General features: G+C 49.9%; 1 long non-coding RNA gene across 1 annotated transcript; it reads right to left on the reverse strand.

The window, feature by feature from the left end:
• Positions 1 to 31,106: 31,106 nt before the first annotated feature.
• On the reverse strand, positions 31,107 to 40,131 carry LOC103887967. The gene is made up of 4 exons (XR_002515096.2): positions 39,996 to 40,131; positions 35,666 to 35,789; positions 34,198 to 34,276; positions 31,107 to 31,165 (listed from the first exon to the last, which is right to left on the reverse strand). It is a non-coding gene; the product is annotated as an uncharacterized LOC103887967 (long non-coding RNA).
• Positions 40,132 to 72,089: the final 31,958 nt, after the last annotated feature.

The following is a 72,089-nucleotide window of genomic DNA, read 5'->3' on the forward strand; positions in this document are numbered from 1 at the left end:
GCCACCTGGAATGTGGATGTTACAGTGGTGGTCGGCAGCCATCCTGGATTATGAAGTGGCCGTGAGGACTAGGAAGTGAACCCACATGGATACCAAAATCCATGAACACTCAAGTTCCTTATACAAAATGGAGTAGTATTTGCATATAAGCTATGCATATCCATGGAGTATCAGAAACAGGAAAGCTCTTTGGACCCTATTGACTTCATGGAACTCCCACATCAGCCACGGACTGTTTATCTCCCAAACTTCCTTTAAGTAAGAGAAGAGGTGCGCATCCCTGTGTTGAAGGCTCTCTTGTGTTGAACTTTGTGTTCTATGCGATTGTATCTACCCTTACTGATATAGGGGACTCATGAGGCTCCTCAGGGAGTGGCAGAGCTCTGAGGATCAAGCCAAAACTCCACAGCTTGCACTTCAGGTCTCTTGTGGTTAGGAACCAACACTTCTACTGAACGCCATGTCCTCCTGCCCCAGGACCTACCAGGCTCTCCACCCAGCCCCTACCTTCGCACCCTTCCTGTGCTTGCCATGCTCTCCCCACTTTTTGACCTTTGCCTTTGCAGAAAGTCTTGCCGGGGCCAACCTCACTCCCTGCTCTCCACAAATCTCACCATACTTAATGGTTCAACTTTTGACTTTTACCTCTGTCATCTTTCCCAAATATTCTGGGAGACGCCTCGCTGGCGTCAATGAGCATTGAATCCTGTCATTCTTTCCTTGTTCCACACGGGCAAGAGTTCCTCACCTCAGGACTGTGGGATCTTTCAGGGAAGTGTTGGCCCACGTTACTTCCCTCTTTGCAGCACAGGCCTTGGTTGGGGAAGTTTCCTACACATATTTGCAGAACTGAACTGCTCAGGAGGGCTCTGTCTTAGGTGGTCCTGGCTGGGTCTGTCCACCAGATTGAGTCAAGAGAATATCTTTTCCAGTCACGTGCAGAAGAGAACTCAAGTTCACCTTGATGAATGCAGATTTGGGACTCTCTGGGAAAGTTGAATGTGATACAAAACACACATTTTGCACACTCTGATTGGCAGCCCGGCATGCTTGTCCACTTCACCAGCCAGACCCTTATTCTCATCACTTCCGACAAAGTTCTGTGAGACCAACCCTGCTGGCCTCTCTTCTCACCGAATCTAGGCCCCCAGTTTACTCTACCCCAGCCAAACTGGCCTCCTCACTGCCCTCTGAACAGCTACCACACGCGTGCCTCTGCACTGGCTGTTCCCTCTGCCTGGAATATTCTCCCCAAATCTCAGGCATACGTCACCTCTTCAGTGAGGCTTTCATTAACCCGCCCAGCTAAAACAGCTGCACCTCCTCCACCTCCACACATCCCCCACTCCCACCACTCACTCGCTCTGTATCATACTTTTCTTTCTCAGCACATACCAAACTCTGTAGTCATTACCTTTTTCTCTACAATGTCAGTTCCATGGAATCAGGCCCACTTTTGTCTTTTCTCCACTGTATCCCCAGGACCCAGGACACCTTTTACATGGAAAATAAATATTGACTTACTGAGTGAACAAGTGAATGAATGAATGGGTGAGTTAATAAACAAGGGGAACGTTTCCACCTCTTTCAAACTGTGACTCCAAGCAAGTCAGTGCACCTTGCCAGCCTCACTTTCATCTGCAAAGTGGTGCTAATTAAGGAGAGATTAGATTCTTTTTCTCCAAAGCTTGTACAAAGAGAAGCTGTTGCTAAACCACGCATTGTCATGCAGAGGTTATTTAAGCCAATTAAATGAAGCTGTCACACCAGCCCTGCCAGCACTCTCCAGCTCATTCACACATGAGTGGGTGGTGTCTTGCTCAACGTCCCGGAGCAGGTCTCTGCAGAGCTGGCTTCTGGGCTCCTTCCTGGGCTGCACTGCAGCCCGGGACATCATCTACTCAGAGGTGTTGACTGAGCCCCTATCGTGTGCCAGACATTGACATATGCACTGAGGCTGCAGCCGTGGAGAAGCCAGACTCTCCTCTGCAAGAGCTTGATCTAGTGAAAAAACAGATGCTGGACCAGCGGGAGAGACAACAGTGCACAGGAAACATTCGTGAGCTGGGGAGAGTTGGCTGGGGCAGCAACCCAGGCAGAGGGCTTCTGGAAGGCCTCCCGGAGCAGGGGGCTGCATCCTGAAGGGTGGACAGGAATTAGCCGGGGAGACAGGAAGGGAAGGCTCATCCCGTGAGGGAACATCACAGGCCAAAGCCTGAATCATGAGAGAAGGATGAACACAAGGAAATGAAGGATGGCGGACCATAGACAGGGGAGAAATGCCATCATGCTTCTGACTTCAACAAATCAGAAGGGTCCAGGGATTCAAAGGGGCAGAGTAGACCGAGAGACCCATGAGGCGGCCCCAGAATGGTCCAAGCATGAGATGGTAGTGCTTTGGACTGGGTGTTTGAATCTTTTTTTAATAACAGCTTTATTGAGAGATAATTTGCATATCATAATGTTCACTCTTTAAATGTATACAATTCTGTGCTTTTGATTAAACTCAGGAAGTTGTGTGGTCATCATCCCTATCTATTTCGGAGCATTGCATTATCCCCAAAGAAACCCTGTACCCATGAGCTGTCACTCCCCATCCACTACCCTCCCACTGTAGGCAGCCACTGCTACTGTCTGCCTCTGTGGATTTGTCTGTTTTGGTCATTTCATGGAAGTGGAATCAGACAATATGTGATCTTTTGTGACTGGCTTCCTCTGCTTAGCATAATGTTTTCAGGATTCATTCACATTGTAGCATGTGTCAGCATTTCATTCTTTTTTGTGGTAGAATAATATAAATAGAATAATACTCCGAATATATATACAGTAGTCCCTTGGTATTCATGGAGGACTGGTTCCACAAATCCTGCCGGCCTCCCTTCTCACTGAATCTGCCCCCTGGCTTACTCCACCCCAACCAAGCTGGCCTCCTTGCTGCCCTCTGAACAGTTATCACATGTGTGCCTCTGCACTGGCTGTCCCATTTTGGTATCCTCATGGATATCCTCATGGATACCAAAATCCTTGGATGTTCATGTACCTGATATAAAATGGAGTAGTATTCACATTTAACCTACACAATACTCCTGTATACTTTAAATCATCTCTAGATTATTTATGATTCTTAATACAAGGTAAATGCTACGTAAGTAGTTGTTATACTACATTATTTAGAAAATAATGACAAGGAAAATAGTCTATACATGTTCACTACAGACATGATCATCATAGGACTGACTACATTTTTGATCTACAATTGGTTGAGTCCTAGGATGTGGAACCACGGATATGGAAGGCCGACTGCACAACTTTTCATTCTTTTTTGTTTGTTTTGTTTTGTGATGGAGTCTTGCTCTGTTGCCCAGGGTGGAGTGCAGTGGTGCGATCTTGGCTCACTGCAGCCTCCACCTCCCATGTTCAAGCAATTCTCCTGCTTCGGCCTCCCAAGTAGCTGGGATTACAGGTGTGTGCCACCATGCCCACTAATTTTTTTCTTTTTTCTTTTTTTTTGTATTTTTAGTAGAGACAGGGTTTCACCATGTTGGCCAGGCTGGTCTTGAACTCCTGACCTCAAGTGATCCACCTGCCTCAGCCTCCCAAAGGGAGCTTTTCATTACTGATCCATTCATCAGTTGATAGACATTTGGGTTGCTTCCACTCTGGGCTATTACATATAATGCTGCCATGAACATTTGCATGCAAATGTTTGTGAGTACATGTGTTTTTGTTTCTGTTGGGTATATACCTAGGCATGGAATTGCTGCATGGTGTGCGAACTCTGTTTAACTTTTTGAAGAAGCGTCAGACTCTTTGCCTGAGTGGCTGTACACTTTGCATTCCCACTGGCAATGAATAAGGCTTCTGGTTTCTTGCAACCTCACCAACACTTGTTATTGTCTGTCTTTTTGATTCAAGCCGCCCTAGTGGGTGTGAAGCAGCATCTCATTGTGGTCATGATTTGCAGTTCCCTAAAGATTCCTGATGCGGTGCAACTGCATGTGTTTTCTGGGCATCCTCATATCTTCTTTGGGGAAATTCCTGTCCCTCTGCTCCCCCCAGTGGCTACTAGGTGGTTGCTTTCTATAGCCGCTTAGTTGAGGTAGTTGGTTTTCAAGGCTACCATGGAGCTGGGGAAATGGGGATGGGTTAGGGCAAGTTGAAACAAAGCTTGTTCTTTCTGAGATTCAGCATTTTCCTGAGTAAACATCCTTGTACAGTTTAAGCCTTGGGTTAATATCCAGAGTTCTGAAAAGTTGATTTTGACAGTTGCTTTTTGGCCAGTGCTCTCATGGTTTTATGGAAGAGTAGATTTGGGAAGGTCTTTACTCTGCTATTCTGAAAGTGCCTTTAATTGAAGTATCCATAGGAGTTAATATCTATTGAGGGCCTACTCTGTGTCAGACACTTATTTAAGCATTTTGCCTATTTAATGCCCCCACAGCCCAAGGAGAAATGTATTATTATGTCCATTTTAGAGATGGGGAAACTAAGACATTCAGTAACTAAAGGTTAAGTGACTTGCTAAATATTTCCTGGCTGGTAAGCAGGTGGGGCGGGAAGTGGGTGAGAAGAGGAGGAGACACCAGGCCTCTCTTTGGCTCCAGAGCCTCTGCTTTGACCACCTCCTGTCCTGTCCTCTGGCTGCTCAAAGGATCAGGAGGGGCCCAGGAACCCAGGCCGGCTTTTCCCCAAGGTGGAGAAGGAAGGATTTTGCAGCTGGGGAGGAACAAGAGGCTTTCCTTGGTGCATGCCTCACTCTGCCCAGCTCAGCCATACATGCTGTAAAGCCAGCCATGACCTTTCCGGGCCAGGGGTTGGAGTGGGAAAGGAAGTATGCACTGGGTCAAATGGGCAGCGAGGAAGGCAGGTGCCCTGCAGCTAGCAGATGGGCCTGTGAGTTGGCAGTCAAGGGAGACTTCATGCAGAGGCTCCATTCTCACCCCACCCCTGCCCTCAGTCAGCTGCCACAAGTCAGCCCACTTCTGTGCCTGCTGCAGCCCAGCCCAAGAGCTCTAAAGGCTGGGGTTGTGGAGAGGGTCTGGGAGTGTCTTGGTCCAAGCTGGACAGGGTTGGTATAGGAGTCTAATCAAGCTTTGTTTTAGTTTTTAAGAGATAGGTTCTTGCTATGCTTCCTGGACTGGAGTTCAGTGGTACAATCATAGCTCACTGCAACCTCCAACTCCTGGGATCAAACAATCCTCCTGCTTCAGCCCCCTGAGTAGCTGGGACTACATGTGCACACCACTGCACCTGGCTAAATCTTATTTTTTAAAGAGATTTTTACTGGGCCCACCAATCTACCTAGGGCCTCCATCTCCCTCTCCAGCCGTCTCTCACCACTATTTCACTGGCTCATGCTGGCTGCCTTGCTGTTGCAAGAGCACTCCAAGCACCTGATGAATGAATGGATAGATGGAAGAGTGGATGAATGGAGAGGCAGATGGATGGGCGATGGCTGGCTGGCTGGATGGATAGATGGATGAACAGATGGATGGATAGATGCATGGGTGGATGATGACTGGATGACTAGATGGGTAGATGGGTGAATGGATGGATGGATGAATGGATGGGTGATGACTGGCTGGCTGGATGGATAGATGGATAATCAGATGAATGGATAGATGCATGGATGGATGATGGCTGGATATTCGTCGTTACATAAGGTGAATGGATGGATGGAATAAGATGGATGGATGCATAGGTGGATGATGACTGAATATTCGTCGTGAATGGGTGAATGGATGGATGGATGAATGGATGGGCGATGGCTGGCTGGCTGGATGGATAGATGGATGAACAGATGAATGGATAGATGCATGGATGGATGATGGCTGGATGACTAGATGGGTAGATGGGTGAATGGATGGATGGATGAATGGATGGATGATGGCTGAATGGCTGGATGGGTAGATAGATGAATGGGTGGATGGATGAAGGCATGGATGACGGCTGGATAGATGGATAAATGGATAGTCGTCGATAAATCGTCGATCGTCGTCGACAAATAAATAAATCGTCGATAATTCGATAATCGATCATCGTCGTCGTCGATAGATAAATCGATCGACCGTCGATCGTCTTCGTCGTCGATATCGATAGATGCGTCGATCGTCGATCGATAATAAATTGATCATCGATCCATCGTCGTCGATCGTCGTCGATCGATATCGTCGATCATCGATCGATCGTCGATCGTCGTCGATCGTCGATAAATCGGTCGATCACCTTCGATCGGCGATCTATCGATCGATCGATCGATAAATCGATCGATCGATCGTCGTCGATCGGCTCGAAAAGATCTTCGATCGATCGATCATCGATCGTCGATGGATGATGACTGGATAGATGGATAAATGGATGGAAGGATGGATGGATGATGGGTGGGCAGATGGACTGTGGTACCATAGTATGCAGTTATTAGTCATGTGAATGAGTGTATCCGACTCTTTCCTGAGGGTAGCTTTTGTAAGCAGAGTTGGAAGACATTTTGCAGACATTTAGCACCAGAGCCAAAAAGGAGGATCAGGTGACCACCGCACTGTCACCAGCTGGGATTCCCTCAGGAGCAGTGGCAGGTGAGCCCACAGAAAATCCTGCCCCAGTAATATGTCCCTTGGGGTGGCTTCAGATACCTCAAGGTTCCCATGGAGTGAAAAAGCCAAGGGATCATTCACTGTGCAGCATTGGGCAAGCTACTGACTTTCTGGGCCTCAGTTTCCCTGTCCATGAAATTGGGCAAATAATAGCTGCTCACCTTGCATCTGGCTGAGACTCAAAGGAGCAGCCAAGTGTGAGGATGGGTGGTGTGGACTTTGGGGCCAGGCTGCCAGGGTTCGAATCCCAGCTCTGCCCCTAATTAGCTACATGGCCTTGGACAGGTGACTTTACCACTCTGAGCCTCAGAAAGCACAGCACCCAGTTCCTGGGCTGTGGGGAGAGTCTCAGACCGAGTGACGAAAGTGCTAAGAAAGCTCTAATTTCAGGGTGTGGCAGGAGGTCAGCTGTCAGTGAATATTAGCTGTCATGATCAGTGCTCAGAAAAGGGATTATCATGCAGTAGGCACTCAATAAATGTTTCTGGAATGAACAAATTGAAAGAATAGTCACAGGCCTATGAGTGAAGTACTATCATTATTATTCTCATTTTCCAGATGGGAAACTGAGGCCCAAGACACCAAGGAGTCTTTCCAGTGGGACACAGAGACTCAGCATCCCACAAACTGCCCACTCAGGGAGACAGTCTCATGTTCCACATCTAATTCAGACTGGGTCAGAGACCAGGATTTCCAAATTCAGGGCCTGGGGGCATTGTACACCAGCATCCCTCAAAACCTCCTAAAAAATATCCTTTATTTTAAAACCCCAAGGCCTCTCTGGAGGTGGAGAACTGCTTTCTTGCAGATGGCCCCAGGCTGGAAGGGTTCTCAGAATAGCTGCCCGCCTGCCCTGCAGTTTCTCACTATCTGGTCCCAACCAGGCCGTCCCCAGCAGTGCCTCTTCCCTCTGGCCTGGGAGGGATTTATGGCTCCCAAGCCTCCACCACAGGGCCTCCTGGACATGGTTTTACTGCTGCCCCAGCCCCATCCTTCCCTTCTGCCTTGAGGCTCCCAGAAGGCATTTAGCCTGTATTAATAGCTTCGCAGCTTCAGTGGCCAGTGCTTTGATTTACCATAAAATGGTCTTGAATTTAGCTCCAAGGGCAGTGTTGGGGAAGGGGTTGTGATGGGAAAGTATGTGAGGACCGGCGCCCACATTTGCTTCTCCATTTTCCCAAGACCAGAGTCCTCTAGCCCTCTTCATCCCTCCCCAATCCCAATCTGCTACAGGGCCACCGCACGCTGGTGTCATGACTAAGCTCGTTCCCACCTTGGGGCCTTGGACCAGTCGTCCCATGCCTGGTTCCTCCTGCTTGTTCAGGGCTCAGCTGCAATGCCACCTCCCCTGGGAGGCCTCCTGAGCACCCAATTGAGCGCAGCCCCTGTGGTCACCCTCTTTCCGTCGTCTTCAGAGCACTCGCACTGCTTGGCATTTTCTGATTGGTTTGATTCGTTGTTGGGGTCTGAGTGTCAGATCAGGGAGGGCAGGTCTTGTATGTTTTGCTTAGTTTTTTTTCCATTGCACCTTGAACCATGCCTGGTGCATAGCATGAGCTTGGTGACCATTTAGGGGTAAGTGGATTGATTCATTCACTAAGAATTAATTTGCTAAGAATGGGCTGTCAACCTGATATATAATCAACAGGGTCAGAATCTAGTTTAAAGAGAATTTATTTAAGTGCAAAGTGTGAGGACAGGCTGCCTAGGAAGCAGAGATTCCAAACAATAGAAGTCAATGTTCCAAACTGTACAAGTTTGGGATTTTTATATAGACAAAGCTTGGAGAGGCTTAGCAGACTTCCAACCTCTTTCCATGTAAGGCTTACTGCATAGTTATAATGATCTGATTAGTTGAGGTGGCTTTTGTTTTCCAGAAAGGTAAATTTAACATTCTCCATGGAAGATGTAACTGTCATGGGGTCTTGGGCGCCATCTGGTCTGAGTTAGGTACAGGACAATAAAGGAGACAGCCTATAACACAGATCTGTGATTGGAAAGGGGAGAAGGTCTGTTCTTTGGTCTCCCCTGGTCATTTATAGCAACGAGAACAATTAGGAAGACAGTTAAGCTCTGATCTAAGAAGCAGAACTGCAAATATGCGGCCGCAGCTCAGCCACCAGGGCTTAACTTCTCGCATGGCATAATACATTTAGAGGATTCTAAAATTTTATTTTCTTTTACAGGGCTCACCTGAAACAATTATATTTTAACAAGGCAATAGTAATAACAACAACACCAATTCCCACTGAGGGCTAGCTCTGCCAGGCACTGTTCCAAGTGCATTTTGCATATTATCTCATTTAATCCTCTGCTGATGTGATCGTATTATGCGTTACTATGTCTATTTCACACCTAAGCTCTGTGTTTGTGCTCCGAATTTCCACGGAAGGAGCCACTCAGTGCTTTAATACTTGGTGCGTGAGTCACCCCAGAAGTCCCCTCCCATGTCCCTGGTGGAGTAAGAGGTGTCATGAGGCAGTCTCTCCTGCAGGGTCTTAGGCCCAGCAAAATCCACTAGGACATCGTTTCCCAGGCTGTCTTGTCCCTGCATAAAGACTGAAGCCTCTTTGGGGAACTTTCTGCTGCTAAAAGTTAATAATTGTTTAAAAACACATATCACATACTGTGGACCTGGCGTCGTGCTAAGTGCTTTAGATATGTTAATACTCCATCCCCAAAACCCTGCAGTGAAGTAGGTGCTATAATTATCCCTGTTTTTTTAAATGTAGAAACAGAGGTACAGAGCAGCTAAATATCTTGTCCAAGGTCACACAGCAAAGTGGCAGAGCCAGCCTGGCCTCTAGGTCTGTCCTCTTTACCACTGCTCCAGACTGTCTCTTGATGAAACTGCCCCTCACTGGATATGAAGGGAGACAGAGATGGTGACATGGCTGGAGAGGGTGACGGTTTCCCCATAACAGCATCAATGTGTCAGTTAGGACTTGTTTGGTTGCAAGCGGCAGGAAGCCATCCCCAACAGGCTCAGCTGAAAGCTCTTTTACTTCAGGCATGGCTGGATGCAGAACCCCAGATAATGGAATTAGGACCGAGTCTCTTTCAGGGTGCAGCTCGGATTACCTCTGTGGGGGCTGCTTTCTCAGCCTCCATGGGTTGGCAAGGTGAGTGTCAGCAATTCCGCACCCACGATTAATCTCACCTATAAACCCCGTGGGAAGACAGTCTTTCTCTAATCCCAGTGAAAAGCTCGGAATTACCTCTCTTCGAATCTGATTGGATAGCCTTGAGTCAGGAGCCCCCCTGTTAACCTATCATCATGGCTAAGGGAATGAGGCAATTCTCTGATTGGCCAGTCCTAGGCATTATGTCAAGGCCCAGAGCCAGGTGTGGGGCCAGCTCCACCTGGGGCAACTTGTGGATGGTGGTTCCCGGGACAACGCCCATGCAGTGATCAGGAGTAGGGGCAGCAGGAGTCAGGTGGGGAAGTGCCAGGTGTCCACTGTCACGACCAATATGTTAACACTCATGGCACAAGAATGGCCTTTGTACCCTGTGTGTAGGTAGGTCAGAAGTTTTTTTGTTCGTATTTTGTGACTTTCATAGAGTTATGACGACATATATTTTTTTCAAATTTTCATAGCTGTCTCTCTAATGAACTACAATAGGGCGCTCATGATCCTTCTGGGAGGTGGGTGACTAACGGGGGAATTTCAGGCACCGTGACAGGGCGAAGGCAGCAGAAATTCTGCAGGAATACGGGTTGTGGGAGGACAGTGATGTGACATCATTAGGCTGAGAAAGAGGGAGATTTGGGTCCTCGTAGCAAACAGGAATGACACTGGTTAATATTGATGGTACTCTCAACTGCACCAGGCTCTGTCCTAAGCTTGACCTGCATCCTTCCATTGGAACTTTCAGACAACTCTCCGAGGTGGTGTCCCATTTCTCTGTACAGGCAGATCCAGGCACAGTCACTTGTATGCCCGGGACCTCAAGCTGGAGAGTGCTGATGGCCAACATGCTGGTCACCTCTCCACAGCCCTTCCTCCTCCTGGACAACACCCCTGCTCTCTCTGGATGGTCCTGAGCTAAGCCCAGAAGGTGAATCACAAGGGTCTAAGTCAATCGCTGTGTCCCACCTCTCTGCCTGTGACTGGTGGACATTGACCCACTTCTGACCAATGAGATGCAAGGGATGTGCTTGGGGGACTCTGGGAAAATCTTTTCTCTGTAAAGAGAGGGGGCTCATGAGAAGCATGTTTTCTCCCCGAGCCTCATCCCCTCCTGCCCTGGGCATTGTCACCTGACCCTCCTCCCCACCTCCACTGCCAGCACCCCAATCCAAACACAGCATCCTGTGCTCCTTTGCTTGGAATATTCTGGTCTCCTCCCTAGTCTCATGCAGCCCCAGGGTCCTGCTCTAATCCAAGTCAGGCCATGTCCCTCCTCTGCTCGGAGCCCTCCAGGGACTTCCCATCTCACACTGAGTCAAAGCCCAAGACCCCATCATGCCCCACAGGATCCCACTGACCCTTGCCCCTCCCCACCCCCTCCCCTGCGTCTCTCCCCTCTACTCACTGTCCCAGCCACTCTGGCCTCCTCGAGGGCCCTCAACCTCCCTGGCAGCTCTGTCTCAGGCCTCTGCATGAACTCCTTCCTGTGCAGGGAATGCTCTTCCCCAGAAACCCCCACGAATCCCTCCATCCCCCGGGTCTCTGTTCATAAGTCTCCATCTCCACAAGGCCTTCCTGACACCCGTGTCTAAAATGCAACCCTCCTCATGCCCTGGGCCCCCACGTCTTCCTGGTTTAGTTTCTCTGATACACTGCCTGGTGCACCGAGCTATCTGGTTTGCTGTTCCTCTTGCCCAACCAGAAAAGCAGCTCTACGGCAGCTTTGTCTCCCTCATGGGCCTCCCCCTCGGAGCCTGGGGCAGTGCTGGGCACATGGCTGTCCCCAAATAATAAATAATGACTGAATAAGTGAATGAATGGACATGGGGGCCGTGACAATGTGCGACCACGAGGGATGCCTTGGGGGTCACATGAGAGGAGCCTGGGCAGTGACTTGGTGACTGTGTGGAGCCCCTGCCTGGCCATGGCCCTCCCGCCTCCAGAGTTCTCCTAAGGGGTAAGGAACTGCCTCCATTGCCAGCACCTTCGCCCACTGCATCTCCCGTTGTTGCAGCCACAATTTTCTCACAAGGACAGTGGCTGGATTTGAGCCCAGGCTGTGTGGCTCCAGACTCTGAGCCCAGGGCTCTGTCTGGGGTGTGGCCCAGGGGCAGGTTCTTGGGTGTGTGCGGGTGGCTTGACTCAGCTCCTCTCCCTGGGTCACTGCAGCGGCCCTGTGCTGTTCTGTTTTCCCATCTAGAAGTCCTGAGGGTCTCAGCAGAGGGGCCCAGGATCCAAGTCCATCCACTCCCAGGGTGGGTCCCTAGCCAGCCTCTGCCCAGAATGTGGGGTGGGCGGTGCCCTGTCCTCCTGCTTCCTGCAATGTTTCCCTTCTAGCACTTTCCAGGCCCAGGTTCCCCATGCAGGGCTGCCTGTGCACCCCCAACCTATGGCCGGCCCTGCTGCCCTGGCTTCCACCTCTAGATCCTTCCTGCCACGTCCCCTCCAATCAGAGCCGACCCATCCTGTGTCTCTCCCAGTGGCTCTGCTGCCTGCTGGACACGTGCATTATCACTGCCGAGGGGCCCACAGGTAACGGGAGACACCCCCAGGTCCTGATTTGTGCTTCTCCAGAGCCCTCCTAGAGCTGCAGGTGATGGTAGGCGCTTTTCAAACACCAACAGGGCCTAGATGAGCTGCTCCAGGGACAGGAGTGTTGCGGGCGAATGAGCTGGAGGAGGGCCAGTCTTGCAGGGCGCAGAGATTTGTGGCTCTCTTCGCTGGCTTTTGGCCCAAACGGTTCTTTGGAAAAGAGCATAGGAATAGCCCCGGTGGGTGGGACCTGTTTCCATGGTGTGTGGCCGACATTGGAGGACAATGGAACTGGGGCTGCTGGGGAGTAGTGTGAGTCAGGGGAGGGGAGGGGTCCTGGGTGTGAGACGCAGGGCTGCCCTCCGTCCCTCACACCCACTGCTGTCAGGAAGCTGTCAGGGGGCCTGTGGCGCTGAGGTTGGGGATGGGGGCGTGAGGGGCTGCCACATCTGTGTCCTCGCAGCACTGAGCCAGCCCCCTGTCCTGTTTGCAGAGTCGAGGCTATAAAGAAGGACTGAGAACACTGTGCTGCCCTGGCCCACGCACCTCCTCTGTTCCATCTGGGTCTGTCCGGGTGGCGAGGCTCAGAGGCTCTGACCCTACCAGATGGTGGAGGCTCAGAATGTCTGAGCCAGAAAAAGCATGAAAGAAAGCCTAGCCTTCCTCCTCCCAGTTAACAGGTGGGTCAGATCCCAGGGCCCTGTAGGGACTGCAGAGACAGCTTCCTTCTTCTCTGGGCCCTTCCTGCCTAGCTGCACACATGGCACCATGCAGTTCCCCTCCTCCTCCTCCTCACTTCTGCTCACATGGGGAAGCCTGTGCTTTGTGCATCCTGCACCCCAGGGCTCTTGGACCCTGGACCCCAGCCCGTGGACTGCAGGCCCTCCAAGCTCCACCCACTGCTCAGCACCATGTCCATTACTCCCTGTCCAAGCCACCGTCCTCTCTCGATCTGGTGATTAAGACAGGCTCCTGTGGAGTTTCACTGCTCTGCGCCTGCCCCCATGATCCATTCTCCTCTCCGTCACCAGAGCGAGCATGATAAAGTTCAATTAAGATGATGCCACTCTCTCATCTACAATCTTCAATGACTTCTCATTGCTCTTGGAATCAAATCCAAACCCCACTGCGGCTTGCATGATGCCCTGTGATCTGGTCCCTGCCCTCACTACACACCTCTCCCTGTTCACTTTGCACTAAGCACATTCCCACCTCAGGGCCTTTGCACTTGCTGGGTGTGCAGCCTGAATTGCTTTCTTCCCAGACCTTCTTATCTCTGACCCCTTTTCATCCTTCTGGTATTAGCTCACCTGTCACCTCCACGTGAAGGCCGTGTCAGCATTTTCCAGAGAAACAGAATCCATATGGAGAGAGAGAGAGACTTCAGGAATTCGCTCATAGGATTGTGGGAGCTGGGAAGTCTGACATCTGCAAGCAGACAGGCAGGCTGGGAATTCCAGCAAGAGTTCATGTTGCAGCCTGGAGTCGGAAGGGTGGAAACTCAGGCAGAATCTCTACGTTACAGTCTGGAGTCAGAATTCTGTCCTCTTTGAGGGACCTCACTCTCTCTTAAGGCAGCGGTCCCCAGAACTTTTGGCACCAGGGACCAGTTTCGTGGATGACAATTTTTCCACAGACTGTGGGGCGGTCGGGTGGATGGTTTCAGGGTGAAACTGTTCCATCTCAGATCATCAGGCGTTAGCGTCTCATAAGGAGCGTGCAACCTAGATCCCTCGCATGCGCAGTTCATGGTAGGGTTCGTGCTCCTGTGAGACTCCATCGCTGCCGCTGATCTGACAGCAGGTGGAGATCACGTGGTAATGTTTGCTCACCCACCACTCACCTCCTGCTGCGCGGCCTGGTTCTTATCAGGCCACAGACTAGTACCCTGGTCCACAGGCCTGGGGGTTGGGGACCTGTGTCTTAAGGCTTCAAATGATTGCATGACACCCACCTCCGCTGTGGAGGGCACTCTGCGTGACTCAAAGGTTACTGATTTAAATGTCAATCACATCTACAAATTAACTTCACGGCAACATCTAGTTGGAGTGTGACCAAACAACTGGGCAGCTTCACCCGGCTGATGGGACACCTACAGTGAAGCATCACGGACACCCCCACCCACCCACGTGATCTAACGGGGGTCCCTGTGGCAGTTGCTGTTAGTTCCTTCCCATAACGCCGGGAACTTGCAGCGTGCTCTGCAGATTTCCACCTTCCTCTCTGCGCCTGAGGCTGTTTCTCCAGAGTGCCGGAAGGCTGTTCTGCCTTTTGGGTGGGCTAGAAATGCCAAAGACGCATCACCCTGCGGGAGTGGCCCTCAGTCAGTGACTCTCGGTAGCTGGTGGGAAAATATCCCAGGTCCCTCGCTCCTCAGCGGGATGACTCTGAGCTGTGTGCTTTACACTGAAGCGCCCCAGGAGGATTCAGCCCGCTGCACCCTATGCTGCTTGCTCTTGCTTGCTCGGTAACACCCTGTGCTGACTGCTTTCCCTCTCCTGTCTCATTTCCCCACCCCTTACCAGTAGTGCCTGGATCCCCTTCCAGACAAATGACTTGCCCCTTGGCTCCATGCTCGAAGTCATCGTCTGGGGGAACTCAAGCTTGGATGCTGCCTCGTTTTTGCTAATCACTCTCTGTGTGTCCCCTGGTCTTCTCACCATGGTAGCCTTTGTCAAAACTCGAATCATCTTGTTTTTGTGTCTGCTGTTTTCTTTCTGCTCGCTGGAAGGCTGGGTCCTGAGGGCACAGTGTCCAGCATGGAGGACACACAGTAAATGTTCCTGGAAGGAGTGATGGGTGAACGAATAAATAGAATCTCACCCTGCCACCATGATTAAATTCAATCCCAAACTTGCCGGTCCCATTTTTTCCATATCCTGCCACCTCTGAGGCCTAATCTGAAGAACTGATTTGTGCCAGTGGACGAGCACTTTTCTCTAGGCGAGACATGCATGTGTCAACAGGAACTGTCCTTAGATGTAATTCTTCAACCCAGGAAGCCACTCCAATCAAGAGAACATGAAGCAATGGTGATAGGATGAGGGGGTTCCATGGGGCTTGGATGCCCTGAGAAGAGCCTCAAATCACAGAATGATGAAGGTCTCCTGGATGCAGTGGCAGGGTGTGAGAGGTATTGCCCTGGGACTCAACACAAGACCACAGCCAATTGCTCACTCAGCCACGGCCTGTGGGTCTGACACTGGGACTTCACTAACCCTCTTTTAACATTCCTATCTGTAAAAGGGGATCATAACCCACATATTGCAGGGGTTCAGATGCTACAAAATTCTGGTGCTTTCTACATGATAAGGTCTTCACTCACCAAATGGAAGAGACTGCCCCCAGGTAACATGGGCCTGCCTACTGCAGGTGGGGTGCTTTGGGCTGCAAGTAACAGAAAATCCAACTCAAAGTGGATTGTATGATAAAGACAATGCACCACCTCACTTATCATGATCTGAGCTCCTCCATGAGGGTTGCCACCTGGTCCGTCCTCTGTAAGCTCCCTGAAGCAGGGGCCTGGGCTGACCTTTTTTTTCCACTGCCCCCCAGTGCATAGGCCAGGGCCTGGAACAGAGAAGGGGTCCAATGAGGATTCCATCCAGGACCCCATCAAACCCTCATCACTATATGGTCTATTAAGTTGTGTTCCCCCAACAGCAGTTAAAGAAACTAAAGCTTGGCCGGGTGCAGTGTTGTAATCCCAGCACTTTGGGAGGCCAAGGTGGGTGAATCACTTGAGGTCAGGAGTTCGAGACCAGCCTGACCAATATGGTGAAACCCCGTCTCTACTAAAAATAAGAATACAAAAATTAGCTGAGCGTGGTGGCATGTACCTGTAGTCCCAGCTACTCAGGAGGCTGACAGGAGAATCACTTGAACCTGGGAGGCGGAGGTTGCAGTGAGCCAAGATTGCACCATTGCACTCCAGCCTGGGCGATGAGAGTGAAACTCCATCTTAAAAAGAAAAAAAAAAAAGAGGAAGAAGAAACAAAGAAACTAAAGCTCAGAGAAGATAAATTACCTGCATGACGTCTTGAAGCACACAGAGAACAGTCCTGGCATTCCTTACGCTGGGCTCTGGCCACAACCCTCACAACCCTGCTACTCTGCTCTCCTCCCTGGCCTCTTTCAAGCCAGTTTGTCCCCAGATTGGGCAGTGTGGGAGTTGACCCACCCAGTCAACCCAGACTCAGATGACGCAGTACTCTGCCCAACACAGAACTCCACCAACCTCCACATTGTGATCATTGCACCAAGGACATAAATTCAGCAACATGTGCTGGGTCAGCTGCCTCGTTTTTCTCCAAAGTAGCAAATTTATGGGGCACACGTGCACATGGGTGATTATTTCCCAATAGTTTATAGTATCAAGCCTCCTTTCTTTCCTCCCAATAAATCTAATTTATACGGATTGGCAGATCAAACAGTGCATTTCCTGGCATCGAGAGGCTGTGAATCACTCACGGTGTTTTAGGAAACTTGGGGAGATTAAGGTTTTGCATAATGCAAATGCGGCTGAAAACATATTTGGACGGCCTCGCTGTGGATGCAATTAGAGCAATGAACACCAGGAGAAATACTTTTTCCCAGGACACAGAAAGGTCTGCTTGGTATGCAAAGAGCACTGTTATTTGCGACACCAGAGCCTGGAACGTGGTGAGCAAAGCACCCAGCGACGGTTTGATTTGCAGCTTTAAGGAATTCAAAGATGAATAAAACATTGAATTAATTGCCGAAGAACTGTTGCCAAGCCTGCATGAGATCTAATCACCTTGGAAAGCACACAAGCAAAAAACCAACACACACAGAACAACAGGCCAAAACTGGGCCTGCGGGACGCTACCTGCCCCAGGCCCCAGAAACCACATTTGGTTTTGAGTATTTTGTCCTACTTGGAATTTTCTCTCATCAATACTCATCTCAAGTCCTCTCAGCCACGAAAGCCTTCTGTGCTTCCCCCAGCCCACAGGATGCTCCTTCAACTGGTTCCTTGTTCACTGGGGAAGTGTTTACTAAGCACCTGCTATGTGTCAGGCACTGCTTTCCCAGGCGCTGGGGAAATAGCACAGAACGAACCAGGCCACCTTCCCTGCCCTGGTGGCTGCCTTCCTAAGGGAAGTACAATAACAAGCAAAATAGTGAAATTAATATATTAGAAGGTGCTCAGTGCTGTGGAGAAAACAAAGATGAAGTGGGGATAGGAAATGCCGGGAGGTAGGGTCAATCACAGATTGAGGCAAAGGGGTCAGGGAGGTCCCGAGATGGGGACATTTGCACAGATCCCTGAAGGAGGTGAGGGTGGTGACTATGAGGGATGTCAGGCAGAGGGAACAGCAAGGGGAGAGGCCCGGAGTAGAGGTTCCCGAGCATTTGAGAAACTGGAGGCTGGTGTGGCCAAGTAAGTTAGGGGGAGAGTGACAGTGATACATCCAGACAAGGAGCAGGGCCAAGGTCACATAAAGTCAATGCATGAATTCACCTTTCAGTTCATTCGTTCACTCACTCAACAAATCTTTTGAGGCTCTATGTGAGCCAGGACATGCTATTTTAGACCCTGAAAATCCAACATTAGACATGACAGGCAAGGTCCCAGTTCTCTCCGCTGTATCACCAGGTGAGGTAACAGTGGCTGATGTGGGAGCAGGAGGGAAATTAATTCGCTGAAGTGAGTGGGGAAGTCCAATCACCACTTGCCTCTAGGCCCACAATCCCAGCAGAATTCCCTCTTTTGTTTGCTCTTAAGTGATTGTTGTCTTCCCCATAAGCCCATTTAGCAGATGAGAAAACTAAGGCTCCTTTGGAATGGAAGTCCTGGCTTCTCCCCGTAAAGTCTGGAAATTAGAGGGAGTAGAATTAACTCCCTTCTCCTTTGCACAGGGCCAGCATGAGGCTTTGGGGAGGTTCTGAGACAGGAAACATCCTACGTCATCTCCCACCGGTCATGAACCCTACAGCATCTCCCACTGGGAGGGTCACCAACCCCATGGCATCTCCCACCAGGAGGACCATGACCAGTCCCTGGGGCTGTGCTGCTGCACACCAAGAGTAGCTGGATCCTAGGAGTGAAGAATCCCCAGCCTGGAAGGGGACCCCCGCCCCACCGACTGGCCATCACTCTGAGGTCCTCTGGCTTGAGGGCTCTCTGGGGCCACGAGGCCAGGCCTCCTCTCCACATCCAAACAGGCTGACTAGGTGCAAAAGGTCACGGTGCTTGCTCTGGGTGGGCTGGAGTTTTCCCGATTCAGGGGCCAGGGCAGTGGGCGGAGGGCCTGGGCAGAGAGGCAGAGCAGGGTCGTGTCCAGGCTTTGACACCCTGGCCCTGAACTCAAGCCCACAGGAGGCACCAGGCAGCAGCTGCTCTCTCCTCTGCTGGGGCCTCCTGCCTGGAAGGCCTGCTCCCACCCATAATGCCTAGATTCCTCCCTCCAGGCAGCCTCAGGGACCCCTTTGGGATCCAGATCTGCTCTGCTCCTCACCACAGCGGTCTAGGTGTCACTTTAAAATCAAGGGACTGCTCATGCTCACCAGGCCACAGGACATTCAGAGGCTGGGTTGGCTGTTCCCATCCTGTGGTCGCAGAGCGCTGGGGGAGGGGAGATAACAGGTGTGATTTCTGTGCAGAGGATGGTCAGGGCTCCAGGGACAGAGGCTGCAGGAGTGACAGGCATCATCAGAGACCATTTGTCCAGCAGCTGCTCCAGCCACCTGGTGTGGACATGGCCTCGTGTCCATACTGTCCAGCGCACCCAGCTTGATGGACATCTGCCTGGCTGTCTCTCCCATTTTCATGTGAAAGGCAGGCCGGACCGGACACGGGGCCTGGGGGCTGCCATCTGCTCCTGGGGGCTGCACTGTGCTCACAGCCGTGTGTCCCCCTGACAGGGGCTGCAGGGACAGGCCAGGCAGAGGTCAAGGAGAAGGAGGAAGCAACAGAAGGCGGCTCTCAGGGCTGGTCACGCAGAGGGTGGATTCTGATGGACAGGGCTGCTGTGGGTGGCTGGCACCATCTATGTTCATCCCGGCCCAGGAAGCTCTGGGCTCCCCCAGCTCAGGCAGGCCCCCTTGTCACCCAGGACCCAGCTGTGGCTGGCAGCAGGCACTCACCCCTTCTCAGCTGCTCAGCCGTGGAGCCAAGAGCTAACTAGAGATCCTCTGCACCGGAAGTCTGTGCCCACCAGGCCACCCCGCCTCAGACACTTGGTGGCCAAGGCCTGGGGATAGTCCCCAGGCTGCACCTGGTCAGTGGCCAAGAGGCTGCACCTCTAGGAGCCTCCTCTGTCACTCACCCGCCCCGGCCTGGACAGCCTGGATGCTCCAGCCAGAGGCAGCCCAGAGGATGCGGGAGGGGAGAGCAGGGAGAGAGCAGGAGGGGACACTGCTGTGACCCTGTAGCTGCAGACATGTGTCTCCACAAAGGGAAGAGGCTGCTGTCCACTGTTGCTTTCTGCAGTGACACTGCCCTGGCCTGGGCTCTCTGCTGGATTCCAGAAGTACCTGGGTCGGGACAGCTCGCTTCCGCCTTTACCGCAGACCCCTCTCTGCAGCCCATCTGGGGCGATGTGGCCTCTGCTGTCCAAGACACACTTTGAGGGGATCCTTTTCCTTGTTTTAGTGGAAACTTGGGGTCCTCCCTTTGAGCGCTTTTAGGGGCTGGGAAGGAGGTGGCTATCGGGGGGCAGTGCGGGGGCTTTATGCGCTGCTTGCGTGCAACAGAGACCACGGCTTCATTGGTGGGATTTGTCTGGTGACTGGGCAGGGGGGTCGCCTGGACACGTGCTCCCGGCCTTCAGATGTGACAAGGGGGGGACCATTTGCGGGGGTCCTGTGTGCTGGGGACGGAGCAGGAAATGCCAGGCGACACCATTTTTCTCCCTCCCCACCCACCCGTGCTCACTCAGAGGGAGTGTACAGATACTCTGTTTGTAATTAAAAAGTAATTTAATTATCTGCTTAAATGAGGTTTCAGAATTAATATTGAAATGAATTCTAGCTGTGCTGTACAATGTCTTTTCTCCCTGCTCATTAGAACATCGGGAGGGGTGAGGAGAGAAGGCCCTGGGAGGAGGGACCGTTCTTCCTAGGCGGCTGTCAGAGGCCCCCCGGTGAGCTCTCACGGCAGACATAGCCCAGGACACCCAGACCCAGAGTGACCAAGAGCCCCGGCAAGATGCGGAGGAGCAGAGTTATAACCCGGCAAGAGCCTGATTTCAGGTTGAAACCAAGCTCTGCCATACAGCAGCTGTGTGGCCTCGGGGAAGTTACTGAACCCCTCTGAGCCTCCCGTGGAAAATAAGGATGATGGTGCCCCTCACAGGGTTGTCGGGAGGATTCAGTGTCCTCCTTCAGGTCTTGACTCGGATGCTGCCTGTGAGTGAGGGCGTCCTTGGCCACCCCATTTAAAGTCCCAACTCGGCCCCTGCCACTTCCTCCCTCCTTTCCCCTCTGTCGTCTTCCTGGCTCTTATCACCATCAGACAAACCAAGGTTTCACTTCTTGATTGTTGTCCAGCCTCGTTGTGAAATGTGAAGTCCTAGGACGCACGTTTTCTTGTCTGTTACGTTCATTGCTTTAGAAGGAATTAAGGACAAGCTACCCCAAATGACGTCACTTTGGTATATAGACTATTTTGAACCGCAGGCACTGGAGAAACAGCAGGTGCAGGCAGGGCCCTCTGACCTCCCCTTTTCTAACCAAGAACAGGCCATGACATTTGCCACGAGATACACGCTCCCTTTGTACCAGGAAGAGAGCATCCTTATCACCAAACACTGGAAGTGGATGCCGAGGTGCATCTGCACAAACACACTTACTAAAATAACCCTTTGCTTCCACCAGTTCTACTCATTTCTCCCCTACATATCTTCCAGTTCCTTCCCCATGGTTTACTGCCCCCAGTCCAAACCTTTTTGTCTCGTCATTTCTTCACAAATACATCATTTCTTCGAGAGAGATAAATGCTTTCTGCACTGGGCACCTCTTCAGGGCTTCCTTCTCTTGTGAAGGCCCCGTGTACACGTCAAAATGTAGTCAAGCTTGTCTACTTTCTCCTATTTATCTGCCCTATGTCAGCTGAATTCAGAACTCAGCCAGACTCTAAGACGTGAAGGAGATTTTTTTTTCCTTCCCAACGCTTTATTCCTAGAACCCATAGTAGCTGCTGCCACGTAGTAGGTGTTCAGTGAAGGCCTGTTTGGGTGAAATAATAAATCAATGAACGGGTGGTGAATGAATGAAGGCACAAGACACAGAGCCCTGGGAGCAGTGACTTTGCCATCGGTTCCCTGAGTGTCCCAAGGCTAGCACTACCCGTCAGCCCGTGCCTCCCTCTCCCGGCTGTTTCCTTCCATTCGTTTCCCCAGCACTCATCCATGAGCGCCTGTAAGTACCCGGTGCCATGTCCAGGCACCCTGAGAACCTAGCAGTGCAAAAGTGGCACATATTCCTGTCCTCCTGGAGCTGATATTTCGAGACAGGAGACAGAATTGAAGAAGTGAATGATTAAGTATAAACTATAATGTCAGATTGGGATAAGTCTTAGGAAGAAAAAACGTGCTGGAGGAAGGAACCAGAGAGTCACGGGCGCTGGGTGAGCAAAGGAGGTCTGAGGGACTGCTGCGGAAGGAGGCCTGAGATCTGGAGGGGGTGGGGGAGCCTGGCAGAATTGGGAGTGGGATGGCGGGGGGAACAGGGGGCTTCAGCACAGGGAAGAGCAAGGCCAAGCCTGGGTGGGTGCAGCCTGGAGAGTTTGCGGGCTGCGAGGGACTCCTGTGGGGTGGGAGGTGGACTGAGGAAGAGACGGTGCCCCAAGCCCAGGCGAGGGTTTGGCTTTTGTGCTGAGCAGGCTGGGGGCTGGGATGTCCCAGCACAGGAGGGACAGGACCTGAGCAAGGTTTTAAGTCCCCCAGGGCCACGCATGGCGACCCACTGTGGGGGTGAAGGGGAAGGAAGTGAACCCCGGGAGAAGGCCACTCAGTGGGCTAGGTATGGTGGGGCTGGGCCAGGGTGGAGGCCAGGGAGATGGGACACGGGGCCAGAGCAGGAAGAAAGGGTGGCAGCAGGAAAAAAGCGTGAGCACACAGGGTCTGTGCTTTGGTTGATTTTTTTTTCCTTAGAAGACTCAACCGCAACATACCACTTATTTGTCAGATGTGGGTCACCGCCTGCCAATCACAGTCTAGGGACAGGTCCCATGAGCCCCCTGGAGCTGCTGCCCTGGGCTGGGCACGTGGCCTCAGACCTGAGGTCTGGCAGCAGGAGGGGGCACAGGCAGTGGAGACTCACCCCGCCCCATGTGGCCACAGCCTCAGCAGGTTACTGCATCTGGGTCTGTGGTCCTTAAAGTGGGGACGGTGCCCTGGGGAATCATTGGGAAGATGAAGTGGGTGCCATGAGCAGACAACTGGGTGCAGGGTGGGCACAGAGTCACCATCAGCAGGAGGCTGCTGGGGAACCAAGGTAGTGTTCTGCCCCACCCTGGGAGGATGGGCTCCTGGAGCCGAGGATCACTGAGTCTTACAGGAAGCCCCGACAGCTCAAGGCCCCTATCGACCAATGGGCTGATCAATACTTTGTCAGCTGAAGCTTCCTGGCAAGGGAGTGGTTCCCAGCACTGGGCTTTTAGGACTAGGACTGTGATTGGCAGGGACGCTGGGGACCTGGCTTCCTGGATGTCCTGGCTGGTGGGTGGACACAGGCCTCCTCAAGTGGCTCTGACAAGAGCCTCATCAATTCAGTCACAGCAGGTGGGTGCCGAAATCTGCAGGCAAATGAGGGCAGGACCACAGGGCACAGCCACAGAGCACATGCCCAGGGCAGGTATTTACACAGCGAGCACCCATGGGGCGTTGCTGGTATCTGTCCTGAGTTACTGAGTGTTGGGTGTGTTGAACATGCCCGGCCCTTGCACACGCCCGTGGGCTGCATTTGAGTCTGGGATGTCCAGTTGTGACTCCTGCGGTGGGCCCTCCATAAATAGCTGTGGATTTGGTGGTGGAAGCCGAGCCTAGGGAGGCCAGTCTGGGTGCACCAAGGGCCCTCATAGCTGCTACAGGGGCGGATCTCCCAGGGACACCAAGTATTTCCCTTCCCTTGTCTCCTCCTCTGTCTCACTCCACCCCTCCTCCTCCCTCCTCCTCTGATCCAGCACAACTGACACTCGAGCCCCTGGAGGCCTGGGGATTATGGATTCTGGGCAGACACATGCTGGGGGCTGAGGAATTACCAGCAGCTACTGATCCCCAGGCTGCGGGGCGGGGGCGGTTTACTCCAGCTCCCAGCCCCAGGGAAGGATAAAGCCTCCTGACCCCCAACCTGGCAGAGGCTATGCAGAGACACTACGTCCACCCCTGGGTGCAGGGGACGCAGGGAGGAAACGGACCCTGTCCCCACCCTCAGGGACATCCCAGGCCCACAACTATGAGCATTAGTCATACTGTGCACTGAATCTGGTCCTCATACTCAGGTAAGCAGGAAACTCATCATCCCCGTCCTCGTCTCCCAATTTAATGTCTCATTCCCAGTCCCCATTAGGGGGAGTGAGGAGGCGGCAACTTCAACACACACCAGGCCGATACCAGGGACACACACTCATTCCAGGGGAGTGAAGAGGCGGCAACTTCAACCCACAACAGGGTACCTCCTCGAGGCCATGTGATAGTTCTGGGATTTGGCAGGCGACTAAGTGTGAAGCGAGCCAGGACCTCCGTGACCTCTCTCAGCAGGCCCTGTGCCTCACAGCACACCAGCGACTCCCCTCTTCCTCACACATGCCCGTTCCCTCTAGCAGTAAACCATGCCAGCCTGCTGCCATGGTCTGTTTAGGCTGCTATCACAAAATACCATAAATGGGTGCCTTTTAAACAACAGGACTGTCTTTCTCATGGTTCTGGAGAACATGGAGTCCGTAATCAAAGTGCCTGCAGATTCAGTGCTGGAGAGGGCTTACTCTCTGGTTCATAAAATGCTGCTTGCTAGCCATGTCCTTGGATGGTGGAAGCGCTGAGCCAGCTCTCTGGGGGCTATTTGATATGGGCACTCATTCCATTCATGAATCCTAATCACCTCCAAAGCTCCCACTTCCTAATACCTTTGGGGTTAGGATTTCAACATTTGAATTTGGAAGAGACACAAAAGTTCAGACCATAGCATCTGTATTCTAGTAGAACCAGAATTCACATACTTCTCGCCTCCTTCATTGCTACCACACATCCAAGCCTCCTTACCTCCCTCCTGGATACTGCATTGGACCCATCTCTGGTCTTCTGCAGTTCCTCCTCCATATTCAGCCAGAAGGGCCCTGTGAAAACCTGAGACAGCTCCTGTTCCTCCTCCGCACAGCACTCCTTCCCTCCAAAGCCAGTCCTTGCAGTTGTCTACAAGGCCCTGCCTGATGTGACCCCGGTTATGTTTTGCCCTCATCTCCCCTGCTTCCCTCTTTCTCGCCTTCTTCCAGCCACAGCAGCCTCATTGCTATTCCTCAAACACACCTGGCACCATCTAACCTCAGGGCCTTTGCACGTGCTACTTTCTCTACCTGGAATGCCCTTTCTCCAGATGTCTAGCCCACGTGGCTTTCTCCCTCAACAAATCCAGGTCTTTTCTCAAATGTCACCTTATCAGTGAGTCCTTCCCGATTATGCAATATATAATTTAGACCCACACGATCACACACATGCATGCGCAGTCACAGACACACACACACACGCACACGCACACACACACACACATATCTCATCCCTCTAGCCTACATTCTTTTTCTCCTTTGTAGTTACCACCACTCAACATGTTATTTATTTACTTATTTACTCTGTTTACTGCTGGCTCCACTGATAGAATATCAGCTGCATAAGGACAACAGTTGTTTGTTCACAGCTGTGTCTCTTGCACCTGGCATTCAATACTTTTGTGTTGACTGGATGGTGAGTGGATGGATGGATGGGTGGATGGATGGATGGATGGATGGATGGATGGATGGGAAGATGGATGGATGGAGGATAGATGGATGGATGGATGAGTGCATGGATGGATGGGTGGATGGATGGATGGATGAGTGGGATAGATAAATTAAGTAGATAGATAGATAGATAAATAGATAGATAAGATAGATAATAAGTAAGATAGACAGATAGAACCGAATGAATAAATAAATAGATATAGATAAATTACATACATAGAATAGACAAGTAGATAGATAGATAAAATTAATGAAGATATAAGATAAGATAGAGTAGATAAGATAGATAAATTAGATAAGATAGATAAGTAGATAAGATAAGGTAGATAGATAGATAAGTAGATAGATGAATAAGTAGAATGAATGAATAGATAGATGAATAGATAAGATAGATAGATAGATAAAAATTAATGGAATAGAATAAGAAATGAAATAGATAGGATAGATAAGACCGTGAATAGAATAGATAAGATAGATGATAAGATAGAATAGATAGAAATGAATAGATAGAATAGAAGTAGATAGATAGATAGATAAGATAGATAAGATAAGATAGAGGCCAATAGATAGATAAATGAAATAAGATAAATTAGATAGATAAATGGAAATGAATAAGTAGATAGATAGATAGATAGATAGATAGATAGATAGATAAAATTGATAGATAGATAAGTAATGGATAGAGTAGATAAGATAAGTAGATAAGATAAATTAAGATAAGATAGATATAAGATAAGATAGATGAATAGATAAGAATGAAATGAATAAGATAGAATGTGAAATAAGATAGATAAGAATACGTTCTAGATAGATAGATAGATAGATAAGATAGGGTAATGGAATAGATAAAATGAAACAGATAGAGTAAGATAGGCAGAGCTAGATAGAGCCAGATAGATAAGATAGATAGATAGATAGATAAGATAAATGGAGAATAGATAGAATAGAAGTAGATATAGATAGAATGATAAGATAAATAAGATAGATAAGATAGAATTAATGAATGAATAGAAATGGAAATAGATAAGAAGTAAGAATAGATAAAAGTAGATAGAATAGAAGTAGATAGATAAGATAAGATAAGATAGATAGAATAGATAGATAAGATAGAATTGATAGATAGATAAATGGAAAATGGATGGGTGGATGGATGAGTGGATGGATGAGTGGATGGATGGATGGATGGATGGATGGATGATGGTGGATGGATGGGTGAATGGGTGGGAAGGTGGATGGATGAATGGATGGATGGATGGAGTGAATGGGTGGGAAGGTGGGTGGATGGGTGGGTGTTGGATGGATAGATCAATGGTTGTGCATGGCTCCTGTCAAGCTGATCTGGAGGCCCCTGCTCCTTCTGGGGCCAGTATCAGACACAGACACCTTAGGGAGACTGACCTGGGTCCCCTGTGTCCAATGCCCCAGCAAGGTGGCCAGAGTCCCTGATGGGTGCGATGTGTGGGCTCTGAGTACAGCAAGGGCCGGGGTAGAGTTCAAGGAGGCAGCAAGGCCCAGGCAGGGAATAACTGCACCTCGAGTCTAGGTCAAGCTCAGTCCTGCAGGCATTTTATGTCTGGCCCACATGGTGCTTTTAAAATGGACTTTTAGTAATACTTAAAAATCAGGAGACTTCATAGAATAACCCCTGGTTTCTTGCGAAAGCAAAGAATTAAGTTTCAAAGGGCCTTGCTTCCTTCACATAACAATTAGCCAGACCTGGGGAGTGGCCAGCCCTTTACATGGCACCTGCCTCCAGTTCACTGCCACCCCCAACAGGCCCGTTCACCCACTATGTCCTTCCCTGGCCTCTTCAGGCATGTGTGTTCACAGCCCCTGCCTGGTTGGCTGTTGGATCCAAGAGGATGGCAGAGAGTGCCCACCCCACACGGTACAGTAGCTGTGGGGTATTTTCATGTGCCCCCAAGTAGCCTAGAAGTAGCAGAGAGACCAGCTGGGCTAGCAGGGCTGTGGGACCAGCACAAGGAGCGTGTCCAGGATGCCCACGATCCAGGCTGCAGGACGAGTGTCTCAGCACATGCTGACTCAGAGGGATGTTACCCAATGACCATGTTAGTTCTCACTGTCACCTGGTACCAGGTAAACCTTCCAAAAAGGTAAAGGGACACCCTAAGTTGTCTGAGGTCAAACTTCCACTACACATGCAACGTGGGGACTCAAATAGAAATAATAGTTAACATGGCAGGCATTGCGATATCTAAGTACTTTTAGGAGAAAATGTTTTTAAATGTCCCAGCCACACGAAGAAAACATTCTATTACTGTCCCATTTCATAGATGAGGAAACACATGTTCAAGCCCAGCATGTTCAAGTATACTTGGCTAAGGTCACAGGGCTGGGAGGAAGCGAGTACAAACCAGGCATTCCGGTTCCAGAATCTGTGCTTCAACCAGTTTGCACTAAATGCCACCAAGATACTGTGAAGTTTTGCAACAAAAGGTGCATTTCTGCCACTTGAGTGGTGGATTGAGGTGTGGCTTCACCTCCTCTCTAAACAGGACCCGTACAACACCAACTGCTTTCTGGACCTCTTCAGGCCGGGGCTGCCCTGTTGTACACGACAGTGAACTGGAGGGCACGTACCCATGTAAACAGCAGGGCTGTTCGGTGTGGGGGTGGGCAGGGGCACTGCAGCCTGACCTCTGCTTCAGCCTCTTCCTTCCTTGGGGAAGTGGTTAATTGGTTGGCCAGGCCAGAGGGTCACTCCTAGAAGCCCCTGGGACACGATCGATTTCTACTCAGAAAGCCTCAGTTTGGGCCAGCTGTCACTCGTCACTTGTCAGCATCACTGGGGAGTCACTTGGGCTGGAGAAGAAAGTGCCCTGACTCAATCCTCAGCCACATGGGCTCAAACTCCCAGTACAGAGACTCCCAGCCCAGCCTGCCTTCAAATAGAAATGCTTGTTAACAGGTCCTGCACTGTTCAGAAAAGAAAGTCATAAAATACCGTAACCTAGCTAGACACGTTATTTTATAAAGGTCAGTAAATGCCCAAACATGCTAAACAGTGAAATAACAGCGATTCTAATAAGCCGTTATTTAGTATATGATAAATGTTTTCTATATGTACATCTGTGAGCATGACCACACTGAAATGAAGCCGTGAGGTGTTCACACCTAAGCACAAGAGGACAGTGAACATGGGAGTGCAAAGGCAGACTGTGGTGCAGTGACCTCACTCCACAAGAACACGACGGCGGGTGTGCCACAAGGTGGACAATCTTTCCTCAGTGTCAAAGGTTGATGCCGTCGTTAAAAATTCAGCACATCTTGGCCGGGTGTGGTGGCTCACACCTGTAATCCCAGCACTTTGGGAGGCTGAGACAGTTGGATCACCTGAGGTCAGGAGTTCGAGACCAGCTTGACCAACATGGCGAAACCCTGTCTCTACTAAAAGTACGAAAATTAGCCAGGCGTGGTGGCCCATGCTTGTAATCCCAGTACTTGGGAGGCAGAGGTAGGAGAATCGACCCCGGGAGGTGGAGGTTGCAGTGAGCAGAGATCGCGCCACTGCACTCCAGCCTGGGTGACAAGAGCAAAACTCCATCTCAAAAAATAAGAAAAAAAAATCAGCACATCTTAAAATCACAGGGAAAGATAAAAAGAAAAGCCTTTGTGGTGACACAACAGTGTCCACCCTGTCCTTTGTCCTTTCCAGGACACTGGTTGATTCTGGGCGTGTCCTCTCTCCCCTGCAGCTGTGGCTGGAAGTCCAGGACACTGACGCCCCCCAGAGTACGGCCCTCACTGCACGTGGAGGGATGCGGGTGTGCAATGCGCCAGCAGCCTTGTGGCTCACGGGGACACTGCTGGGCGCAGGTCCTGGACTATTTCCCCAGTCCCCAGCAGTCTAAGCTTCCGATGCCTGCAGAGGTGACATGTTGACACATTCAATATCTATGGGGATGCCTTCCCTTCCCACACCCACTCCAGGGTTCCTGGGTCATGTCCCAAATAGACGAGTTGCTCTTGAATGTGACTCAGGGTCTGCCTCTGGGGAGGCCAAACTGAGACCCCAACTGAGTGAGAATCTAGGGTTAGAGCCTCAGGAACGGGTTTCACCTCCTCGAATGTCTGGCAGGACATGAAAGTCTGGCTGGACCGGACACTGGCCCGGGTTGCGAAGGACCTTCCCATACACCAAGGGCACGATGTCAGCACCCCGGCCCCGCCCACTGCTGTCAGTGATGACCAAGTATGTTCCCACAATTCTCAGAACTCGCCCGGGGTCAGGACCACCCACCCCAAGAATTCCCACAACTGATCCCTCCAGACAGGGACTGTGAGACCCACAACCCGGACAGCCGCCTGGGAGCTCCGGTCTGTGTGGAACAGAGGCTGACTGCCCCGTCCCTTCGTTTCCCATCTGTGCAGCCACCTGTCCTCCCTGTTTCAGGCAGGAGGGGAAACTCCTTTGTCCCCCACCTTTGTCCTCACTGTGATGCCTCGGGTGCCTTCCTTAAAGGGTGCAGTGCACAGTTCAGAGGTCATGAGTGCTGGCATGGGCGGAACCACTCCCGTATGTGTTTTATTTCATTCACAGAAGTGGCCCCCAAGTGTACTGAAAAGTGGAATCTGTAGTCAAAATTTTTAAATAAGGAGACTTTACATTTAAAGAGCTGAATTTCCAATTTCTCTTGCGTAATCACAAGCCGTGGGAACACGGGTGACATTTGCCCTCGGTAGGGATCCCTGAAGCTGAGCTGCAGCTGCCCCTCCACATGGGGTCTGTGCTCCCCATTTTGCCACAGTCCCCACTCCTCCCTGCTGTCCCCATTTCTGGCCTGTTTCACTCACTCACACCCCCTGCCTCGCCCCTGTGAGTTTGTGTCCCTGCCAGACTGGGGACTCCACAGTGAGGCTCAGGTCACCCCACTCTCTCCCAACGTTGCGGAGCTGTTACAAGGACAAAGGATTTAGTGAATGTGAAGTGCCTGGAACGTAGGTGAGCAATACAGGTCAAACAATCTTAGGATTATGGTTACTGTTTATAAAGTTATAGAGACGACACAGTGTGGGGTCAGGAGGGTGGGCTCTGCAGTGTGGCTGCCTGGACTCAAATTCCCACTTGGCCATTTCATCTCTGAGTGACCTTGGGCAAGTTACTAACCTCTCTGTCACTCGGTTACCTCGTCAGTAACCTGGATGATCAAAATTGCACCAACTTCCTGGGGCTGTGGGGGTTGAATGAGCTCAGGCACCTCAAGTGCCCAGACCCCAGCTGCCCACAGTGAATGCGTCGATAAGCAGCAGCTGCAAGTGTGTTAGTGCTATTGTTCCTCAGCACTCCCTACCTCACCCAAGCCCCCACGAACTTCGGATGCCACTTCAGGTCTATCCTCTTCCAGGAGGCCCTCCCTGACCATCACAGGCTATGAGCACCTCATGTAAACATGCTTCTGCTCAGCGCCCAGACCTCCCCAAGTCAGCATGTCAGGCGTGCGTCTCCACAACCATAACAATCACAATGGTGACGATAGTGATGATGATGATGATGATGATGACAATGAACAGTTACCGAGTCCTGAAGAGGCCAGGAGTTGCATTTCACTCTCTGAGCCACCTCATTTAATGGACCAAGGGTGATGAGGACTCGGGTGTCATTCCTGCACCCACCTGACCTCCTAACAGGAGGGAAGGAACAGGACACACATTCCAAGCACCTGCTGTGTACCAGGCACATTCATACAGATTGACTCCCTTAATTCTGTGGGATCTGCATTACCATTACCCCCATTCTACAGACCAGGAAACCGAGGCTGGGAGGGTGAGGTGACCGGCCTGGGGTCACACAGCCAGTGAGTGACGGAGGGTATCACGCACTCAGGTGTGTTTGGTGCCAAATACCAGGCTCTGCCCATATCTCCATGAGGCGTTTCCTCCAGGTGTGAGTGGGAAGAAGATTCTGCAAGGCTGCTGCCCTGGGTGGGCTGTTGGCACAGAGAACAGGACAACAGTTGGAGGCAGACATCTGGGTCCTCTCCCTGCCCTCCCATAAGCTCCCCTGGACACACTCCACATCAGGACCCTGGCTCTCCTGGGAGGACATCTGCTCACCTCTGGGAGGGGAGGGGAGGGGAGCTGATGAGAATGGAGGGCCCTCCCTGCAGTGCCCAGATCCCCGTCCCAGCTCCTCACATCACAGATGGTGGCACCTCAGCACCTCGAGGATGTGAGAAGGAAGGGCATGGGGCTCTCGTTTCTCTCCTCTCCTTTCATCTCTCTCTCCTCTCCAGTCCTCTCCTCACCTCCACTGCTCACCTCTAGGCCCCTGAGTGTTGGAATTAACGCCGACCTATGCCATGCCAGGTGTTTCCTTGAATCATTCCTTGGCCTTTTGGTTGCAAGAACCCAAATCAAGGACTAGAACAAAACCAAGAACAAAGACACAGCAATGCCTGGTTTGCTGTTCCCTATTCACAAGGTGGCTTCAGGCACAGCTGCATCCAGGAGATCTTACAGTGTCACTAGGGTACCTCCTCTCCGTCTCTCAGCCCTGCTTCCCTCTGTGTTGGTGGAGTTCTCAGACTGGCCCTTCAGGTAGTGGCAAGGTGGGTCCCCAGCGGCCAGGCTTCCATCCTCCAACTTAGCACCCTGAGCAGAAACTGGACTCTCCCCCAGTGAGTCTGGCACAGCCCTGGGGTGACACTCATTGGCTCAGACAGAGTCTATGGATGTCACTGGCCAGACCCAGGTCACATGACACCCCTGTGCAGAGAAGGGGCTTGAACCATCTGGACTGAGAGTGGGGAGGAGTTTGCACTGTGACCCCTGGGTGGGTGTCAGGGTGCAGGCTGCGGTATCTGTGGCCACAATATCAGTGTTGGGTCCGCAGGGATCAGTCCTGCCAGAGATGCTTTCTTGCTGCCTGCGTAGCCTCCACATCTGTCTCTTTGTCCTCCCAGAGATTCCAGAGCCCCCGGTGACCCTTTAATCCATTCCTTTCTCTGCTCAAACCAGCTGGAGTGGAGCCTCTGGTTGCAAGAGGAGCACTGATGCTCTCATGGTAAAGCCTCATTTTACAGATGGGGAGGCTGCGCCCCAGGGAGGGGAAGTGACTCCCAGCGTCACAGGTCCCATGAGTGGTGGAGACGGGATTTGAACTGGGGACTCAGGACAGCTGTGCCTGCTCCAGTCCAGGCTGATGTGGTCTCCTTTCTGCAGGGCCAGGGCCAGACCCTCAGCAAGGCTGCCGGGGGGTCTTGGGGACAGAGCCGCTGCCCTGGCTGGGGTGGCCTTGCAGGAGGAGTGGGCCCAGCCTGCTGTCCTTCCTGGGTAGGCTGAGTCTTGCTCTGTCCTGGCCAGTTTTAACAGCCTGAGGGCAGAGGGGAGGCAAAGGTGAACTCTAATGAGCCATTGATTTCTCAGCGGGAAGCCGGCTCTGGCCCCAGCGCGTTTCCTCCTAATGGATGGGAAGAAAACGTGAGGACAGCAGTGCCCTGGCACGGGGCCCCTCGGGCACCTGGCTCATTCTCACTGTCTGTCCTTCTGAGGCCCAAGATGGACTTTTCGGGAGGTGGCCCAGGGCGAGAGAGGCTGTTTGTCTGGTTCCAGCTCTCACCCGCACCGTCCAGCGGGACCTGGATCCCCCCATTTGCTCAGACGTTCAGGCTGCTTCTGTCCAGGGATGGGGCCGTCACTCTGCTGTGCTGTTCAAGGCAGACCTGAGAGCCACCTGGAGTCCCTCACTGTGGCTTTTCCACTCTGACCCAAGGCAGGCCGCCTCTGCACACCTGCCCTGTCCACACTTAGGCAGAGCCCCCGTCACTTCTCCCTGGGTCACCGCAGATGCCTCCACCCGGGGCCTCTGCAGTTTACTCTCCCCATGGCAATGACAGGACTCTTTAGACCTGCAAGTTGGGCCTTATCTCTCTGCCCGATATCCCCCATGGCTCCCCACCTGACTCAGAATGAGTGCCAGTGCCCCAGCCTGTGCCACATGACTGCTCTTTGTCCTCTGGGTCCTCTCCCCACCTCCCCCTGCTCTGTGACCTGCAGGCTGACTGGGTGGCCCACACCACAAGGCTCCCTTGCTTCTGGCTCTGGATGTGTCCCCTGCTGGATGAGTCCCAGTGGGAGGTCAGCAGGATGGTGTTGGGGTTCACCTGGCTCCTTCCTTTCAGGGTCGCCTGGGGCTGGCTGCTCCCTGTCCTCCTTTCTATCCTCCACTACAGGATGGTCTTTCCTGCCCCAGGGCCTTTGCACTGCTGCTCCCTCTGCCTGGACTGCTCCTTACCCCGCCCCTCCAGCATTCAGTACACAGTGCAGCCACGGGCTGCGTGAGGCAGCCTGGGGGAGGGAGGGGCAGCTGGTGTAAGAGAAACAGGAGCTTCCCTTGGGCCATGTGGACCTGGGGCAGAATAAATCTCAATGGAGATGTCAAGCTAGTGGCTGTCACTCAGAACCCAGAGCTTCGAGGAGGGGACTGAGCTGGAGGCAGACGTCGGGGGTGTCTTGATTGATGTGTGTCCTGCAGTGTCACCTTTCCAGGGACACCTCCTCACCCCTCCCATCTACAGTGTGTGCTCCTGCTTCCCCCATGGATCCCTAAAGCAGCACATTTTATGTTCATCACACAAACCTCATCATACAATGATCATTCTTGGTGATTAGTGTACAGTACTGCCTTTCATCTTCCGTTTTAACTACTGAATCTCAAGGGTCGAACACAATCCCAGCCGCGTAGTAAATGTTCAGTGGTGTCTGGCTAAATAAAATAATCAATGAATGCACAGTGTGCATTTAACACACACATACATTCGGAGCCCTGTCCCACCTGTACACACTCATGCACCTGTGTGCATGAACACTCCCACCCTAGGATCCTTTCCTGATGGTGGGATTCTTGTGTCCAGTGACACGACACAGCTCCCCGGGAGGAGCTTCAAATGGTGCCCACCACAGAGCCAGTGCCCCCCTTCACTGCCCCACAGACACCTGTGAATTCGAACAAGTCATTTACCTAGACTCTCTCTCCCAGCATGAGCATCGTCAGACCTCTATGGATTTGTGCTTTGTCCTCGTTTCTCTGCTCCGAGTGTCTGGGGAGGATTTGTGGAGGAAACAACATCATGAGACCTGAGTGACTTAGAGCTTGAGGACATCGACCACAGCATCTTCAGAGGGAACGCAATTCAGATGGCAACCTCCCCAGTGGATGACGTCATGTGGTTTCCCTGGGGAAGCCCCGCCCCCAGCTGCCCCTTCCTGAGGCCCTACCTGCCCTTCCAGGCCCAGCCCAGTCCTGCCTCTTCCCAGGAGTTTCCTCTGAGGTCCTGGGTCACAGGGAAGGGTCTCCTCACAGCTCTTGAGGCAGCTCTGCCCGCCCACCCACTGGGGTTCATTTCTGGCCAGAGCTCCTCCCTCCTCCCCAGGGCCTCAAGAGAGCTGCTTATCCCCCAAAGACTGTCCTTGGTGTCTTCTTAGCTGAGGACAGAGTGTTAAACACATTACAGACAGGACCATAGTATCCCACACTACGCCATAAAAGGAAAGTTACAACTTTCAACCTCTGTAAATATTTAAAAGTAACGAAATTATGCTCCAAGTCTTATAAAACATTGTGTCAAGGGTCCCTTGTATAAAAATATACATGTATACATTAACACTATAACTCTCTAGAACCACAAATATGACACAAAATTAATGTAGGTGCTAGAACAAATATTACAAGGTTTATTCTCACTGGCTTAGCTTCTCTTTCTAGAGCTTAGGAGCCTGTTTGGGGATAATTTATCAATTGTGACTGTGCCAAAAGCTGGTACAAAGTCTGGGCTTTGGAGCTGTCGATGTGCATGCAGCTGGGGTCAAGGGTGAGTTTGATCTTAAGAGCTGTGCAACCTTGGGAGGAACGTCAGCCCATCTGCTGTCCAGTTTCCTCATCTGTAAAATGGAATCAGCACAGGATCCTCCCTCAAGGGTTATCTGGGGCTGCAGTGAAATCACACGTGAATCACGTGAACAGTGGACACAGGACCGGGTGACTTCTCATTAAATCAGAAGCTTTCATCGTCACTCGGCTACACAAATACCCCCTTCCCCCAAAAGCATCCCTAAAGCCCCAGGCTCTGCCAAACTCCCAGGCAAGGGTGCCTTGGTAGATCGTCATAAACAGCTAACATAGTAAAAATATGCTCCTAGACACGTTTTTTTTAAAGTGCGTATTGATTACACAACAGGCTCCAATATACTACAAAGTTACACAGAGCAGATTAAAAATACAACTCTCCCTGGGCCGTAAATTTGACTTAAAACTTGCACACAAGCTGGAAAAGACACTAAACATTTCATTAATGCTTATCTGCTGGGCCTCAGAATTTCGTATGAGCTCTGTGGATGTGGTGCTTTCTGCTGTGTGATCCGGTTCCCTGCAGACACGTCTGTGGCACCCCCGCTCCACTTTGATCTATGTTTGGAAGTTTATAATTTACCTCCCGCCTCCTGATGTGGGGCTTTCCGTCTGCTCAGGACTCCAGTGAGGTCATCCATTCGGTACATATTCATTGAGCTCTCACTCTTTGCCAAGCAAGATTCCACGCCTGGGGGCATGAAACACTAGAGAAAAGACACAGAGGAAATACAGTCTGATCAGGTGAGATAAAGACAGGAGGCAGTAGGAAAGGATGGGAGGAGGGAGGAAGGAAGGGAGGACAAGCAAACGCCAGTGAATTGCTGGTTTGCTCATGCACTGACATTGAACTTCACAGCAACCCTACTGCAGGTGCAGGTGCCGTTATGTGCGCTATTTTACAGATATGAAGACTGAGGCCCAGAGAGGTTGAAGTAACTGCCCAGAGACACCCAAGTAGGAAGTGGTGGAGGCCTGAATTGAACCGAGGTCCACCTGAATTCAAAGCCTCTCACAGGTCTGGAATGAATGAATGGATGAATGAGTGAATGAATGAATGAACTCCGGAGTGACCACATGAGCAAATATATACCACTGTCAGGTCCCCGCACATCAGGATTCTATGATGACTCTTCAAAACCCAGGGAGAGTCCAGACCTCTCTCTACCTCTCCCTCTCCCCTGCTTTCTCATTCCCAAGAATGATTTAGGATCCAGATCAAGAAACCTGGCCCTCCTTTGCCCCTCTCGCCGCTGCAGATGGCATTTTGCCTGGCTGGCCTGCTGGGGCGGCCCCCAAACCACTCTGCCTGATTCCACCTTCACTTTCTCCAGGCCATTCTCCACTTACTAACAGAGCACGCCTTGAAGACCTGAGGCCCACCATGCCCTCCCCTGCTCAGAGCCCTCCAGGACTTCCAGCTCACTCAGAACAAAAGCCAAAGTCCTTACAGAGGGCCCCGAGGCCCAGTGAGATCTGCCCGCCACTTTCTGCGACCCCAGCTCCTTCCCCTCGCCCCCTCTCGCCCTCTGCTCAGTCCCTGTGGCCTCCTTGTCCTTCTTCTGCCACACCAGATGCCGGCTCACCCACTGTGCAGTCCTGGCCTTGTTCTTTCCTCTGCCTGGAAGGTTCTTCCCCAGGCGTCCCACTGTCAGCTCCCCCAGGTCTTGGCTTAAGTGTTTCCTCCTCTGTGAAGCCCATTCTGACTACCCCATTTCTAACAGCAGCCTCGCCCCCACTTTTTGTACTTTATTTTTCTCTTAGCACTTGTGACCATCTGATATCTGCTTATGTATCTCAATGGCTGTCTGTCTCTTCCTCAAATACATTGTCAACTCAAGAGGGCAGGGATTTTTATTTTCCAGTCCTCCCTGTATTCTGCCTTCCTAGAATCCCCTTCATATCAGTTAAAACAGAAATCAAACACCTTCCAGGCGCGATGGCTCACACCTATAATCCCAGCACTTCGAGAGGCTGAGGTGGGCAGATCAGGAGGTCAGGAGTTCGAGACCAGCCTGGCTAACACGGTGAAACCCCATCTCTACTAAAAATACAAAAATTAGCTGGGAGTGGTGGCACATGCCTGAATCCCAGCTGCTTGGGAAGCTGAGGCAGGAAAATTGCTTGAACCCAGGAGGCAGAGGTTGCAGTGAGCCGAGATCACGCCATTGCACTCTAGCCTGGGTGACAAGAGTGAAACTCCGTCTCAAAAAAAACAATCAAACACCAACAGCAAAAACCTTTCCTCAGCATGTTCTTGGTGCCCAGCCAAGTGTCTGCTTCTGTCCAATACAGACTCATGGACATGGTGTGTCAACAAGGCTCAGGCTTGCTAAGGACCCAATGCTAATGGCATTTGCTAATGGCTTCAGGCCTCACATCTCTCTGTTTCACCTAATTTCTGTGAGCATCATTTCTCTGCATGCTTTACACACACCTCATTCTGTAAGCCCCTCATTGGGATAAACTGGGTCCTCAGAACCTGGAAGTTCATTCAGGCAATGGAGGTCTCCTGCATCTCATCTGTCCGCAGAGTTCCAAGGACCGGGCTGGGAAGGCAGGGGCTACTGTGTGTCCTTCTCACTCTGGAGGCCGAGCACACGGAGCTGGGGCTGGCCTACCATGGGCGCTGGTTACATATTTAAGTTTGAAAGGGTATAAAAGAGATAAACAGCATCTGAGGACAGGTACCAGGGTTGGGGGCAGGGGTGTTGTTTGAGCTGAGACATGAAGGATGAGACACAGCCACGAGGAAAAGATGTGGGAAACAGCAAGGGCCTAGGTCTCGGAGCAGGAGTGAACAAGGGGAGCTGGAGGAACAGCAAGGAGGCCCCTGTGGTTGAGGGAGCCAGGGGAGAGTCTGAGAGGCTGCCAGGGGCCAGGTTATGCAAGATATTGGAAGCCATGAAAGGGAGCTTGGGTTTTCTTCCAAGAGCAATAGGGAGCCATTGAGAATTTCGGAGCAGGAGGATCGCATGATTTGATTTATATTTTTAAATGCTCATTCCAACTGCTGGGATGGGCATGGATGGGTGGAAGCCTGATTGAACAGCGGAGTAAAGGGATGAAGCTGCTGTGATTATCCAGGAGGCCAAGATGGATGAGAGGCTCAGCCCAGCGAGGCATAAGGGGAGCTCAGGCACACTTTGGAGATAGGCTCAGCATTCCTGCTTGGCTGGATGGACTCTACGTTAAGGCTTAGGAACAGAGCCCCTACTGACAGTGAGGTATGGCCATGTCCGTAATTCTCGTGTTGCTGGGTCACACTGACTGAGCGACCTTGCAGGAAGGAGAGGTGGCTGGACCTGTGCCCTCTCCAAAACGCCACCACGACACAGTCCTAATGGCCCCCAAACCCCGTACTTCCCAAATGCGTCCCACAGGGTATTTGTCCCTGGACCTTCCCGCGGGGTCTCCCTTCTCCTCTGAGGAAGCTTCTACCTGGAGTTTGCACAGGGCCGTAAAGCTCATGTTTATTCTGCTAATTGATATAAATGACTTTCCTTTCACAAGCACGCCCATCAGCACTGAGCATGTCCACATTAATTGGGTTGGAGGAGGAAAATTAAGTGCTTCAATTTGCCATTTTTCAAGATGAAAAATGGGAAAGGAGAAAATCACTCAAGTGAGAGGGAAGGAGCTGTGGGTGCTGAAACCCCCTTCGAGGAGGAGGCAGAGGCTGCGCCGAGGCGGGAAACAGAATCCTGTAGGGAGCGGCCCTGGGCGAAGGAAGGAGGTGATGTCAGAGCCCACAGCACCCCCAGCAGCCCTTCATGGGCCTCAAGTGTTTAAACAGAGTAATGCACATTTCAAAAGCAGGATTCATCCAGTGCTCCTGGCTGTCCTGTGGGATAGCATTTCCTGAACCCTGGGTCAGATGGGGTCCTAAAGTTGCAAGGCCAGGATATCCTACCCCAACAGACTTAAGCAAAAGGTAAAGAGATGGCTTTGGGAGGCCAAGGCGGGTGGATCTCTTGAGGTCAAGAATTCAAGACCAGCTTGGCCAATGTGGCAAAACCCTGTCTCTACTAAAAATACAAAAGTTAGCTGGGAATGGTGGTGCACAGCTGTAATCCCAGCTACTTGGGAGGCCGAGGCAGGAGAATCACTGGAACCCAGCGAGTGGGGGCTGCAGTGAGCCAAGATCATGCCATTGCACTCCAGCCTGGGTTACAGAGTAAGACTTCATCTCAAAAACAAAAACAAACAAACAAACAAAGGAATGGATGGGCTCAAAGAACTGAAAAGTTTTGAGAGTGAGTCCAGTGTCAGGTAGAGCTTGATCTAGGGACCCAGTCACTTTCTCCCAGCCCCCCAGGACTGCTCTCTCCTCTTCCTTTGCTTGTGGAGAGATTCCACAAGCAAGCACAGCAGCCCCAGAGGAAAGACCTTCTCTTCCTGGTGGCCCCTGAGGACGTCACAGGATTTACCTGATTGGACATAACTGGCCATGAGTTCATCCCTGATCCAAACACTGGGGTCAAGGTGACAGGATTTGCTCACAGCCAGGGCCACTCCTCCAGGTGACTCGGGATGAGTAAGAGAGAGATGCCTCTTCCTTTCAGGAGACGCAGCCTGTGCCAGGACACAAGGCTGTACCCGGTGGTTCTGAATATGCTAGTTCACAGGCCTGGATCTTGTGCCTTGCATGGAGCTGGGTGTGGGGTCCGCCCACCCACAGCACATGAACCAAGAGTGGAGGATGGAGGTTTGCCAAAGGACAATCAAGGTGCTGTGCCCAGGAGGCAGAGCTCATTCATTCATTGCCTGTTTAGAAAATGCTCACTATGTGCAGTGAAGAAAGAACTTAGAGCCTCGTTTGGGGATTGTCTTGGTCTGTTTTCTGCTGCTGTAACAGAATGCCACAGATTGGGTGATTTAACGGAAAAGAGGCCAGGCACAGTGGCTCATACCTGTAGTTCCAGAACGTTGTGGAGCTGACGCAGGTGATCACTTGAGTTCAGAAGTTCGAGACCAACCTGGGCAACATAGAAAAACCCTTTATCTACAAAAAACAAATAAACAAACAAACAAACAAAACGCTCGGTGTGATGGCATGTGCCTTTAGTCCGAGCTACTCGGAAGGCTGGGATCAGAGGATTGCCTGAGCCTGGGAGGCTGAGGCTGCAGTGAGCTGAGATCATGCCACTGCACTCCAGCCTCGGCAACAGAGCAAGACCCTGTCTCAAGAAGAAAATAAGAAAAAGGAAAAGAAATGTATTTGGCTCACAGATCACCGCTCTGGAGGCTGGGAAGTCCAAGACTGAGGGGCTGCCTCTGGTGAGGGCCTTCTTGCTGCATCATGACATGGTGGAAGGCAAGATACGGTGAGGAAGCACACGCATGAGACAGAGAGAAAAAGGGGCTGGACTCTGGCAATAACTAAGCCCTTCTGTGATATCAACATCACTCCACTAGTGAGGGCGATCCCTCATGACCTAGTCACTTCTTAAAGGTCTTAATACCATCAGAATAGCAATTAAATTTCTTTTTTGTTTGTTTGTTTGTTTTGAGACAAGGTCTCACTCTGTTGCCCAGGCTGGAGTGCAGTGGCACAATCTCTACTCACTGCAACTTTGACCTCCTAGGCTCAAGTAATCCTCCCACCTCAGGGTCCCAAGTATCAGGGACCCACAGGTGTATGCCACCATGTGCGGCTTTTTAACTTTTTTTAAAGAGACAGGGTCTCACTATATTGCCCAGGTGGGTCTGGAACTCCTGGGCTCCCACCTGGAGCTCCTCCCACCTTCGCCTCCCAAAGGGCTGGAATCACAGGCATGAGCCACCGCACCCAGCTGGCAATTAAATTTCAACATGAGTTTTGACAGGGATGTTCAAAACACAGCAGGGTATAGACAAAAATAATCAATGAACTTATTAGTTAGATAATATTCACGACGGCAGTGCCCTGGAGAAAATTAAAGCAGGACAGGAGGACAGGGCATGCAGTGTCAGATGGGGTGGCCTGGGAGACCTCACAGATGAGGTGACATTTGAGAAAAATTGAAAGAGATAAGTCCTGTGGATGTTTCAGAAAATAGAAATCCCAGAATAAGAAAAGCAGGTGCAAAGGTCCTGGGGCCAAGCATGAGTTGGCCTAAGCCAGTGTGACGGGGCAGATCTTGCAGGCCCTTGTGGGCTGTTAGAAGGAATTTGACTTCTGCTTTATCTGTCATGAAAAGCCCCTGGGGGTTCTGAGCAGAAAAGAGACGTGATCTGGGTTCTGATCGAATTGCTCAGATTGCTGTATGAGATTAGTTTGTCATGGGGAGGGTGGAAGCAGGAGGTCAGTGAGGAGGGGACTGCAACTGTCTAGGAAACAGGAGACGTGGCTCTGGACTTGGGTGGTGGCAATGGTAATGGGAAGCGGTTAGATCCTGGATTTAATCAGGAAGCAGACCATAAAGCGTTTGTATCCTGGGTAGGCAACGGTAGCAAATGGCCCCTACCAGTGGTGAACTAACTAGATACTGATCAAAAGCAGGCAATCTGTCTGTTTAAAGGTGACCATTTCCTGTATACTTGTCTCCTCCCTCATGTCCCTCAGGTGTCATCAGGGAGTTCCGTGTTCCTTGTCTAGAGCCACCTGACTGTGGCTAGCTCAGCCAACTGGGCAGGACCAGTGTGATCCATGGAAAGAGAAGGATGCTGTGAGCTGGGTGCAGAGGCTCCCCATGGTACCCTGATCCCAGAGCCACCCTGGAGGCAGGGAAGGGGCACAGCTCTGCTCCTCCTGGACAAGATGCTTAGCAGTCCCTGGTCCCCAGATGCAGAGGACACAACCTTCATAAAGCAGCCTTCTCATCTGTGGATCTGCCTGTTCCCACCTTTTAGGTGACCCAACGGAAAACTCTGAGCTCTGTTAGGATTCTTACAAAAACTCAATTCAAACAGACTTAAGTGCAACAAGAAAACCTCTAAGCCCATGTAATGAAGTCAGGCGTATTGGGGCTTCTGACCCAGCTGGTTCCAGGGCTCCAACAATCTGGCCAGGACGTAGTCCGTCTCCATCTCTGGGCTCTGCTGTCCTCTGTGTTGTCTTCACTTCCAAGCAGGTAGTCTCCGTGGGGGACCATGACAATCGCAGGCAGCTCCCGACTTCCATCCCCCAGCTCAGCAGCCCTGGGGCGCAGAGAACATCTCTTTCCCAGAGTCAGCAAAAGCCCCAGGGCAGGCTCCCACTGGCTCATTGTGGTCACATGTCTGTGACAGGCCACAGAACGGCCCCCATGAACGATGTCCACGTCAAATACTTGGAACCTGTGGTGCCCACTTACTTGGAAAAGAGGTCTTTGCAGATGTAGCTAACCTAAGGATCTTGAGATGAGGAATTGATTCTGGATTATTTCGAGTGGACCCTAAATACTGTCACGGGTCCTTATTAGAGGAAAGAGAAGACAGAGGAGGAGGCAATGAGGCCACGGTGGCAGAGACTGGAGCGATGAGGCCACAAGCCAAGGAATGCTCACAGCCACCTGAAGCTGGAAAAGGCAAAGAATAGAGGCAAAGTAGGGCGAAGACCCTACCTCCTGAGCCTCCAAACGGAGCTGTGGCCACCCTGACTTCAGGTTTCCCACCTTAGGGCTGTGAGATGTAAATTTCTTTGTTGTGCGCTGCACCGTTAGTGGTGATTTGTCGCAGTGGACACAGGAAACAATGTCCCTCCCACTTCCAATCAGAGTCCAGGAGGATGGAGCGTTCTGCATGGTCGCCCTGGGGTCACACATCCCCCCAGCCCAGTGCTGGGTCAGCCCCACCTGGTCCACACCATGGCTCAGCCTGAAGGTGACCAAGTCCACAAGGGAAGGTCAAAGGCGGGCAGGACAGACACATCCAGACAGAAATCACAGATGCTGCTGTGGCTCCTTCTCCCAGAGCAGGAAACCGAGTCTGAGAGGTGAGAGGCACCTCACCAGGATCATGGAGCTCAAACTGGCCAGGAAAAGCTTTTAGCCTAGGGCTTCACGCCCAGCTCCAGGGCAGGGCATCTCCAATCTTCCACCTGTAACACCTGAGAAGTTCCTGGGAGGCACTGGGTCATGGATGAGGCCTCTCTCAGGGCCATACCCCTTGTCTCAATGAGACCAGCCTCATATGTATCACCCAAAAGCAATTTGTGCAATAAGGAGCAGCCCAGGAGGCCCTTCTTTCCACATCCCTCATTCTCCAAGGGTGGCTGACACCCGTTAGTGCTCCATCCCCCGGTTTGGAAAACACAAACGTGTAGCGTGAAATGCAACTCACAGAGCAGGCTTCTTTCCTCCTCCCCGACAGGACTGAGAGGACTACAGTGGCATGGGGGGTGGCACTGGGGGAAAAGGAGGTGAGCGAGAGTGGGAGGGACTCTGCCAGGAGGGCTCGGCTTCCCTCTGTTCTCTGCCAGGGCCCCGAAGTTCCCCTCTATCATGCTGGGATGCAAATTCACACGTCCCCCCACCAATGTGCCTGTACGCATGCCCAAGCACACAGCCGCTGGGACACTGGTAGATGCACCCGTGTGAGCACAAACCCACATGTGTGTGCAAAGCCTGTCTATAACACATGCCTGTACCTGCACACACATACACTCCACCACGAATGCACACACGCAGAGCCTTTCCCGCCATCTCGCACACAGGTGCACACCCCCTGAAACAGTTGAATGCAAATGCCCCACTGTCTACACATATCCCACAGACACGGGTCACATCACTGATCCTGAGACCAGACAGCCTGGGTCCAACCCCCAGCCTCAGCATGTCTGAACCTGTGATTTTGGTCACATGGTGTAACCCTTGTGAGCCCCAGTTTCCTCAAACCTAAGAAACAATCTCAGATAAAGCCGTCATGGGGCTTGCACGAGTTAATGCATGGAAACTGCTTAGAAGAATGGCTGGCAAGCAACAGGCATGAAATAAATGTGAGCCGCAACGACACAGCCCCAGTGCATGTCCACATGCTCCCATACATGCACACGTGTGCACCCATATGTATGCACCTGCATGGATACCTGGCCCAGGTACCACACACATGGAGATGTACATTCATGTGTACAAACAGGTTAGGCCCCAAAGAGTGTGCTGTGCCTGCGCATAGTATTTGTGCATCAGCATCTCCACCCACCCACCCACAGATCAGTGCCCATACGTATATGTTCCCACTCACACACACAACCCTCCTCTTCTCAGCACGGCCAACTCCTTCATCCCCTCCCTCTTGGCCCAATCACGGTGTCTTTCAGATCTGGGCCTTACCAGGAGCCCCAGGCAGAGGGAGGTGGCTACTCCTGGCTGAGCTCGTGAAGGACGCAGTCCCAACACCATCACCCTGTGGATCTTTCTTGGATGCTCTTTGTGGACTCAGAGACTCATGGAACATTTGTGCTGGAAGGGCCCTTACCTGATCGGGTCTCAAGTTGTAAAGATGGGGAGACTGAGGCCCAGGAAGGGGCACCCCCTTGTCCATGGCCACCCATGGAGCAAGTGCCCAGGACAGGAGCCAGTGCCCAGAACCCACCTGGCAGCCACTGGGCTGGGTCTCCAGCAGGTGTCAAGTGAAACTTAACAGGTTGATTGGAGTGATTGGGAGGTGGTGCCGTCCCATCAATGCCCCCATAATGCAGGGAGGAAACTGAGGCTTCGAGAGGCTCTCACTCACACACCCAGGACTCAAACCCAGCTGCACTACCTTCCATTTAGAGAAAGCATGGCGGGGCCTTCCCTGTCCCTGCAGGCTGGCTGGACATCGGCAAGAGATAGGTGGTTGAGGCAGTGTGGGTGGTGGGGTGAGAAGCCAGGGCCATCCCTAGGTCTGGGCATTATTCTGGGGACATCACCACACCTGTAGGGCCAGGAGTGAGAGCAGCAGTCAGCCTCAAATCCAGGTCCGAGAGCTGGAATGAGACCAAACTACCCCTGAGCAGGGCTTCCCCAGGGCAGGAAGGTGGCGGTGCTGGGGTCAATGGCAGGCCCTGGGGGCTCAGATATTTTAGCTGAGAGTATATGTGTACTGGTGTGCAAACGCATGTGTGTGGAGGGTATAACAGGCTGGTGGGGTCCTGGGCTGTGTTTGTCATGTCTATATGTGAGTGGGGTACAGATATTGTATGACCGACCACAGTGTGTGCACAGGGATTGAATGAGGCTTCTAATGTTGACATGCTTTATTTTCCTGTTGCGTACCATTCCCTGTGGCATTTACTTTTCCAGACCTGCACAATCTCCAAGGCTGGTGAAATGCCACCAACCAGATATTCACCAAGGCCTGCCTGATGCCAGGCTCTCGGGGAAAGAGAATTAATTCTCCTTCACTGTTCACTGTCTGGGTCAACTCCTCATGGCCAACCGCACAAGGAAGAGCAAGGGTCTACAGTCACCAGCCCTGTTTCCTGCCTCTACCTCCTCCTTAACCACCTTCTCACCCCAAGAATAGATTGCCACAAGGGATGGAACTCAACAGCTTCAAAGAAATTTGAGCAAACAGGACTGGAGACTTCCTATTTCACAAAAATTTCAACAATAATGATAATTAAATAGCTACCATTTATTGATGCCAGGCACGGTGGCTCATTTCTGTAATCCCAGCACTTTGGGAGGCTGAGGTGGGTGGATCACTTGAGGTCAGGAGTTCCAGATCAGCCTGGCTAACATGGTGAAACCCTGTCTCTATTAAAAATACAAAAATTAGCCTGGCATGGTGGCATGTGCCTGTAGTCCCAGCTACTTGGGAGACTGAGTTAGGAGAATTGCTTGAACCCTGGAGGTGGAGGCTGCAGTGAGCTGAAACTGTGCCACTGCACTCCAGCCTGGGCAACAGAGTGAGATTCCATCTCAAAAAATAAAATAAAATAAAATAAAATAAAATAAAATAAAATAAAAGCTACCATTGATTGAGTGATTGCCACACCCTGGGCATTGTTGTAACTGCCTTAGCACACATGACCTCACTCAACTTCTTTGAAGTTCCATTCACCTGTCATTGTTCCCACCCACCACTTACAGATGAGGAAACTGAGGCACAAGGGGGTGAGTGACTGGCCCACGGGCCCACGTTGTGAGAGGTAGAGGCAGGGTTTAAATTTACACAGACCGACTCCAGTTTAAAATTATCTTCAAATTCTTATGCACGAGCACATGTTTAAGAACAGCCAAGTAGGCCGGGCACAGTGGCTTACGCCTGTAATCCCAGCATTTTGGGAGGCGGAAGTGGGCAGATCACCTGAGGTCAGGAGTTCAAGACCAGCTTGGCTAACATGTCGAAACCCATTTCTACTAAAAATACAAAAATTAGTGGGGCATGGTGGCATGCGCCTGTAATCCCAGCTACTCGGGAGGCTGAGGCGGGAGAATCGCTTGAACCCAGGAGGCAGAGGTCACAGTGAGGCAAGATGGCACCACTGCACTCCAGCATGGGCAACAAGAGCAGAAACTCCATCTCAAAAAAAAAGGAACAGCCAAAAAAAACCAACATGGAATCAACTAGGGGCAGGACCACTGGTCTTAACAGATTTCCAAGCCACTGTAAGCAAATCGACATGGTCCTGATTTTGGAACAATCAAACAGAACCAAGCACAACAAATCAGTAACTCCAGAATAAAATCCCAGGAAAGATGAAACACTAATATTCCTGCCAGGCAGTGGGCTATACAGGGGTGATGAAACAGGGTCATCTCCCTTGAGGAGTGCCCGGTCCAGGGAGACGAGTATGTCAACGGATCATCTCAGGAAGGGCGGTATGTGCTAATCGAGTGGTCTGTGGAGTGTTAAAGCCTGGATGTTAAAAACTGTGGCCTCCCTGAGGTCAGGGACCGTGGCTGTATCCTTCAAGTCTAGCCATGGGCCACACCCACCTGGCACTGAGGACACATCAGTGGAAGCACAGCCTGCTGCAGAAGCGGTCAGTGTAGAAGACAGACTCCTGGATTAGTCTCTAACTGGAGGACGTGGGGAGTTATTCCACTTCTCTATGTCTGTTACTTCATTTTTAAGATAAAAAGTGCTAGTAAATAGAATCTGCCTCAAATAGCTATTCGGAAGTTTAATGACATAATAAATTGATTATTCCTGCTAGAGTAGTAAGAAAGACTCCATAAAAACTAGTCATTATTATAATTGTTGTTGTTTCTAACATTATCATAAATTAATGATCAGGATATGACTGCCCCAGAATAGTAACATTGACTTCTTCTGGAGCACTGGGAATAGGGGGCCCATCCTGAGACACCACGATGCTTTTCCCAGCCTGCTTGTCAGACTTCAACCTATTTTGCAGACAGGAGAATGGAAGTGAAGAGGCTCGCAACCCACTGAGGGAGAAGTGGAAATGCAGGAGGTGAGAAATGACTTCAACATAATATCCTGGGAGAGACAGGAAGAAAAACACAGGAAAAGCTCACAGTGTGGCCTCCTGCAGGGGCCTCCAGCCCAGCCATGTTGGTGGCACGTAAGACTTCCAGGGGGAACCTGAATTTGCACTCTTCACCCTCAGTTTTGTAGAGAAGCAGGGAATGTTGTCTTGGGGATGGGGACCAGTCCTTCGAGCAGCTTAAATCTTCATCCCTGACCTGATGGACCCACAGGGACACCACAGTGTCTACTATGATCTGTTACCTGTACAAGGTTGTAGTCTCCTCAGGAAGACAAATCAAGTGACACGATTTGCAGTGAGCAGCTCTGTGTCCACCAGTGGCCACCGCTTCTGCACCCCAAGGCCAGCTCAGGTCTCTTCTTCCCAGACCTCTCTGGAAAAGGGGCTGCCTGGTCTAGAGTGATGCTCCCCATCCCCAAGCCACCGTGTCTCAGATGCCCAGCTGTATCGGTTCTCACACTGCTAATAAAGACACACCTGAGACTGGGTAATTTATAAAGGAAAGAGGTTTAACGGACTCACAGTTCCACATGACTGGGGAGGCCTCACAATCGTGGCGGAAGGTGAATGAGGAGCAAAGTCATGTCTTACATGGCAGCAGGCAAGAGGGCTTGTGCAGGGGAACTCGCCTTTATAAAACCATCAGATCTCGTGAGACGTATTCACTGTCACTAGAACAGCATGGAAAAGACCCATCTCCATGATTCAATGACCTCCCACTGGTCCCCTCCCAAGACATGTGAGATTTGGGTGGGGACACAGAGCCTAACGTATCACCAGCCCCTCCCCCACACTGGACTTCAAGCCTCCCCACCCATCTTGTTCTGGTTCTCTGAGTGTCTGCTTTGCCAGATTGTTTTAATCAGATATTGTAGATAATGTTTTCCACTTAGCACCATCTTAGCTCTCAACTTATCTTTAGAGTCTTGGTTAAGACCCTTTTTGTCCAACACCTTGGACTCTTGCCATCAACTCAGATGGAGATGCTTGCAGGGGAGCAGGTTCAGAGTGGGGAATACTGGGGCTTAGTTGGGGACATGCTGTTTGCTGTGCCCATAAATCTCCCCAGTTGGAGGCTTAATTCTGGAGAAACAGAGAGAGAATGCCTGGCCTTCTAGGGAGGCAGGCGAGCACCAGCACCTCCCAAACTCCCTGTGTCCCAGGCCACAGTGGGGTAGGAGAGGAGAGGCTTACTGTATAACCCTCACTCGTTACTGAAGCTTCCCTAGAGCTGAGCGACAATGCTTCCCTCCCCTGGCCCACCTCCTTCTCATCTTTACTCTTCCACTGTGTGTCTGCAAACTGCACAGCTTGTTAGTGAGATACGCTAATAAACCACCATGTCATCACATTAGCAGTTTCCAGCTGAGAATCTCCCTTCCTGCTCGGGGTGGCAGACACCCAAACACAGCCCCATCATCAGGCTGTTTGCACAGCTAATTACTTTTTTCCAACATGGAGGCGAGAGACTTCCTGAGGCTTCCACTCACTCAGAATTCTGATGTGGATTTCAGAATGGTCCCCCTGCCAGGCTGGTATGGATGTCCCAAAGACATTAGGGAATAGCCAGATTCTGCCCTCTCATTGTATAGAAGGGGTGGCCGAGGTCCAGAGAGGGGCTGACTGCTCCCATTTTGCAGATGAGAGAACTCAGGTACAGAGAGGTAGAGTGATGATGCATCCAAAGCAGTTCATGGCTGGGGACAAGAGGCCAGGCCTCCCATTTCCCACAACAGGGCTCTTCCTGGGGTTCATCTTACCTCTTCCCAGGTAGGTGGAGAGGCCTTTCTCCCCATTATGGGGGATCAAAGAGGAACAGGACTTTGGGAGTGGCCACTGGCACTTAGAGAGGAAGGGCTCACTTCTTGCCTCATCTACCAAGTCCTGCCCTCCCTTGCACCCTCCCCAGGTCTTCCTTTAGGAGGTCCTCTGCTTCCAGGGCTCTCCCAGGATGCCCGTGGGCTGCACCTCCCAGGTCACCTCTTGCTTCCCCATAGCCAAGTCTTCTTGGCTAACACTCTCCCCATGTGCTTCTGTAGGGCTGACCACACACACCTGGGGTTGATAGGTGTCCAGGCCTGGCCACCTCCAGGCATGCTGACTGTTCAGACACAGGCATGTGCCCAGATTGGTCCATTGCAAACATGTTGGGTGCCTCCACTGGAACGAGGGGGAAAGAGAGGCACCCTTTCCCTAGATCCGCTGGTTCTGTGAGAGTGAAGCAAGCCTGCAGCTTGGAAGGGGAGAGTGGCATCACTCGGGGAGCCTGCTTGGGAATCCACCCCAGGTAAGAGCACCTCCTGCCATGACACTTGGGTAGAAATGACAGAAAACTCACCGAAATGGCTTAACAGAAAAAGAGAACTCACATAAAGCTCCACTCCATTCGGGTACTCTGAGAGTTTTGGCAGGACTCTCCCTCTCCAACTCTGAGCTCGCCTTGCCTCTCTGTGAGCTTCGCTCCAACCTGATGTTTTCCTGGAGGTGGCAGGGAAGGACTCCCATCGCAGTCACCCAAGCAGAAGGAGGACACCTTTCCCAACACTCATGCCAATGTCCTGGGGCTGACTCCATCTGCACCAACTCGGGTGCCTTGTGCAACCCTGAGCCAATCACTGTAGTCAAGGGAAGAGGATGCCCTCATTGGTCAGATCTTGATCATGTGATGACTGGGGCCACCAATGACTTTGCACTGCCTTCTGCCCCCATGATTCCCGGAGAGCAAGTAAGTTGCTAAGCAACTCTTTTGTAGCATTTGAGACTGGGACAGCCACCCCAGGGTCCTGCATGTTGAATTACAGGGAAAGTCACGCCAGGGTCCTGCATGTTGAATTACAGGGAGAGTCACGCCAGGGTCCTGCATGTTAAATTACAGGGAGAGTCACGCCAGGGTCCTGCATGTTGAATTACAGGGAAAGTCACGCCAAGGTCCTGCATGTTGAATTACAGGGAAAGTCACGCCAAGGTCCTGCATGTTGAATTACTCAGTACTTGGATGTCAGCTGGCTGTGGTTCCTTGGAGAAGACAGCAGGGTGATCTTGGTTAATCTTCCCAGTGACACTTACTCACTAAGAGACCTTGGGCAAATTACTCCGTTCTCTCTTATGTAAAATGAAGATAATAATAGGACCTGCTTCAGGGGGTTGATTGAGGATCAAACGATGTAATTTCTGATGGTGACTTGGAAGAATGCCTCTCCCACAGCGGGGCTCAGTTAAGAGAGCTAACTGTAGCTGCTATTGGGAGCTCCGTGCCCACATCTGGTCAAAACCACCCCCATCCACCCCTCCCTCTCCCAGTTAAAAAGAGGGGGCGGATTTCTAATTTGAACATCAGCCTATGTCACCTCCTCACTAAAAGCTCTTTAATGACACCTCATGGACTTCAAAGTCAAGTTCAGGGTCCTCACCCTGGTCTACAAGGTCCTGCAGGATCCAGCCCTCCCAAGCTCAGTCTGGCCACATGGCCCCTTTCTCATTTTCAAACACACCAAGCTCAATCCAGGAAACGGACTTTGACTCTTGCCCCCGCCTGGAGCAGTCTTCTCCCAACTACCACTGTGATATGGTTTGGTTATGTCCCCACCCAAATCTCATCTTGAATTGTGGCTCCCATAATTCCCATGTGTCGTGGGAGGGACTTGGCAGGAGGTAACTGAATCATGGGGGTGGGTCTTTCCCGTGCTGTTCTTATGATGGTGAATAAGTCTAACGAGATCTGATGGTTTTACAAAGGGGAGTTCCCCTGTACATGCTTTCTTGCCTGCCGCTATGTAAGATGTGACTTTGCTCCTCTTTTGCCTTCTGCAGTGATTGTGGAGCCTCCCCGCCATGTGGAACTGTGAGTCCATTAAACCTCTTTCCTTTATAAATGACCCAGTCTCAGGTATGTCTTTATTAGCCACGAGAGAACAGAGTAATACACACTATCAGTAACACCCTCAATTCATACGGGTCTCTTCTCAAATGTCGTCTCCTCAGAGAAGCCTTCCCTGAGCATTTACTCTAAGTTAAACCACCTCCTGCCACTTCCTTTCTGTCCCCGTCAGCCAGATACACATTTCATTGTATCACTTATGATTATCTGAAAAGATGTTAGCCTCCTGTTTGTGTTTTTATCATGTGTAAAGTATATTTGGGGCTTGGAGGGTGTAGTCCAGACAAGGTAAGTCACAAAGGAAGAAAGCCAAGTCCTAGGGCACAGGCTGATGTTCAAATTAGAAATCCACCCCCTCTCTTTAACTGGGAGAGGGAGAGGGGGTTGGGGGTGGTTTTGATCAGATATGGGCTTGGAGCTCCCAAGACTGAGACTGCTCTTACTGGATGATCAAAGGCTTCTGTTGAAAGAGAAGCTTTGCTGGATCCCAGTGAGTCAGTTAATGGTGTCCCTGGACACCAGAACCAGTTACTGCTTGCTAGAGTTTGCCAGGTAGTCCCGGCTGCTGCATCCTCTCTCCTGCATCTTCTGGAAAGTTCTAGGCATTGGGGAGTGATTGGTGCCAGGTGAGAAGCAACCTCTGAATAAACATTCAGGGGTCAGTGGGGGTCAGTGGTAGTTGAGCACGTGGGCTTTGGGGTCAGAACTGGGTTTGAATCCTGTATTAGTCCATTCTTATACTGCTATAAAGAGATACCTGAAACTGGATAATTTTTAAAGAAAAGAGGTTTAATCAACTCACATTTCCATAGGCTGCACATGAAGCATGGATGGGAGGCCTCAGGAAACTTACAGTCATAGTCGGAGATGAGGAGGAAGGGGGCATGTCCTGCATGGCTGTACGTGCCCCCTTCCTCCTCAAAAGAGAGAGATGGGAGAGGGAAGTGCTACATGCTTTCAAGCAACCAGATCTCATGAGAACTCTATCACCACTCAACACTAGGGGGGTGGTGCTAAACCATTAGAAATCACCCCCATTATTCAATCACCTCCCACCAGGCCTCTCCTCCAACACTGGGATTTACAAATTGACATGAGATTTGGGTAGGACACAGAACAAAACTGTATCAAATCCCAAATTCCATTTCCATAGCCAAGAACTTGGTGGTTATTGATTGAGGGCCTCCTAGGGGCCAGTCCCTTGCTATGTACTTTGCATGAACTCTCTTGTCTTGTGTGTAAGTAGCACAGGCTAATGTCTGCACCTGTGTACCCTCTATAATGATATCTCTCATTTTCATGATTGAGCAGACTGTAATGGTTGTTGTGAGCAGAATGGCAGACTCTGAGTGAAGAACCTTGGCATTCACGCCTCTAACTGCAGGGAAATCCTTCCACTGCCTAAAGCTGGCCCTCAGGTCTCCTGTGAATTCGCTTAAGCTACCCTTGAGTCCCTCCAGGTCCCATCCATCCACTTAACAACATTTACATAGGCCAGGCAAGGCACCCTGAGGACAGGAAGGCACCCTGGGGGACAGAGACAAGCCAGTCATAGCTCTGTCCTTGGGAAGCTCAGGTCAAGGGTGCTGTCCCCCTACTGTTAACAAGGTTCTTCCCTCTCCAGGCCTCCAAGTCTCCAACTCTCAAAAAATGCAGTTGTTTATTGCCACTGCTCACACTTATGACCTGAGACGAATATACCATTTTACCCAAAGGACCTCAGAACTGGATGATTTTCTTTATTTGCCTAAGAAAAGCTTTACTTGACTTGTAATCTAGAGATGGTGAAATGTACAGCTTTTGAAAGTGCATTTAGATCTGTTTTGACAAATGCACAAACCTCTATCATGCAAACTCTTATCACAATATAGGACATTGCCCTCATTTCAAAACCTCCCTTGCATACCATCTTGTCAACCCCACAAGCCAGTCCCCAGCAACTGCCTGTTTTCTGATTGCCTTTACCATAAGTTAACATTGCTAGTTCTAGATGTCGTATCAAAAGAATCTATAGCATGCACTATTGTGTCTAGCTTCTTTTGCCCAGCATACTGTTTTAAAATTAATCCATACAATTGTATGTCAATAGTGCATTCCTTTTCATAACTGCATACTAAGAGTCATATATAAAAATGAACCTCGGCTGGACATGGTGGCTCATGCCTGTAGTCCCAAAACTTTCGGGGCTGAGGTGGGAGGATTGCTTGATGCCAGGAAATCAAGACCAGCCTGGGCAACACAGTAAGGTCTTATCTCTACAAAAATCTTGTTAAAAGATTACCTACGCATGGTAGCATGTGCCTGTCGTCTCAGCCACTTGGGAGGTTGAGGTGGGAGGATCGCTTGAACCAAGAGCTTGTTGTAAGCTGGGCAACAGAGTGAGGCCTTGCCTCAAAACCTAAAAGAAAAAAGTGCCTCGATTTGTTCATCCATGATCTCCCCAATACCTAGAGCTGTGTCTAGCTGCTTTTTTTGAGACAGGATCTCAATCTGTCACCCAGGCTGGAGTGCAGTAGTGCAATCATGGCTCACTGCAACCTCAACCTCTAGAGCTCAAGTAATCCTCCTCTAGAGCTCAAGTAATCCTCCCCACTCAGCCTCCCAAGTAGCTTGGACTACAGGTGTGAGCCACCACATCTGACTAGTTTTTAAATGCTTTGTAGAGACAGGGTCTCACCATCTTGCCCAGGTGCTATGCTTTGAACGGTGGTGTTCCCTCCAAAATTCACATTGAGACTTAGTCCCCAGTGCAGCAGTATAAGCAGTGTGGCTTTTGGGAGGTGATTAAGTCATGAAGGCTCCCTCCTCATGAATGGGATAAGTGCCCTTATAAAAGGGCTCATGGTTGATGGGGGCATTCTCGTGTCTTTCATTGAGGACACAGTGTTCCTATCCTCTGAGCCAACCAGACGGCAACAAGACACCATCTTGGAAGCGAGAGATGCCTTGAGCAGACACCAGTGCTGCCAGTGCCTTGACCTTGGACTTCTCAGCCTCCAGAGCTGTGAGAAATAATTTCTATTGTTCATAAATTACGCAGTCTGTGGTATGCTGTCCTAGCAGCACAGGCGGACTAAGATACCAGCCTACGGTGAATGCTCAGAAGTACTTGTTGCAGGCGTGAATCCGGGACATAGCAAGGCCATGGTTTACAATGAGGAAGAAAGACAAAGGAGAGGAAATGAGAACCCGGCCTCACTCCTTCTTCAAAAATGGTCTCAGAAGTAAAAAGGACGAATGCTGGCTTTCCACTCAACCTGTCAGACCTTCCTTCAGAAATGCAGGGGGAGCCGCCACCTGGTGAATAATTCACCTGCAGTCAGCAGCCCCGAATGCCGCATTGGCAAAAAGCAAACAGCCTGCAGCACTGTTTCTTATTTTCAATCTGCTCAGAACCAGGGTCTTAAAGCGTTTGCTTTTCCATCCTACTAATTTTGGAGGCAATTAGCTGTTGGGTGTTCTTGCCGTCGGCTCCCCTCTGTGTGTGTGTCCTTGTTAGGTGTGCTCACCCTGCCCAAACACACCAGCTGTGAAGCGCTTTGTTAATCTGCTCTTAAACTACCATTTTAACAAGCTTCTTAAGTGATAGAGGCATTTGTGCATAAATAGCAAGTGGTAAGCCTCCCCCTGGAACATTAACCTGATTTATTAAAAACGCTGCGACTACCAAGCTTTATACATCAACATCTTTAACACAAAAAATATATGATCTCATCTCCTCCCACAGCCCCAGCCCTAATGTAGACAGAGAGCTCTGATGGGAGGTAAGAACCTGGAAGATGTCACTGCAAAAGGCAAAAGAAGCTGTTTTTTAATACTTCAAATGCAGCCGGGCCAGCCAACCAAAACTTGTTTTCTCCAACATTAGCCTGGGGACAAGTGGAAAAAAACAGACACAATTTCTTTCCATGACCAAAACCTTCCCACCTAGCTGGGCCAAGGATGAGGTCACCCTAACACCTCTCTCAGTGACTCTGATGGGCTGGGGGATGGGCTGAGAGTGGGGGAACACCCCAATGAACTTAAATTTCCATGCCCAAACCGCCCCCCACTGCCTGCCAGAAACTCAGCACTTCCATGCACCCAGGCACCTTCCATGCACACACATGGTTTTGGGTTATCTCAGTGCACCACCTGTACAATTATTTAACTAATATTATTTTTAAATGGATCACTTTTAAAATTTTAGCCTCAAACCAAACAATATTGTCTGTGAAACTGTAGATTTCATGCATTCATTATATATGGTGTTTCTTTAAAACTTTAAAGATTAAACAGTGAAATAGATAACGCACTCTGGCATACCATGTGCTATTGATGTGACATATAACACACCAGGGAAATGCTTAACTGATTCCATAGTCCAAAGTTCAGAACAAATAGTGTTTCCTGGGACTTAGACAGTGTCTAATACTGTGAAGATTCAAAGGTAAAGCTTAGTTTTCCAGTCCAGAGACTCCCGTGCAAGGGACTACATCCATCAGCACGGAGCAGATGCACACTGCATCTGACCGAATGCCTGCATCCCTTCTCCTGAGAAGAACAGGAGCACCGCTTGGGGTGGATAATGAAGGAGATGATGTCCTGGGTGTGTGGGTGTGGGTGTGTGTGTGTGTGTGTGTGTGTGTGTGTGTGTGGTTTAGTTATAGGTGAATAACTAGATCATGTGATTTCAGGAACTCTTTGGGAAATAGAGACAGGAAGGGTGGGAAAGTGAGAAGAATGAAGCTGGGGTCAGTAAACGCAGGGTCTTGACTTCAGGCTGTGTCTAACCATTGCCATCTCTTGCCGGGACTATTGTAGTCTCCTAACTGGTCTCCCAGCTTCACCCTCGGCCACCACCCCGTGTTCTCCATTCAGAGCCAGAGTGGGCCTTTCAGCCCACATCAGCTCATCAGATTCCATCACTCAGAGTCCTCTAGGGACCCACCCTCTCACGCAGAATAAAAGCCAAGGTCTTCCCCATGGTCTGCAAGGTCCTCCATGGCCTGACCCCTCATCCTGTCTTCAACCTCTGCGCCTGCCACTCCCCACTTCACTCCTCTGCTGCAACCACATGGGCCCCTGTGCTGCTCCCCCAGCCCCTTGAGGACCCTCCTGTCTCAGGGCCTTCGCACTTGAGGGTCCCTCTGCCAAGGCTGCTCTTCCCCAGATATCTGCCTGGCTCGTTCTCACTCCAGGCTCTGCAGATGTCACCTCCTCCGAGAGGCCCTCTCTGGTGCCACCCTCTAGAGAGCACCCTGTTGTGGTGTAATGACTCAGTTTACTTTATGCTTTTTCTCAATATGCATATATGTCTAATACCTGTGTGTCTATGAGTAAATGAGGGGAAAATGTTCTCAGAGGATGCACAAGAACCTGAATGTGATACTAGCCTATGTTAGTGGTGGATGGGGAATAAAGCACTTTGTGTTACTTAAATCTTTAAAGAACAACTGTATTGTTCATGTAATGAAGAATATTGGGGGAGGAGTCAGACAGGGGGAAGAAAACAGCCTAGAAATAAGTGAATCTGGGTAAGAACCAAGATGAGCAAAGACTTCCTCCCTCCTCCGTGCCTCACCCCCGAGGAGCAGCACATTCCACATGGCAGAGCCTGAGATGCTCACATGGAGGCCCTGGGCAAGGACTCGCCTCTCTCTGCAGCAACCACAAGTGACTCTGAATATAAAACAAGGTGACAGGTGACTCACAGATCCAAAGAAGTGTTTTGTTGGGTCTCTATGGTGCTTTAAACATTAGGAGATGTCACCTAAACATCTAGATTTCTGTCTTCTCTTAGACAAATGAGAAGCCACAGCCACTGAGAAGTAGCAACGCTCTTCAAATGGGGCCTGGGCTGTCCCCTTCACCAGAGCCCCCATGTCTTCCTACTGCCTTCTCAGCCCTGAGACTGAGTCAAAGTCACCTTTATGATTACACTCGACTTGCTGCATTCCTTCTTGTAGCGTTCAGAGGGAGTCGGAGTGTGTATTGTACTCATGTCTTTATCAAAAATGGGAAACCAAAAGGACCACATGGTTCTAGATGTTTTAGAATGGGGAGACCAGGAGTTTTCTGGTTGGGCTGCCCGGGTGGCTCCGAGCCAAGCCTCTCCAGGCCTGTGAGTCTGCCACTGTTAGGTCAACCAGCCAGGATGCTAATGGGGATGAAGGCAGCACAAGCTAGTTTTCTACTGGTGGCCCAGAAACCCAGGAGACACTCTCAGCTTTGGCCCAGAATTCATCTGCCACACTTTTCCTTGATGTGTTCAAACTTTGCAGGGGGTTCCTTGGGCCTAGGATTCCTCCACTGTGTTTTCTCCTCTCTCTTGGATTAAGGAGCAGGATCTCAGGGGCAGCCTGGCATGGGGCAGGCCGAGAAAGAAGAAAGCACAGCTCTAGGCCTGCTGGTTTCCAAGCATTTCCTTTCTTACCCGTGTTCTTTAGTTTCCTCTAAGGGTTGAACTGTTTGCTTACTCTGTCTCTTTCTTGCTTGTTTGCTATTGCTCCGTCTTTGTCTCTATCTCAGTCTCTCAGAGAGAGAGAGAGAAACAGGCTCACAACTGAACCACCAGCCCCACCCTCATCTTTGTACTTGCAGCGTGCCAGAGCCCTGGATTAAGAGTCCGAAAAATAAGGCAGGACACACACACCCCAGCCCCCAACCACTAGCCATTTCCACAGTCTTCAATAAGCCACGTACTTCTCCTCATCTACAAATGCATATGGCATAGGTTACTTTAGGTCTAAGATTTAACTATACATTTCTAGGATAATTCCTGAATATTCTGAATCACCAAACTCAGGTCAGTGGAGAGGTCAGGGCATGGGCTCTCAAATTAGAAGTCCGGGCTTAAATCCTGACCTGCTACTCTCTGTGGGACCTGTGCAAAGGACTCAACCACCCTGTGCCTCAGTTTCCTCATCTGTAATATGGGGAGAATAACAACATCACTCCTTCTGAGGTTGTTCTGAATATTGTGAAAGAGGCAAAATTTTACCTCCACCCAGTTTTTAGCTGGGCCTGAGAATGAAATTGACATAAGACTGATCAACAGAAGAAATGTACACACATTTATTATATTTAATTCAAGTTTTACATGGTACAGAAGACCCAAAGATACAATTAGTTAAATACTTATATTTCAAATTGGACAAAGAGCAGTAATTCATAGAAGAACAACTAAATTATGTGGGAGACTAAAAAAAAATTATTATAACAGGGTCTGTACAGAATTCTCTCATCTCAACTTTCAGCCCTTGATGATAAGAATGTTACTTTCCTTCTAGGGATATAGGGAGGGCATCTCTCACATAGGAATTTCACCTCCTGCTTTTACAAAACAGAATGAAGGTCAGGACGATCTTCTTGTACCCGCTGCGTTGCAAGCGCCTGTAATTCAAAATAGCCAACATGCCAGAGTAGCATATTTCAAGGCAGCATATTCTTAACTCCTTCAATACCAATTCAGAAAATACACGTAAAGCTTGTAGTTCACACAAGTAGTGCAACAGTATCACACAGTCTGCCATCGGAATCCTTTCCACAGATGAGTTGGTTTTTGGTCCCTCCCCCAAGATGTTAATGATGTTTTTCTTTAATTAGCTACCAACATCTTTTTTATTTTATTTATTTATTTATTTTTGAGACAGAGTCTCACTCAGATGCCCAGGCTGGCATGCAGTGGTGTAATCTCAGCTCGCTGCAACCTCCGCCTCCCATGTTCAGGCAATTCTCCTACCTCAGCCTCCTGAGTACCTGGAATTAAAGGCACGTGCCACCACGCCAGGCTAATTTTTGTATTTTTAGTACAGATGGGGTTTCGCCATCCAGACTGGTCTCGAACTCCTGCCTTCAGGTGATCCACCAGCTTCAGCCTCCAAAAATGCTGCTGTGAGTCACCATGCCTGACCCCAACTTCTTTTCCAATTGAGAGGTTTTACTTTTGACTATGCTCGAAGAGTTGGAAGACCTGCTTATACTGTTTCCCTTTCCACATGGGGAGTGTGTAGTGAGGGCTGCTTTCTAGACTGGGCACCTTTCTAGACACCTGCCCACCATAATCCCCTCCATGCCCAATTCTCTAATTGACATTAACCCCCTCCCAGTCCCTGTAGATGCTGAGTTTGCAACCTCTGGCTCTAGCTCAAGAGATCAGATAAACCTGCAAATAGAACTTTCGAGTGTGGCACAGAGACAAGTTCCAAAACAAGCCTGTAGGTGTTCATAGGAGAAGAGGGGCTGCAGGTTTCGTGTGGTGAGAGGTGGTTTCAGGTAGAGGCTGGGGATAGACTATGAAGTGGAAAGGCAGGGGTGAGGGGCAGTGAGCACCTGTGGGAAAGCAGGAAAGCACCTGTGTCCTGCACCATCCTCCTGCCCTGGTATCTGCCTGCCAGGCTAGAATTCACTCAGCAGCCCTTGCCCAGCCTCAGGTGTCCCTGGAACATCCACGGTCCATGAGATCGGCTTCTGAGCTGTCCACAATGCCCATGGCCACACTTGCTTACCAGCCACAGCAAACTGGGCCCCATCAGGCCTGACCACCCGCCCCAGAACAGCACTGTCCTCAAGCAGGGGTTTTGAGAAAAGGCTGGAGGACAAACAACAGCAATCGGAAACTACATCTGGGCAGGGCAAATCCATTGTTTTCCACGCGGTAACATGCTCACTGATGTGGTGGCAACTCTTGCCGTGCCTGTAACTCAATCCAGAATGAGGACACTGGATTCCCATGACCCACTTCTCAGATGAGGCTTCCTCCTGACAGTGCCAAGGCGAACAATTCCTGACTCTCAGTTATTACCAATTCAAGTCAAATGTCATTGCTGGTTTTAGCTACAAAAAGTCAAGGCTCAAAATTGGTTCCTAAACTCAAAATCAGTTAAGCAGATGTCAAAGAGGCGGAATTGAATTTCATTAATGAACACTGGACTGAAAAATCATACTGTGAATTTTTTCTTCTCCACCTTCTGCTGGCTCTAGTTGTAGAAGCTTCTGGGAGAAAATTCTGATATGGTCATCGTCACTGGAAGGGAGATGGCAGCGGGCCCCAGGGAAAGGGCAGGACACAAAGGACACAGGTATAATCAATGGGACTCTGCAGTCATTGCTCATCTCCTCTCTGAGAAGCTCCACCCAGAAATTGTCCTTTCCCAACAATTTTATTTGTGATTCAATAACACTTTGTCCTTGGCAGCAGGTTTTCTGTTCAACGAGGTGTATAAGGTGTGTTTCCAAATTTGGGGAGTTGGCCACATAGAGCCAGTAAACCAGCCACTGGCCTAGGGGGGCAACGTCTGCAAAGCAGCTTAATGTCCACCCTTCTCCACCTCTCCCAATCTGTTCCTCCTGCCCCTGCCTTCTCATCTCTGTAAATGGCACCACCATCTGCCCAACAGCTCAGCCAAAATCTAGGAGTCATCCCCGATTCCTCTTCCCTCACCCGCCCACCTGAGATCTGTCAGCAAACCCTGCCGACCTTCCAAGCAGCACCGGAATCCACTCACCTCTCTCCGTCTGCAGTGCCCCGTCCTGCTCCGTGCCACCAGCATCTCCCACCTGGACCGCTGCAACCACCACCTGTTCTCCCTGCTTCTGCTCTTGTCCCTGGGCCGCCCTCTTCACTCACAGCTGGGGTAGGCCTTTAAGAACACGAAGGAGATTTCCTTCACTTGCTTAGAATGCATCAATGGCCTTCCATTGTTCTTAGAATTAAATCCAAGCCCTCTTGCAAGGCCTCCTGGGCCTTCGTGATCAGCCTTTGTTGCTCCTCTGTTCTCATCTCCCACCCCTTGCTACACACACTCAGAAGCTCAGAGGCATGTGTGTATGGGGAGCAGTGATTGATCAGGCCCAGATCACGAAGTCAGTGTGTGGCCTTCAATATAATAGATGGAGATGTTCTCATTCAACAAAATTCTGAATGGCAAATATTCTTTTTTTGCTTTTAATCTAGTTTGGTGGCAGCACACTTGAAATGCAATATTCTGTGATATTCTCTAAAAAGCACCTGATTTCTACCTGGTGTGGACCCTCAGGACAGTGAGCAGTGGCGACTCCACCCCTGACGTTCTGGGGTTTGGGGATTGACTGTATCCTTAAGCCTCAGACACAAGAGCCACTGACTGCCACATAGCACTCCTTAAATGTCATGAGCATGGCCCCAGTATTAAATGCCTGGGACTCACACTTAGCAATGTTTTTCCCTTTTCCAGCCTCCATCCTTAACAGTCAGGGAGAAAGTCTCAGGGGCTCATTGCCTTGAACGCCTCTCTCCTAATCACACTCAGAAATAGACACTTACAAACCACCGTGAAGGCAGCAATGTGCTGAAGCTTAATAACTGCACTGTGCTTGGGTTTACAATGGCCTCTTACTTACATCAGTGGATATTGCTTTCCTATTCACAGTCCAAAATTACTGAACCATAAAAATACGAAGTCCAGTTCAGAGAAACCTCAGGCAATTCTACAGATGGCATTGCGTTGTTGCAAAAATGGTGCAACTGTATGTGCACAGCTGATGTCGGGAACCCCTGAGCTACAGCGGTTGCTTCTCAAGGCAAGGACCATGAATTGCCATCTGGGTGCCCCAGAGCCTGGCCGAATCCTGGCCTCCAAAGAGACTCACCAAAGGTTTGTTTGGGTTGAATTAAGCCAGTCACACCTGTTCATAGTGTATTTCTAAAAAATCCATTCCTGCCATAGACTTTCTGGCCAAAGGACACAGTTCAAACAAGGTCTGGATGTCACTGCGTTTCTCTCCCCATAGAGAAAGGGAGAATCTATACAAGGTACCACTCTCCACCTGTACCTCATGATTTGGAAACAGAATGAGCTTCTCACCTTGCTATGTCCAGCCCCAGTCCTCCCAACCAGATGCAAGTTAAGACTGTGAAAGTTGTCAGAATCAAAATGGAGTCACTGGTGTTTAAAAAACAAATTAAAAACCTGGACAAGTAGAGTTGGGGAAGGTAATGTAGAGCTGGGGAAGGCCGTAAAGAGCTGGGGAAGGCCATGTAGAGCTGGGGAAGGCCATGCAGAGCTGGGGAAGGCCGTGCAGAGCTGGGGAAGGCCATGAAGAGAGGGTTCTCAGGCTTGTATGCCTGATAACAAAACCATTATAAAAGACTGTGAAAGCCACAACCTTGCAAAAAGGTCACCGCAGCCTTACACAAAAAATACTTCTGCAAGGACATCTGCCCAGCAACTGCCTGTCCAGCCTTGGACTGACACCACCCTTGTTACTGGTCTTTGCAGTCAAGGATAATTATTTCAAAACAATTCTTTAATCTTTCTCATTTTTCCCTCTAAAAACCTCTGTCTGCCTTTACCTCCGTGAGTTCACACATCGTTTACAATGGCATCCATATTCCCATTGCAAGGCTTGATTCCTGAATACGTATCTTTTCCTTTTAGAGAATGTCTCGCTGTAATTTAGATTGACAGGGTGGACACCTGTTCACTCTCTCTAGGACAGGGAGGAACCCTGAGATTATCTTGGACAAGAAATCTCCAGCACGGAGAACTGTCAGAACTGTTGCATGGATAAGCAGAAAATAGCAGATGCTAAGTTTTTCCCTGACCCCCACTGCTGCATGTCGGCTGTAATTGGCTGCAAGAAAATGAGTTAACTTTTTTGTGGACAAGCATCATTGACCTGGGTTGAACCACAGACATGCAGAAGGCCCATCCCCCTTCTCGTCCACCATCTCTTGGAAGGAGCTTGGTCACCTTCAAAGGCCAGTTTCTTAGTTGGAGAGGAAGGTCTAGTTCTTTGCAGAAAGAACACACGCACTGTGTGTGTGCGTGCATGTGCATGTGCGCGTGCGTGTGCACGTGTGTGTGCGTGTGTGCGCGTGCATGTGCACGTGTGCGTGTGCGTGTGCACGTGCGTGTGCGTGCGCGCATGTGTGTCCGTGCGTGTGTGTGCGTGTGCGTGTGTGAGTGTGTGTGCGCGCGCGTGTGCGTGTGTGTGCGCGTGTACGTGTGTGTGTGTGTCTTGCTTTCTGCAAATAACTAAGGCTTCCAAGTGCTGATCTGGTAGGGAGAGTCACCAGGGTTGGAAGCTGACAGAGGCCACAGATGCCAGGGGCTCTCAGACCACTGCATCCACTCCCTGGCGTCCATCGGCAGAAACACTCACTCAGGGTGCACAGTTGCACGTAGAAAGACATCTAGCAACATTATTTATAACAGTGAAAAAACAGCTTTCAAACTGGAACAATTCAGTGTCTTCTCCCAGAGCCTGGCTAGATAGCACAGTGGTTAGACCTGGGCACTGAGTTCAAATCTTGTTTCTTCCAACAATAGGTGCATACAATATACACACATAAATTCACCTACACATCTACCTGTTGTACATCATAAACACACCTTCGCAGAGTCTCCACTTTCTATGACCTTCCTAGCTCTGCTCTCCCCTGTGTCTGCAGGTCACCTGTAGCTTCCTTTCTGATGCCAGCGTATTCTATTGGTTTTCATCAAGATTCATCAATACAAAATTATAATCCAAGCCTAATATTTAGCTGACTTCAACCAAGGATTCTACAGTAAGCATTTATTGATCCCAAGTGAGAAGTTCTGGGGTTCAATCACCAACCTGGTGGTTCAGGTGAAAAGCCTAGAAGCCTTCCCCTTCCTTTTCCCCTTGACCTCAGTCCCTATTCTCCCTGGAAGGTGCAGTGGCCCCAGATCAACCCAAGCCCCTTCATCATCTCTCACCTGATTATCCCAGTGGCTTTCTCTGCGGTCTCAGCCTCTGCCCTTGCCGCTGACTGCCTGTCACATGAAACCAGAGGGTCTTACTGGGACCTAAGTCAGACCATGCTTCTCCTCTGCTTAAAGCCACCTGACCCACATCCCTAGAATAAAACCCAAATCCTCACCACAGCCTATGAGGCCCCATATAACATAGCCCTTCCCGACTTCTCTAAGCTCAAGTCCACCTTGCAAAGTTCTGCCTGGAAACAAGACTCCCTGAACAGTATCCACAATCTGGAAATGCCCATCAGTGGCCCATGCGACCCATTCTAAATGCCACCATATTCCCATGTGTCAAATTGTCAGCACGAGCCCTGGGCTCTGATTGCTTCCTGGCTGCAAATTCTTTTTGAAAACTGCCTGAAAAACATCTACAGGCATAATCCCTAATGCACACTGTTACACGAGGAGCAACTTGCTTTCATTCAAATTATCTATTCTTGGCAACTAAAAGAATGTTTCACATTTCTAATAATGAATTCCAAAAGGCTACAGATTCGCAATCGGATCATCACCAATTTAAGAGTCGACTGCAAAGTCTTGCCTAGAGTATCTTTATATTTGCTGCTAGCAACCATGTTCCAAACTCTGTTGTCCTTTGACAGTGGACAGAGGCTTAGGCCCAGCCCTCACCTGATCAATGGCTGGCATTTCTTACCAGAGCTCTCGAGAGCCTCCAGGATCCGTATCCCACCTTGTTCTCTAGTCTCAGGTCCTGCTGCTCTTCCCCAGGCTCGCTATGCTGCAGCCACGCCTGCCGCAGGGCCTTTGCACATGCAAAGCCGGTCCCTCTAGAATCTGCCTTTTAGGCAGTGGTGTAACAGGAGCCTCTAAATTCCATTTAGCAGACAGAAAACAGTTGTGGAGGAGACAAAGCAAAGAAGCAAAGCCAAGCAAAGAAGACGGCTGGGAGAGAGGGAGTGTGTTTGGTGATCTGTTGCTTCTTTCAGGATGCAGGATTTCTGCTTCATGCTTTTATTTTTTTTTTTTTCCTCTTGCCTCTGAATTCACAGATCTGAAGGAAAAGAATCAAGTGGATATTTACACAAAGGCAGACCCGATGCCAGCTCGCAGATACTGATTTGTATAATGTCTCCTGGCAGGAACAATGAGAGTTTCTTTGAACAGCAGAAGCTATAGCAGAGTAAAAACTTACCTGTGTTAAAACCAAAAGAAAAATATTTGCAATTTGCTCGGTCAATAGACCGGCAGGAAAGTCCTTTGAGACCACTTCTCCAGATAGGATTTCTCCCCTGGGCCCAGCTGCGTGTTTTGGTGGCAGCCCAGGACCCGAGTCAGATAACAGCCTGTCTGTGAACAATCCTCCCAATTCAACAAACTGTCCCCAGGGAAAGGGCCAGCAGCAGCCCAATCTGAGGGAGTGAACGTTTCCGGTCTTCTCCTGTCTGCCAGCACACCGGGCTGCAGAGGTGGGTGACATGAAGTTCCAGCTCTCAAGCAGTGTGGGACTCAATGAGGAGTTTGTTTGTTTATTTATTTATTTATTTATTTATTTATTTACTTATTTATAGACAGAGTCTGGCTCTGTTGCCCAGGCTGGAGTGCAGTGGCACAATCTCGGCTCACTGCAACCTCCACCTCCCAGGTTCAAGCCACCCTCCCACCTCAGCCTCCCAAGTAGCTAGGATTACAAGTGTGTACCACCATGCCAGGCTAATTTTTGTATTTTTTGTAGAAACAGGATTTTACCATGTTTGCCAGGCTGGTCTCAAACTCTTGGCCTCAAGTGATCTGTCCTCCTCAGCTTCTCAAAGCACTGGGGTTACAGGCATGAGCCACCACATCCAGCCTCAGTGAGGGGTTTAAACCAGCACTGGGGGCTGCTGCTTTGAGCTGTTTCAGTCCAAGATCCTCCACTCACTAGCTCAGTTTCCCCATGAACCAGCCAGTGAGGAACCTCTGTTTCTTCTACTGTAAAATGGGGAAATGGGGCTGTTATAAGAACTCAGTCCAATGGGGAGTGTGAGAAAACCTCTTGTCAATGGATCATTGAACACATGAACAACAAAAATTATTCATGTTAGTTTTAAACGGCAAAATAAACAAAATGATAAAAAAGAGAGAACATTCCACTGTGACGCCTGATCCATAAGAAAGGGTGGGTGAGGGAGGCGGAAATAACGAACCTCCCTCTGCTCTTTGCTTGCTATGGTAATTTTTCTATTTTTGGGGGGGAGTGAGCCTTCAGGTCCTGCCCAGATAGAGACTTTTGGTCCCATTTATTTTAAACAAGAGAGAGAGGCGTTGTGAGCAAGCAGTGCCTTGGCTGCATCACTGTCGCTGTGGCCTTGGAAGGATCTGTTTGTTGCTGCCATCTGTGGGGGAACCCGGACACCACCCCAAAGTCATGCTTCAGGGACTCAGAGAGGACTCCAGGTTCCTCAGGGGGGATGGACTGACTGTGGCATCTCTCCTGGGAACTGTAACAGCAGCCTGAGGGGTGTCCCCATCTCCCCTTGCCCCCACCCTCCATTCTCCCCCGACAGCTGGAGGCCTCTTCCTAAAGTGGCAAATCACATCACAGCACTCAGCAGGGCTGGCACTGGGGGAGATCAGTGAAGAGCGGGGGGCCCAAAGTGAAGGGGACCGCGCTCCCAGATTGTGGAAGTGCCAGGCACTCACTTTGCCTTAGGTCCAGTTCGGTACTCACCTGGTCACACCTCCCCCCGGCTTCTCATGGCTCTCAGAATAAAATGCAAACTCCCCACCAGAGCCACCCGGGGAAGTGATACCTGGTCCCTGCCCACCCTTCGCCTACCTCTCAATTCTCCTCCAGTACCACCAGCTTCTTTCTGTTGCTGGGACGACTCAAACTTTATCCTGCCCAGAAGGATGAAAGTGTTTTCCTATATTTTTCCTGTATACTCACAATACTTCTGATACAACATGTATGGGTTTTCCCCGGGCATTCAGCAATTCTTCAGCTCCCTGGTCACCAACTGGGCATCCTACAATTTAATTCTGACACTAACTACCTAGAGTGAGTGCAGACCCACAGGGTAAGGGCTCAGTCCCACCAGACTTTCCCCTACTTCAGACACCAGCCACAAGTCCTGGATTGTGATCCACGCTTCTGACCAGCGGGCTCTAAGTCAGGGGTTTCCATGACTCCCTCCTTTCAGTAATTTGCTAGGACAGCTCACAACACCGGTTTATTATGAAGGGAATCACGAAGGATACAGACGAAGAAACAGATGGAGAGACCCCAGGGCAAGTGTGGAGAGAGGCTCAGAGCTTCCTTGTCCTCTCCCAGGTGCCATCCTTCTAGCACCCAGATGTCGTCACCAACCAGGAAGCTCTTGGAACCCCATTGATTAGGGTTTTTATGGAGGCTTCATTATGTAGCCATAATTGATTAAGTCATTGGCCTTCAGTGATTAGTCAATTTCCAGTCCCTTTCTTGGACCCTAGAGGTTGGGGGGGATGGAAATCACCTGGTTGGATCCTCTGGTAACCAATTCCTATTCTCCAAGGGTAACCTCATTAGCATAAAAGCCAGGTATGGTTGAAAGGAGCTTATAATGAAAAACCAAAGATGCTCCTCTCACCTCTATCACTTAGGAAATTCTAAGGGTTTAAGACCTCTGTGCCAGGAACCTGGAGGAAGACTAAACACATTTCTTAATATAATGTATGTCAATATCACTGCACCAGGGTCTGTGCACTTTTTCTTCCTTATCCTAGGAAGAGTTTTTCCCCGGATTTTGTATGATGAGCTCCTTCTCCTCTACCTAGTCTTAGCACAAATGTCACCTTCTCAGAGAAGCCTGCCCTGACTGCTCTACCTAAGATGACGCCCCTAACCCAGGCACTCTCTGTATTTTATAGCCTGTTTCATTTCTATCGCAGTCCTTACTACAGCCTACAATTATTTAGTACCTGTCACCCCCACTGGAGGGTCAACTCCACCAGGGCAGAGACTGGGTCTGGGTTGTGCACAGCTCTGTCCCCAGCACCTTGTACAGCACTTGGCACAGTGTAGGCACCAACTAAATATTTAGATAATTAAAGGAATGGAGATTCTGTTAAGGTCCTTTGAGTTCTGCAGTGAGGGAGGCTCGGCTTGGCAGGGCTGTGCCATAACCCAGGTTTACACAGCTCAGAGGCCTCTATCACTGACACCCTTCCCCAGCCACCTCCATGGGTCACCAAGGAGTAGTTGACCACTCTGGGTTTTCTGTGCCAGAAGCTCTAGCAGCAGGGGTACTATTTGGAAGACCGTGACAATGGCCCTGGGGTATGATGTTCTGTTTCTCCCACCTCCATCTCTTTTCCTTCTTCTTGGCTCTGCTCTAGTGTTAAGAGACACCTATGTCCACAGCTGGTCACCCAGTCTCCCCAGGCCTGTGCTTTCTGCTGTGTTTGGCCAATAAGAACAGAGAGGGGCAGTAGACTCCCACCCTCCTTGCTGGGTCCTGATGCAGCTGTGGCTGTTGCTATGGTTTGAATATTTGCCCCACCAAAAACTCACATTGAAATTTAATCTCCAGTGTGGCAGTATTGACAGGTGGGGTCTCTAAGAGGTGATTGGGTCATGGAGGCTCTGCCCTTGTGAATGGATTAATCTATTCATTGATCATGTGGGTGTGACGGATGGTTTTATAAGAAGAGGTAAAGAGATCAGAGGTAGCACATTAGGTTGCTCAGTTCCCCAACCCCCAAGTGATGCCCTGCACACCTCGGGACTATGCAGAGTCCCCACCAGCAAGAAGGCCCTCACCAGACGCAGCACCTTGATCTTGGACTTCTCTGTTACCATAGTTATAAGAAGGAAATTCTTTTTCTTTATAAATTACCCAGTTTCAGGTATTCTGTTGTAAGTGTAAAGCAAAAATAAAATCCAAAGCTTCTCCAACCAACTGAACAGACCCACTCTGGGCCAAGGGGACCCTGGAGAAACCTGAAAACCTGAATTTCTGCCCATGATGGAAAAAGAAGTTAAACATACCCCATTATACCCTCTGCCTTTTCGAGTTTAGGCACAACTGACCAGCATTAACATTAAAATAGAAATCATAAAACTGACAAAACAGACTCTTAGTGAAAAAAGGACCAAATTCAAAGCCTGACTCTAGTATAGCATCACATGACAGATAGCAGACTCTGAAGGAAATAAAAATATTTTACCCCAAAATATATTTCATTGATGTATTTTGAGATGGCCTTGCAGTGCTGTCTTTTGTGGGGGAGATTTGTATGTGCAGAGAACTTCCAGTAATACAGCCAGGCTTTTCAAGGATCTAGGGGAGATTAACTAAGAGTCTGACACATTTTAAGGTCCAAAAAGAGATACTTACCATCTATTCTCTCTGAAGCCCATTACCTATAGGCTTCATCTACATAACAAGAACCTTGGCTTCCACAACCCCCTCTTGTCTTCTTTTTCTTTTTTTTTTTTCTTTTTTTGAGATGTCTCGCTCTGTCACCTGGGCTGGAGTGCAGTGGCCTGATCTTGGCTCAGTGCAACCTCCACTTTCCAGTTCAAGCACTTTTCCTGCCTCAGCCACTCAAGTATCTGGGATTACAGGTGCCCATCACCATGCCCAGCTAATTTTTGTAATTTTAGTAGATACAGGGTTTCAACATGTTGGTCAGGCTGGTCTTGAACTCCTGACCTCAAGCAATCTTCCTGCCTCGGCCTCCCAAAGTGCTGGGATTACAGACATAAGCCACCGCACCCGGCCCCTCCTCTTATCTTAACTCAAGCATTACTTTCTACTGACTTTAAGTGTTTAGACAAAACCTAACTTTTTAACTAATTGCCAATCAGAAAATCTTTGAATCCACCTGTGACCTATACGTTCTCCCTCCCCTTCAAGATATCCCCACCTTTCCAGGCCAATGTATACCTTACATGTATTGATTTATGTCTTTGTCTGTAACTTCTGTCTCCCTAAAGTGTATAAAATCAAACTGTCACCTGACTGCCTTGGACACACTTTCTCAGGACCTGTTGAGACTGTTTTCCAGGCCATAGTCACTTATATGGACTCAGAATAAACCTTTTTAAATATCGTACCGAGTTTATTTTCTTCCTTTAACATAAGCAACAGAAAACGGATGAAGACAGCAGTGTTCCTCTTCTTGCGTCCTCAGCTCCTCATGGGCAATCCGCTCTTACAGCTGCAGTTCTCACAAGTTCTAGTAATTCCCTTGCTCCCAGCCCCTCCAATCCTAGGGCTGGTAAGTGTTCCCATCTGTTTCTAGTACCTGGAGTTCTCGGAAAACTGCTTAACCCCTCTGTGCCTCACAATCCTCATCTGCATAACAAGGACAATAATGGCACCTACCTCACTGAGCCATTGTAACAATTAAATGAGATAATATGAGGTGGTGCCTAGAATAGTACCTGGTATATAATAAGCATGATCATTATTGTTGTTATTATTTTATTACCATTACTGGCTATTGCTGTTATTATTTTATTACGCCATTTCCTGTATTAAGCACTAATCTCATAGTATCTCATTGGATCCTCTTATTATTTCAATTTTACACTTGGGGCAACTGCAGCTTAGGCAAACCCAGCCAGTTTTCCAGCATGATCCAGTTAGAACATAGCAGAATCAGGCCCTAAGTTGTCGTCTGACTGCTCAGCCCAGGATCTTGACCACCAAGCCAGGTTTCCCCCTGCCCCTTTATCTGTTCAAAGTCCATAGTTGTGTGGGGGGCTGGCCTGTGCATTGCAGGATGTTTACCTACATCCATGACCTCTATCCACTAGATGCGAGCCATCCACAACAAAGAAAGATCTGACCCAAAATGGCAGTAGGTACAAGTTTGAGAGACGCTGGTATGAGGATTATGCAGCTACAAGAAAAACCATAATTATGGAGATAAGTGCTCTACATTTGACTCAAACTGATGAAATGATGACATCAGCAGACTAATTTACATGTATACCTAGAATAACCACTAAAAAAGCTACCCGGGAGATACACTTAAAAATACCATAGATATATCAAACCAGAACTCTAAAAAATATTCAGATAACTCACAGGAAGACCACAAAGAAAGGAAAAGAAAATAGAAAAGGTAAAACCAGAAGGAGCAAACAAAAAATAAAATGGCAGACTTAAGCCCTAGTATAGTCACGGCATTAAATGTTGATAGTTATATTAGTCTGTTCTCACATTGAGATAAAGAAATACCTGAGACAGCATAATTTATTTTAAAAAGAGGTTTAATTGGCCTACAATTCTGCAGGCTGTACAGGAAGCATGGGTGGGGAGGCCTCAGGGAGCTTTCACTCACGGCAGAATGCGAAGCCAGAGAAAGCATCTTCACATGGCTGGAGCAGGAGGAAGGGGGGCAGAGATTTGCTACATGCTTTTAAACAACCAGATCTCATGAGAACTCGCTCACTCTACAGTACCAAGGTGGCCGGTGCTGAACCATTCATGAGAGCTCCATCCCCATGATCCAATCACCTCCCGCCAGGCCCCACCTCCAACACTGGGGATTACAATACAAGGTGAGATTTGGATGGGGACACAGATCCAAACCATATCAATGATCTAATTAAAACAAAAGATTGGCAGAGTGAATTTAAAACATGACCCAATTATATGTTGTCTACAAGAAACTCACCTCAAATGTAACTAGATAGGCAGAAACAAACCCAGAGCAGAATACTTGAAATTCCATAAAGAAAACAAGAATATTGGGAATGGATTAAAATAGGGTAAATATAAACGATTTTACTAGTTTTCACCTCATGAGTTTCTTATTATATGTGATATAATAATAATTTCTTATTATATGTGATAGTTGAAACAAAAATAATAACATCATGTGATGTGATTCTCGATGTGTGAAAGCAACACTTAAGACAATTATATTGTAAAAATGGGAAGGGGAAAGGGTCCTAAGTAGCAGTAAGGCCTGGATGCTTCAAGCTAAGTATTGAAACAGTGATAGCAGTATTTACAATAAACTGTGTAGGTACATAGGCAACCACTGAGCAAAATATACAAAGCAATATACTCTAATACATAAATAAATCAAAATGGAATTCTAA

This window comes from Papio anubis, chromosome 16, assembly GCF_008728515.1.
Source record: "Papio anubis isolate 15944 chromosome 16, Panubis1.0, whole genome shotgun sequence".
In the NCBI taxonomy this organism is placed as follows: Eukaryota; Metazoa; Chordata; class Mammalia; order Primates; family Cercopithecidae; genus Papio; species Papio anubis.